Below are 72089 nucleotides of genomic sequence, written 5' to 3'. Positions count from 1 at the left end.
ACATATACAGACAAGATAGCAAGAAAAAGTGATTTATAGCATAAGCAAAACACATTTGATTCAGCTCGACGTTTCAAATAATTTGTCCATGTTTCCCCTCGAAAACAAGTCTTTCGTGCTACGAAATTTGTTCGACACTATAAATCAACTAACATTTCATCATTTCTCTACAGTTTTACCGCAGATAATTAAAAAAACTTTAAAACTAATACTACCCTGTGAACCAGTCTCATACTTTGCACGTAACTACGTATTTTACTCCAACAAGCAATCAAAATTTTCAGTGAGGTCTGGTGATCACCACACACCAAATTTTGGGCGAACGTTAATCATAAATGCACTACATCTCATGTAAGAAACACATCCAATATTCTATAAGTCATGTATTTAAATCACGCCTTGAAATTACACCAAATCTTACGTACAGTTTAATCCTCTCTTACATGAGTAATGAGATTAATTATGCTCGGCCGACCTCGTCGCACAAAGAGTTGTGCGACCAATGTCGACACTCTTCTTGCACTAAAGTGTGTCTCCATTTATTTGATATACATATTAAACTCCCCAGGTTTATTCTATACACCAAATAGAAATAACCCCCCAAATTCGTATAAAATACGTATACATGAAAGTTACACACACACACACACACACACACACACACACACACACACACACACACACACACACAGTTTCACACAACTACGACGTTCTTCTTTCTGTGTATAATCGCTTCTCTGTCACGTTTCGTAGCCTTAGTAATTTCCCTGATACAGGATACCTGAGCCAATAAGCATTGGTGTGTGGACGTCCATCGGCAAGAAACTGTCCACAGTACATAGTTCAAAGAGCTTTCTTATTTCTCCATATACTTTTCTAGAGTGTTCTTTGGTTTTCACCAAGACGTGGTCCCCAACCTTATACGTAATCGTCTTATAACGCTCATCATGTCACTGTCTTCTTTCATTTGCCACCTTCTCCGTACGAGCTTTCACTGCCTTCTCTCTTTTGGCTGCCGTTACTGGCTGACGTGGTAGAAAAATCCATCACCTTAGTAAGTAAGAACTTCGGCTGGTATATGGCGAGTACTCTGTAGCATTACCTTTGACACTATCTAATACCTCTTCAAATGATTTGATAAACTCTGTCCATCTAGAATATATGTTGGTTGCATTTGTTCTACACAGGCGGCCAATTTCTCGCATATAGCGTACACATGGGTAACTTGCCGGATGGTATACCGGTATCTTTATGTGTCTGATGCCTTGTTTATGCATGAAATCATTACACATTTTAGACGCAAATTGTGATCCGTTGTCAGACAACAGCCTCTCTGGTTTTATTACTTTAGTAAAGAAATCCTTTTCCAGTCGGCGATCAGAGTTTCTTTCTTAGCTTTCCGTATCGGACACAGTTTGATAAATTTTGAAAATACATCAAATATGTACTTTATACCACCACGACTAGTTGAAAGTGGCCCGAAATCCTCTACAGCCAACAACTCGCCAACTTTGGTAGGAGTGATACTTTGCATTTTCCCTTGGCGCGAGGTAACGCAATATTTCACCCGCTTGCATTTATCATTAGCGGCCAACTGAGCGCTCAACCGTCTGACTAGATTTTTAACGTGCACATACTCCTCAATTATTTCTACATTCTCTTGTCCCCTGTAATGCCGGTAACTTAACTGGGCGTTGTCTATCAGCTATTCCACACACTTTCCCGGAAAGCGCAGTCTCCATCAATCCGTTTTCTCGTTTTTCCTACGAAGTAAAACGTCATAATGTATTTTATAGTATCGGAACATCTTTTCGTAACCCTTTCTGCCAGAATTTGTTTTTATATTTTCCAGTTTGGGGTCATCATTTTGCGCACGTTCTTGCAGACAGCATAAATCTCTCTTTCCCCTTCTATTCCTTTCATGTGTATAAGAGTCGGAACTCTTCGTTTACTTCTTCCTCATCACTGCCCTCTTTCCCAACATGTAGCCGTGACAATAAGTCAGCTATGCAATTCTAGATTCCTTTAAATATACCTTATGGTATAGGTCAATTGCTACAACAACATTGACCAGCACATAAGACGATAGTTAAGCAACCTACTACCCTGTAGAAAACTAAAACTAAGAGCTTGTTGATCGGATAGTACGGTCAACTAGCAACCCTCCGGATACAATCAGTTCTTTTCGAAGCCATACACAACACTTTTTCAGAAATGTTTATTCGACATATGTCGAAGCTACACTCCTGTGTTCTACCTGTCATCCTACCGACTTTCCCTGGAACAACTCACAACCGATGCCACAATCAGAAATGTTCGTAGCTAGCCAGAACGACAACGACATGTCGGGGTAGTTTAACAGTTTACTACTGCGTAAGTTGTTCTTTATGGCTAGGAACTCTCTCTCACACTCGTCGCTCCATAATCGTGTCGAGTTCTTCTTTAACAGTGTAATAGGACTGGAGTATTTATCACCCAATTACCGAGAAATTTTCGGTAAAAACCGCACAACCCTAGGTATGATATTAGCTGTTTTCTGGCAGTTGGTGTCTTGCACTGCACTTGAAATCTTTTTAAATTTCACACTGCTTGGCGAAATACTTTCACATGAGAGTTAGGACCTAAAAACTGAATTTCCGCTGTAACAAATTCACACTTGGACAGTTTTAAGATCATTCCTCCCTTTCTTAGGGCCAAGAGCACTTCCTCCAGCAACTTGCAAGTTCGCACCAAAATTTCGTAGCAGTCTAAATGTCGTCCTCAAAGACAAGTTTGCTCATTAATCGATGTCTCGATACGTAACTTAGTGCTCTCACGAAAACCGCAGCAGGTATTGTCAAGCCGAATGGCACCATTTTTAATCGAAAACTTCGCCCTTCGAATAGGAAAGAAGTGTATCGCTAGTGGTCAAATCGACACTCGACATCAGTTTTATATTGCGAAAATTCTGGAAGAGTTCTTCCGTGTTACCTAGCTCATCTAGTTCTCTTAATATAACTTTATTCATTTTTCGAGGGTCTAAAACTATTCTGTCAGAGTTATCCTTCTTTTTAACAACTACAATCAGGTTGCAGTAATCACTCCTACATTGTTCCACAGTATCCCATTACAGCATCTGATTTAATCTAGCCCGCTCTGTCTCCCAATCAGCAATAGCATTCACATATGGTTTTGATCTGATCGCCTCATTTGGCCTCACCTTAACTGAATTTTCATGGTCCACCACTGTACTTGATTTGTCTGAGAAATTATCCTCATACCTACTCAACAAATTCCTCCTTTGCCTCACTCGAAATATCTTCAGCCACTTTACTAGTTTCTCTTATTCGCTCATTCACTTTCATTGATTACTGTATGAGCAATTCATTGGTCCCGAGTTAACAGATTTTTGAATCTTGCTTTCCATCTCTTACCCTCCAGTTCGAATTCAACATATTTCTTAACACAATTCAAATTAGTTTTACATTTATGCAAAAAATCCCTACCCAGCACGACATCTTAATTAAACTATTCACTATAAAACATGTCATACTAAAACAGTAATCACTACACTTAACCTCTAAATGAATTTCATGTTTTATTGGTTTAAATAGCCCACCAGCCTCAATCTTAGCACTATTGACTGGAAAAATTACAAATGTCCAATTCTTATTTCTGTTTACAAATTTTTCTGATGAGGCAGACACATTACTGCCGGAAATTAAAAGTGATCTTACTTTTTCATTGCTCACCTCAATTTCTAATATAGATTGCAAATTGATGAGTTTGAGAGGTGGCACTCCACTCTTAACTTTAACTACACTGTCAGTCAGACTAATATTCATATTTTAGGTGATGATCTCAGTGTTCCCCATTTGGTATGTGTCGTTTATGACTTTTTTACGTGAGGGAATCGTGGGCGGAATGTTCATATAACTGCATGTGTAGCCTGTCGAGAACTTGTACCTGAGGGGCCGTAGTGGAGGCGACGAAGAACAGGGAGAGAGATGCACTGCAGGCCATAAATGCTGAGTGACTGTGCAAGCGATTCTGGGAAACAGCGCTCTGTGGATTGTAAATGCAGAGGGACTTCAGGCGGTGGCACAACCCTCTTTCCACTTAGGGTTGGAGTAGGAGGGCGCTGGTTCCCAAAACATTTTACCTGGGCCAGGTGACGGATATAGCGGAGACATGGCTTAGCCACAGCCTGGGGGATGTTTCCAGAATGAGATTTTCACTTCGTGAAAGTGGCCAGTTGGCAGAATGTGGGTGGAGAAAGCCATTTAAGAGAGACTGCTGTAATCTGAACTTTTGTACAAATGGTGGCAAGGTCATAAATCTCTGAGCATCCTCATGTTAGAAGCTGGGACAACACTGATAGAGCGGCTGGTGCACATGTTTAGTGGAGGAAAAACTGTAACTACCATGAGGCCAGAAAGTCGCCAGGTTCTTTTAGCGAGCAAGTTCTTTTAGTGTAAGCTTAACGGCCTTCTTTCAGAAATTGGAAATGGTAGTCCTGAAAAGAGTAGATCTCTCTGTAAATAAGGACTGTCGTCCCATCTAGGTGGACTTTTTTGCCGAAACATGGCCATGCTTACCGTCAGAATGGCGTCCCCCTAGTATAAAATCTTCTTATCTCAGACAAGAGAGATTTTGAGTCGCTGATTGGCTCTGCTCAGGATATGCAAAGTAGAGGCTTGCTCCCCCAGCGTGGGAACCTCGGCACTACATCTGGATTGGCTACCAGGCCAACGGAGCAGTGAAGAGGAGAGATTCAGTGTGTATAGTTCGATTGGTTTGTACAATGCGGAGACGGTTTCGTTTTTGCTAATTCGGCTCGCGTATAGAGACTTGATGGAAAGTGGTTGTGCTTCCTTGTCTTCTTCGTCTTCTGGTCCTCCCCTCGTGGAGAGCTTCAGGTCTTTCCCTAGTGGGTGAGACTCGTGGTATGCAGCTTGTGGTGAACTAAAAGCCAGTTTCAGTTTCCAACTGTGCCAACTGTGGAACTGCATGTCATCTCATATTGTGTGTCATGAGGGTGAACTTGTTCACTCTGAGTCGGCCTTCTGACATTTGACACTTCGAGCGAGCATCGTCGTGCCTGTGAGTCAAATTGTTTTGGACACACCAACGAATGAGTGCACCTCACACTGAAATCTACTAGGATCTTAGGGCTCTGATAGGGAAGTCTCCAGCGTTCTAATAATCAGAACGCCAGTCCACGTAGTTTCCGAATTTTCTTGGTCACATCAGAAGATTATAGCTGCCGCAGAGCTCCACTCCTCGCACACAGCGCGCCGTTTTCTGCTGCGCCTGAATAAGGGTGAAAGGGTGGAGTATTACTACACCAGCATAGGGTTGTTAAATGATATTCATAGCGCACTGTTCTCCGGTGAACCACAGTTTGTGGTGTTCTTGGTCGTAGTTGATTCCATTTGAACAAAATTGGGGCTGACAGGGGATTCATGTAAACATAGTCGGCCTGCGCTGTAATAGGGATTAATTCAGGGGAGAATTTGTATAGCTACCACCCCAATGAATGTTTTGTCAGTCAAGCGCAATCCCTTTTTATTTGTGTTTGTCACTTTTTATAAGGTTTATCAGCTCATTGTAGGTATAAAAGGATTAATAAAAAGTTGTCATTTTTTAAACTTAAATACGCCACTGTTTTTAGTTTTTTGTTGTGGAGATACATGGGAAAACCAGCAATTGAAGGTTCGGCCTTATTGAATTAGTTAATTTGATTATTTATTTATGTTCTGAAAGTGACCGCAGACATAGTCAACAAAAGTGCCAAGAGTAAAGTTCCTAATTTCATGTAGAAAAATTACGGCTGTAGCTGCCGATTTGTAGGTTATTGAGAAGCTAATACTTTTCTTTATGTAAAGATCATAACATTTAGCACCACTCGGACGTATATGTATGATTAAAGTAAGTGACGGCTTGCAAGTTCTTTTTATCTAATCACTGCCTCCTCAACAGATCATTATCGGTATCCCTACCTTTCTCCTCAACGTCTGTTCTACGTTACAAAATCAGACCAACCTTCAATTTCTTTACCACCATCAGGCAATTCATTAAACATTTCCTTGGGCTCAGATTCGTCTTTACTCCTTTCAAGAACTATTGCTGCGTTATATTTCTCCTGTGCCACCAGCCAGGTAGTAACAACTTCAAAATTTTCCCATACCATTTCCAATCTTTTATAGAGTAGTGACTTTCTTCCTTGCCATACCAATCAGCACTAACATCATTTCCTAAACAAATACTTTCCTCTAATCCACTTCTGTATTCTTCGATCCACCTCTAAATCATTTGTAGGCTTCAAATCACACTCAAAATCCTCCGTTTCATTATACTCCTAAGCATCAAATATACTGTTCCCTTCGTCTGTAGTAACGATATCAGTAGCTACAACTTCTCCCAACCAATCGCACAACTTAAAATTTCGTCTCTCTTACACAAAACCTCACTTGTTTAGGCCGAATCACTTCAAATTTTATCACAATTAACTCCATTAACATCCGCCGATAACTCATGAGATACATTACTTAAAACATCCATTGCGTCCGTTGATACATTACTGAAACCACCACCAATGACTCCGGCAACATCCGCCGATACACCATAATAAATTGCCCCTACTGCATCATACCAGATTAGAATTCACAGTACACTCGAACTGCGCCAAACTAGGACCTACCTCTGTCTCCGTTAAATTTTCTTTATTCTCAGATACCTCTGCCACTTTATGCTTTAACATACCGTCTAATATATTTGCGCATTCAACATTCCACATCCGTACATAATTCATGTTTTCATCAGGAACCATCGCGTCACATCCATCAACAGAAATAAATGTACAAATTCCTTCCTCTGAGATATCTAGATCAGTAGCTTCTACTTCCGCAACGTCAGCACCTTCATCACCACCTTTACCTCCCTTTAGCAATAAATAACACACATCCTCCCATATATAATAAAATTTATCTCCAGCTGACGAGACTATTGCCAGGCCACCTGAACAAATACCACAAAATACTTCCGTCGATACACCACAGAATTAATCTCCAGCTGAAGAGATTACAGCTTCGCCGCCTTCACAAGCAGCTTCATTTACTTCCTCCTATACAAAATCATCTATATTACTTTCACCTACATTACTATAATTATTGTTACTGAATAGTGCCTCATTAGGGATCGTCATACATTCCATCTTCAAGACAGATCCACGACAGCCTCTGTTGTGATCACAGAATATTTCAACAAACATACATTCATTTCATTATACGTTGTAGCCGAGCGGTTCTTGGCGCTTCATTCCGGAACCGCGCTGCTGCTACGGTCGCAGGTTCGAATCCTGCCACGGGGATGGATGTGTGTGCTGTCCTTAGGTTAGTTAGGTTTAAGTAGTTCTAACTCTAGGGGACTGGTGACCTCAGATGTTAAGTCCCATAGTGCTCAGAGCCATTTGAACCATTTAATTATATCTTTCCTTTCACAAACTATTTTCAGCCCCATATCATATTATCGAGTCTCTCGACACATTTAACAATATTTCTCGGGCTTCCTAAAATTATCCCCCATTTTATTTTTATTTCTCATAACCTAGATCTCCAACATTTGAGGCTTATTTGCCGAATTTTCGACGTCAACAGAATATTTAAAATAACGTGTCCTTATCGACCCCGAATTATTTCTACATCTCTGGTGTTGCATTTCATAAAGCTCGTACCTCTCACATATTCGTTTCCGATTTTGATTTTCGTTGTGAAAGGTCCCGTTTCCATTGCTCATGCGAAATTTATTATTACTGTGATAACTATTTTGGCGATTATTGTAATTCCTATTCTGGTGCCCATTTCTCTGTCTACTCTTCCCCTTGTGTGGCTTTAATTTCAACGCCTTTTCAAGTTTCTCAGTAAAATGGAATTTGTCGGACAGTGGACAAGATCCCTTCGTAAAAACTCCGGTAGTCGTCTCTTGAGAGTAGTAATCTCCGTCAGCACTCCCTGCGGACAATTTATATGCGTCAAGTTGGCTAGCTTACGCACACAAAAATCCAGCATCGACCCACCTCAGTGTCTGAGATTTGTTCCGTTTAGAAACTCATTCTGAAGATGCGTTTGTTTCGCTTCATGCCAGAATTTCTTCAGGGAACAACTGTGAAACCTTTTTTTGGTAGTAACTGAAGCAAAATTTCCCTACGATTGTGCATTCCTCTAAAGGTGCCTTTTAGCTAACTTAATTTTTGCCTCTTCCGACATTCGTCTCAGAGACCATCTTTACACGTAGCAGCAAAATCATCTGGCTGATATTTTCCATTATTTGCAAAACATTTAGTCGTTCCTGAATCAATCCATGGAACACCTATCACAGTAGTAGCCTGATCCGTTGCTAAAGAATTTAATACTGCCCTCATGTCTAAACTGCTGTTCATGCTGCACTACTTCTTTGTTTAACCTTGATTCAAAATGTTCTCTATTTTTAACACCTCCTTCTCACATACTACCACTCAGCCCGACAAAATGTTAGCAGACTTAGCCGTCACTTCCTCAACCACATTTTGCCTCAGTATACAATTCTTTAACACATCATCCAGCTCGTAATGTACCTTGTCCATCTTGTCCCCGAAATCTTTGTCCACTGTGCTGCCGGCCGAAGTGGTCGCCGGCACGGTAGCTCAGCGTGTTCGGTCAGAGGGTAACGTGTCCTCTGTAATAAAAAAACTGAGTTAACAGATCAACAACGAACTTAAATGGATGTCTTACGACGTCCGCCCCGAGCGCATGCAACGAACTAAAGCGGCCAAAATGAAAAAAAAAAAAAAAAAAAAGTGGCCGTGCGGTTAAAGGCGCTGCAGTCTGGAACCGCAAGGCCGCTACGGTCGCAGGTTCGAATCCTGCCTCGGGCATGGATGTTTGTGATGTCCTTAGGTTAGTTAGGTTTAACTAGTTCTAAGTTCTAGGGGACTGATGACCACAGCAGTTAAGTCCCATAGTGCTCAGAGCCATTTTTTTCCACTGTGCTGACTCTGGTGTTAAATAGATCCATCCTAAACGGAAATTCTTCCTACATCTGCCGTTATAGCTTTTGATTTTGACTCAGTCGCCCTTCAATGCCTGATTTAATTTTCTGTACCTCAGCTTTTACTGTTTCAGCTACACTTGTCTCTGCTGAACGTATCTCTGATTTTATTGAACTTATCTCTGTATCCAACACCACATTTCAAAGTTAAAGTTCGTCAGAATTTCTCTTATCCACACTATTGAATCACTCACAATTACATGTCCTTTCTCTCATTTCAGTAAGGCGCTGCAGTCATGGACTGTGCGGCTGGTCCAGGCGGAGGTTCGAGTCCTCCCTCGGGCATGGGTGTGTGTGTGTGTGTGTGTGTGTGTGTGTGTGTGTGTATGTGTGTGTGTGTGTTTGTCCTTAGGATAATTTAGGTTAAGTAGTGTGTAAGCTTAGGGACTGATGACCTTAACAGTTAAGTCCCATAAGATTTCACACACATTTTTCTTCTGATTTCAGACTGTCTGCTTCCTTAATATCGGGTCCAGCAACACTACCGCATACAGTTTTTGGACCAACTGGCCAGTAACATTATCTGAATCACACAGACTGGGTAACTGCTTAGTCATTGGGAACTCCATCACTGATAACGAACCTGCGGTTTCACACATGTTAACGCTATCGGCTCAAGTACATAACTAGTGGGTGATGCTGGCTACTTGTGGTGTACTGCTGCTGCCGGAAGTGCCGATGCTGACGAACCCGTAGTCGCCGCTAGTGGCACGAGTTATCGTGGCCGCCACAGCCGCTGTGCCGCCGTCAAGGTCCTCCGCTACTGCTGGTCGCTGCAGGACTCGAAATAAGCACGCCTCTGTGTAGCCTTCTGCTTCTTTCTTGAAGTTCCGCTGCAAAGTTCCCCATACCCAGCATTTGATACCTATTCTCAAGCACGCAACTACTTCAAAATCTTATGCTCGGAGCCCCCACGCAAATTGCCTATCATGCTATGATTTGGGAGATGGTTCAAGAATACTGCAAAGTGTTAGAATTACAATTGTATTTATAAAGAAATTAGATACATGTCCCAGACGAGAAACCCCAATCACAACGGTAACAAACGGTTATTGCTGAGTAGTTCCTTTTCTAAACAGCAGTCCATACGAGACTTCACCTGTGGTTACTCATACTTTAGGTACTGGGGCTACGCCCAGCTCTGTTTAAAAAGAATAGCTCGCTGTAGTCATAGGGTCAAGCTGCGCACGTCTGATTTCACGGCTCGCAGCAAGTTCACTGCAGATGGTAAAATGTACTTGTGAGCCTGCTGTCAAATAGTCTACGCACTGGCTAGAGTAGTGAAGTCATAAAATACACAGAAATATAAAATACAAGATAAATCAATAATAATTTAATAACAAAGGTTCCATTCTAAAGTCAGTAACTGCTGCAGAAGACAGAGAATCATCTCTCTTCAAGAAAGGACATCTCAAATAAACGGGAAGTACTTTTACGATAATCGAAATACAGAAAGGAACTCCCCGTATGAAATTCAGTAAAGTTATTCTGAGAGCCGTGGTCTAGGGGTAGCGTCTTTGATTCACAATCAAAACGTCTTCGGTCCCGGGTTCGATACCCGCCACTGCCTAAATTTTGATAAATAATCAGCATTTGCGGCCGAAGACTTCCGGCATAAGAAGTCAGCCTCATTCTGCCAACGGCCTTGTCAAAGAGGGCGGAGGAGCGGATAGAGGTTCAGGGCACTCTCTTGTCCTAGGGGTGGGAAATTGCCCCTAAATGCGGAAGAATCAGCAATGATCAACGACATGAGGATGCAGAAGGCAATGGAAACCACTGCATTAAAGACACGTAACGTGTAATTGAAGAAGTGTCGTGATGATCTCTCCATTGGCAAAAGATTCCGGAATAGTCCCCCATTCGGATCTCCGGGAGGGGACTGCCAAGGGGGAGGTTACCATGAGAAAAAGATTGAATAATCAATGAAAGGATAACGTTCTACGAGTCGGGGCGTGGAATGTCGGAAGCTTGAACGTGGTAGGGAAACTAGAAAATCTGAAAAGGGAAATGCAAAGGCTCAATCTAGATATAGGTCAGTGCAGTGAAGTGGAACGAAGGCAAGGATTTCTGTTCAGATGAGTATCGGGTAATGTCAACAGCAGCAGAAAATGGTATAACAGGTGTAGGATTCGTTATGAATACGAAGGTAGGGCTGAGGGTGTGTTACTGTGAACAGTTCAGTGACCGGGTTGTTCTAATCAGAATCGACAGCAGACCAACACCGACAACGATAATTCAGGTATACATGCCTTCGTCGCAAGCTGAAGATGAACAGATAGAGAAAGTGTATGAGGATATTGAAAGGGTAATGCAGTATGTAAAGGGGGACGAAAATCTAATAGTCATGGGCGACTGGAATGCAGTTGTAGGGGAAGGAGTAGAAGAAAAGGTTACAGGAGAATATGGGATTGGGACAAGGAATGAAAGAGGAGAAAGACTAATTGAGTTCTGTAACAAGTTTCAGCTAGTAATAGCGAACACCCTGTTCAAGAATCACAAGAGGAGGAGGTATACTTGGAAAAGGCCGGGAGATACGGGAAGATTTCAATTAGATTACATCATGGTCAGACAGAGATTCCGAAATCAGGTACTGGATTGTAAGGCGTACCCAGGAGCAGATATAGACAAAGATCACAATGTAGTAGTGATGAAGAGTACGCTGAAGTTCAAGACATTAATTAGTCAGGAAGAATCAATACGCAAAGAAGTGGGATACGGAAGTACTAAGGAATGACGAGATACGTTTGAAGTTGTCTAACGCTATAGATACAGCAATAAGAAATAGCGCAGTAGGCAGTATAGTTGAAGAGGAATGGACATCTCTAAAAAGGGCCATCACAGAAGTTGGGAAGGAAAACATAGGTACAAAGAAGGTAGCTGCGAAGAAACCATGGGTAACAGAAGAAATACTTCAGTTGATTGATGAAAGGAGGAAGTACAAACATGTTCCGGGAAAATCAGGAATACAGAAATACAAGTCGCTGAGGAATGAAATAAATAGGAAGTGCAGGAAAGCTAAGACGAAATGGCTGCAGGAAAAACGTGAAGACATCGAAGAAGATATGATTGTCGGAAGGACAGACTCAGCATACAGGAAAGTCAAAACAACCTTTGGTGACATTAAAAGCAACGGTGGTAACATTAAGAGTGCAACGGGAATTCCACTGTTAAATGCAGAGGAGAGAGCAGATAGGTGGAAAGAATGCAATGAAAGCTTCTATGAGGGTGAAGATTTGTCTGATGTGATAGAAGAAGAAACAGGAGTCGATTTAGAAGAGATAGGGGATCCAGTGCTAGAATCGGAATTTAAAACAGCTTTGGAGGACTTACGGTCAAATAAGGCGGAAGGGATAGATAACATTCCATCAGAGTTTCTAAAATCATTGGGGGAAGTGGCAACAAAACGACTATGCACGTTGGTGTGTAGAATATATGAGTCTGGCGATATACCATCTGACTTTCGGAAAAGCATCATCCACACAATTCCGAAGACGGCAAGAGCTGACAAGTGCGAGAATTATCGCACAATCAGCTTAACAGCTCATTCATCGAAGCTGCTTACAAGAATAATATACAGAAGAATGGAAAAGAAAATTGAGAAGGCGCTAGGTAACGATCAGTTTTGCTTTAGGAAAAGTAAAGGGACGAGAGAGGCAATTCTGACATTACGGCTAATAATGGAAGCAAGGCTAAAGAAAAATCAAGACACTTTCATAGGATTTGTCGACCTGGAAAAAGCGTTCGACAATATAAAATGGTGCAAGCTGTTCGAGATTCTGAAAGAAGTAGGGGTAAGCTATAGGGAGAGACGGGTCATATACAATATGTACAACAACCAAGAGGGAATAATAAGAGTGGACGGTTTAGGAGTGGAATTAAAATAGAAGGTGAAAGGATATCAATGATACGATTCGCTGATGACATTGCTATCCTCAGTGAAAGTGAAGAACAATTAAATGATCTGCTGAACGGAATGAACAGTCTAATGAGTACACAGTATGGTTTGAGAGTAAATCGGAGAAAGACGAAGGTATTGAGAAGTAGTAGAAATGAGAACAGCGAGAAACTTTACGTCAGGATTGATGGTCACGAAGTCAGTGAAGTTAAGGAATTCTGCTACCTAGGCAGTAAAATAACCAATGACGGACGGAGCAAGGAGGACATCAAAAGCAGAGTCGCTATGGCAAAAAAGGCATTTCTGGCCAAGAGAAGTCTACTAATATCAAATACCGGCCTTAATTTGAGGAAGAAATTTCTGAGGATGTACGTCTGGAGTACAGCATTGTATGGTAGTGAAACATGGACTGTGGGAAAACCGGAACGGAAGAGAATCGAAGCATTTGAGATGTGGTGCTATAGACGAATGTTGAAAATTAGGTGGACTGATAAGGTAAGGAAGGAGGAGGTTCTACGCAGAATCGGAGAGGAAAGGAATATGTGGAAAACACTGATAAGGAGAAGGGACAGGATGGTAGGACATCTGCTAAGACATGAGGGAATGACTTCCATGGTACTAGAGGGAGCTGTAGAGGGCAAAAACTGTAGAGGAAGACAGAGATTGGAATACGTCAAGCAAATAATTGAGGACGTAGGTTGCAAGTGCTACTCTGAGATGAAGAGGTTAGCACAGGAAAGGAATTTGTGGCGGGCCGCATCAAACCAGTCAGTAGACTGATGACCAAAAAAAAAAAAAATTAAAAAAAGAAATGCTGAGAGTGTTACGAGAATGGTTGCAAGATCCCCAACCTAAATAGTCATCGAAGGTACACGAAAACCAAGTCCATTTCGTGATCACGATACACAAAATATTCACCAGCTCAAACAATTTCAGAGTTCATCATAATGAGTCACAAATTTACACAGATGATACAAAAAATAGCCACCCATACTCTGTCTATCCTTACTTCCGTAAATCAAGAGACGAAAGGTAGAGTCCTACACTGGCGCATATTCAGAACTCTCGAAATATAAATTCCTTTCAAAAGTTAAAGTATTGTAGCGGCCGTTTACCACCCAGAAACAATCACCTGTACGACTGAATCGCGCACTTTACTCTAGACAGGTCTGCCTTCTTCACGAACTCGCTATCAGGTGTCCCTTGAGCTCCTCACTAGAAGAGCCCCAGTCTCCAACCGCATAGTGTTGCGCTAACTATGCTTTTCCTTTGGCTGAAGGCCATCCCCACCAAAAATACGTCGTTCTCAATCTCAAGGGACATGTTTTAGCTCAACATGATCACTTTATCGGACTGAAAAAATACATTACAACAATATTTAAATAAAGAAATATTATGAACATTCTGTCACACTCAGAAAATTTACAGTAATTATAAATAAAGGTTTGTCCATAAGTAAATAGGTCGGTATCCTTGGCAAGTGCTCTCACAATAAATGACAACTGGCAGTCGTTATACACTATTTAAACAACCATTTATGTCTTCTTGACGGAGGCGTGTTTTGGCTCTCTCTTCAATTCTGACGCCCGCTAAAACATGCGGCTGAGCTCTTTTAAATTAGCATTGTTTTTAATAGCACTTTCGATCAACATTCAAATAATGTTACCGTGTAACTTTACAGGATAGACAAATACTTTTATGTACCTGGTAAGCAGCAGTGTTCATTGTGAAACTGCATGACAAATAGGAGTTTTGGTTTAACTGGTTTATGTACGACCTTCACTGAAAAATTCCAATATAATCAAGTAAATCTACAAGTAGGAGGGAAACAGCAGCTACACCTTTTTAATGTAACTGTGTAAGCAGCAGTGGTGTCTATGTAACGCCAGTTATTCTAAATCACCAGGTAGCATTTACCTGGCGTAAAGCATCAAGCAGTACATGATAGTCCATTGTTAATGCAACGTACATATTGAGTTTCTATTAATTGCTTACCTTTTGATTTTTTTTTACCTGGACTATTTCCATAACGTTGAAAGTCCTTCACTTTACAGGATCTAAGGACCCAATGAATGGATGCTGATGAGCTGTTTGTTCGTTGCATGCTGTGGCCACCGTGTTTCCTTGTGGCTGTTAATACCGCAAGGTTTACATTACACACACACACACACACACAGACAGACACACACAACCGCGCGCGCGCGGGAACATGCTGTTGTTGTGGTCCTCAGTCCGGAGACTGGCTTGATGCAGCTCTCCATGCTGCTTTATCCTGGGCAAGCCTCTTCATCTCGAATAACTACTGCCATCTACATTCTACTGAATCCTCGTAGTGTATTCATCTCTTGGTCTCCCTCTACTATTTTTACCCTCCACGCTTCCCTCCAATACTAAACTGCTGATCCCTTGATGCCTCAGAACGTGTCCCACCAACTGATCCCTTCTTCTAGTCGAGTTGTGCCAGAAATCCCTCTTCTTCCCAATTCTATTGAGTATCTCCTCAATAGTTATGAGATCTATCCATCTAATCTTGAGCTTTCTGCTGTAGCACTACATTTAGAAAGCTTCTACTCTCTTCTTGTCTAAAATATTTAATGTCCGTATTTCACTTCCATACATGGGTACACTCCATACAAATTCTTTCAGAAAGGACATACTGACACTTGAATCTTTACTGGAGGTTAACATGATTCTCTTATTCAGAAACGTTTTCCTTGCCATAGCCAGTCTACATTTCATATCCTCTCTACTTTGACTATCATCAGTTATTTTGCTTCCCAAATAGCATCTACTACTTTAAGTGTCTCATTTCCCAATCTAATTTCTTCAGCCGCATCTGATTTACTTCGACTACATTCCATTATCCTCATTTTGCTTTAGTTGATCATCTCATATCCTCCTTTCAAGACACTGTCCACTCCGTTCAATTGTTCTTCCAAGTCCTTTGCTGTCTCTGACCGAATTATAATGTCATCGGCAAACCTCAAGGTTTTTATTTCTTCTCCCTGGATTGTAATTCCTTCACCAATATTTTCTTTTGTGACCTTTACTGCTTGCTCAATATACAGATTGAATAATATCGTGGCCGGCCGGTGTGGCCGTGCGGTTAAAAGCGCTTCAGTCTGGAACCGCGGGACCGCTACGGTCGCAGGTTCGAATCCTGCCTCGGGCGTGGATGTGTGTGATGTCCTTAGGTTAGTTAGGTTTAATTAGTTCTGAGTTCTAGGCGACTGATCACCTCAGAAGTTAAGTCGCATAGTGCTCAGAGCCATTTGAACCATTTTTTTTTAAATAATATCGTGGATAAGCTACAACTCTGTCTCATTTCCTCCTCAGTCACAGCTTCCCTTTGGTGTCCCTCGACCCTCATAACTGCCATCTGGTTTCTGTACAAATTGTAAATAACCTTTCTCTCCCTGTATTTTACCCCTGCCACCTTCGGAATTTGAAACAGAGTATTCCAGTCAACATTGTCAAAAGCTTTCTCAAAGTCTACAAATGCTAGAAACGTAGGTTTGCCTTTCCTTAATCTAAGATAAGCCGTAGGGTCACTTTTGCCTCACGTGTTCCAACATTTCTACGGAATACAAACTAATCCTCCCCGAGGTCGTCTTCTACCAGCTGTTCCATTCGTCTGTAAAGAATTCGTGGTAATATTTTGCAAGCGTTAATTATTAAACTGATAGTTCGGTAATTTTCACAGCTGTCGACATCGGCTTTCTTTGGAATTGGAATTATTATATTCTTCTTGAAATCTAAGGGTATTTCACCTGTCTCATACACGTTGCTCGCCGGTTGGTAGAGTTTTGTCATGGCTGGCTTTCCCAAGGCCATCAGCAGTTCTAAAGGAATGTTGTCTACTTCCGGGATCTTGTTTTGACTTATTCATTCACTGTTCTTTCAGATTCTTCACGCAATATCGTATCTCCAATTTTATCTTTATCTACGTCCTCTTCTATTTCCGTAACATTGCCCTCAAGCACATCGCCCTTGTATAGCCCTCTACATACTCCATCCACTTTTCTTCTCTCCCTTCTTTGCTTGGGACTGGTTTTCCATCTGAGCTCTTGATTCCATGCAAGTGGTTCTCTTTTCTCCAAAGGTCTCTTTATTTTCCTGTAGGCAGCATCTATCTTACCCCTCGTGATATATGCTTCTACATCCTTGCATTTGTCCTCTAGACACCTCTACTTAGCCATTTTGCATATCCTGTCGATCTCATTTTCCAGCCCTTTGGATTTCTTTTTGCCTGCTTAATTCATTGGATTTCTCCTTTCATCAATCAAATTCAACTTCTCTTATCCAGGGATTTCTACTAGCCCTCATCTTTTTACCTACTTGATCCTCTGTTGCCTTCACTATTTCATCTCTCATAGCTACCCAATCTTCTTCTGTTGTATTTCTGTCCCCTATTCTTGTCAATCGTTCCCTAATGCCCATCTCTGATATTCTCTACAACCTGTGTTTCTTTCCAGACACACACGACACACACGCGACACACACGCGACACACACACACACACACACACACACACACACACACACACACACACACACGTAATAGACGGTATGTCCACCTTTGACACAGATTTCAGTGGTGATGTGTCATGGGATGGAGGCAGTGAAGTCTTTACAGCTCACTTGAGAGAGCAGGCGTCACATCTGCACCCACTTGTGAACTAATTCTGTAAATTCTGTAGAGGGAAACGATAACGTTCAAAGCAACTTTCAATGCATCTCACATGTGTTACATTGGGTTTAGATCTGGCGAGTTAAGAGGCCAACACATCAGCTGCCATCAGGAAACATTATGGTAACAAAGGGGTGTACATGGTCTGCAGCCATTATACAATAGCCCTTGGCCACCACAGTACTTTTCAGGAGTTTCACTGAACCCATGGATGCCCACATGAACGTTACCCAGAGCAAAATGGAGCCGCCATCAGCTTGTCTCTATCCCACAGTAAAGTGTCAAGGAGCTATTCCCCTTGAAGACGACAGACTTGCGCCCTCCCATCAGCATGATAAATAAGGTATTCGGATTCATCAGACCATGCAACGTTCTGCCATTGCGCCAACATCCCGTGCTGATGGTCACGTGCCCATTTCAGTTGTAGTTGCGGATGCTGTGGTGTTAATGTTGGCACATGCATGATTCATTGCCTGCAGAGGCCCATCGTTAACGATGTTCAGTCCACTGCATGTTCAGACACACTTGTACAGCGTTAAAGTCTGATGTTAATTTCACGCAGTTCGCCGATTGTTCTATTTTACCCATCTATCCAGCCTACAACATTCGACATCTGTAACGAGGGGACGAGGGGTGGTTGCCCAACCCCACAACGTCTGGGCGTGGTTTCAAATTGGTTTGGCCCCGTGTTGAAAACACTCACCACACCAGTCCTTCAACACCCAAGGAATCGTACAAGGCAATAACAATCTGCCCTCGGTCAGGGTTAGACTGACTGCGCACCGTCCCCACTCTACACACGGACAGCACGCTCACTGATGCTACATGGCCCATTCGTGTGTCTGATTAACGGTTACTCCTCGCCAGGTGCCTCGGCTGTTGCCTGGACTGGGTTACATCTGTAATAGGTCGGCTGTCGTAATGTTCTGTTTGACCAGTATATATATAATGTGTGTGTGTGTGTGTGTGTGTGTGTGTGAGGTTTCAACTGAATGGGTTGGTAGCCAGGAGGTCGTATTGTTAGCCATTTAACACATCATAAAAATACTTAAGAAGCGTATTTATTGTGCCAACATACACTGTTTCAATGGAACAAAGCCAACTAACACTAACAGATTAAAAGCAGGGTAAATTAGAATGTCAGTGGTGTTTGTTGTAGGACTCTAGTGCGAGTCGTTTACCACACCGACAGTTATACACAATACTTGTACTAGATCACACTAACGAACAGTTCAACTACATACAATAGTTATGTCCATTCTGACCAGTAATGAGGCAATTAACCATCTCAGATTGTGTTCAAAATGACCACCAGCAGTGGCAGTATACGCTTCTAGTCGGGTATGGAATGACAGCTGCACACTTGCTGGCATTTCAGCAGAGAAGTCCAAGCAGGTTGCAGTAATACGTCGTTGTATATCATCGGAAGTAGTTCTTTGTCCTTGTAGACAGTGTCTTTCTGCGTTCCCCACAGAAGAAAAGTCGAGAGGTGTCAAATCCAGGGAATGGGACGACCAAGGTACAGGTCCACTGCATCCAAACCAAAGATTTTGAATCAAACCGTGGAGATGTGCTGTGGTACTTCATACACTATAGACTGGAGATCCATTATGTTGGTATCACAGTTTCCTTCCAGTCTGCAGAGGAACGTCTTCTGGCACCCATGCAAGATGGTCTATTAGAAGGCTGCGATAATTACATGCTTTCAGTGTCCTGTCTGTGAAAAACGGGCTTATGATGGTTCACTACCCCACACCACACATTTAAACTCTATGAACGCTGACATTCCACGAACATCCACATAAGACACTGATTGGTTTCTTGTTCAGAACAAATAAATGCTAATTCATAGGTACTGTAATTCCTCAAATACTAGTAATAAGATTCTCACACAAATTCAACGACATTTCACTTACAGAAGTATGATACTAGCGGCAGAGATTTATACAGTTCCATTTGACAAAAAGAATATGATACTGATAACTCTGTACCTCAAGTTATGAAAGAGACTTTCGATATGTTAAATGGTTCAGAACCATTAAAACTTGGTGGATTGCATACATTCAGGGGCAAACCTACTGTTCTGTTAATGGGTTTATGTTCCATAGTGGATGATTTATGACCTCTGGGGTTATCCATCCTTCTGAGGATGGATTATCCCCCTCTCCTCCCCCAACTAGAAATTGGTGGGAAAATGACTCAGTCTATATTGAAGATGACATAAAACTAAAATAAATGTCAACAATATATTGACACATATGTTTTAATCAGTTTGTGGGAGATAGGGCTCCCCAAATTAGATCTAATGTCTGCCTGCACTCCCCACTAACCACTGAGCAATGGATTGAAGTATAGTATATTAGTTGCTGTTTGAGGTCACCCACGCATACGTCTGCGGTCCAGGTGTGACAATGGAGGTCAAAATCCGCCCAATGTCCTAATTACAGATAACAATATTAAAGACCACCAACCATGCACCAGATGATAGACTTCTTTCATCTCGCAGTCCTGGACAAAGCATCAAGTGGTGGCATTCTGTTGATTAGGAAATTCCAGACTTGCTTCCTGTCTCTCTCTCTCTCTCTCTCTCTCTCTCTCTCTCTCTCTCAAGTGGCTATTCCCTGTTTTTGTGTGAAACAATGTCACCAAACCCACAAACGGAGTTTTTCATCTCTCCTCAGAGTACTACACTACTGGCCATTAAAATTACTACATCAAGAAGAAATGCAGATGATGAACGGGTATTCATTCGACAAATATATTGTACTAGAACTGACATGCGATTACATTTTCACGCAATTTGGGTGCATACATCCTGAGAAATCAGTACCCACATCAACCACCTCTGCCCGTAATAACGGCCTTGATACGCCTGGGCATTGAGTCAAACAGAGATTGGATGGCGTGTACAGGTACAGCTGCCCATGCAGCTTCAACACGATACCACAGTTCATGGCGTATTGTGACGAGCCAGTTGCTCGGCCACCATTGACCAGACGTTTCCAATTGGTGAGAGATCTGGAGAATATGCTGGCCAGGGCAGCAGTCGAACATTTTCTGTATCCAGAAAGGCCCGTACAGGACTTGAAACACGTGGTCGTGCATTCTCCTACTGAAATGTAGGGTTTCGCAGGGATCGAATGAAGGGTAGAGCCACGAGTCGTAACACATCTGAAATGTAACGTCCACTGTTCAAAGTGCCGTCAGTGCGAACAAGAGATGACCGAGACGTGTAACCAATGGCACCCAATACCATCACACCGGGTTATACAACAGTATCGCGAGACGAATTTTTTTTTGGTCATCAGTCTACTGACTGGTTTGATGCGGCCCGCCACGAATTCTTTTCCTGTGCTAACCTCTTCATCTCAGAGTAGCACTTGCAACTTACGTCCTCAATTATTTGCTTGAAGTATTCCAATCTCTGTCTTCCGCTACAGTTTTTGCCCTCTACAGCTCCCTCTAGTACCATCCTGTCCCTTCTCCTTATCAGTGTTTTCCACATATTCCTTTCCCCTCCGATTCTGCGTAGAACCTCCTCATTCCTTACCTTATCAGTCCACCTAATTTTCAACATTCGTCTATAGCACCACATCTCAAATGCTTCGATTCTCGTCTGTTCCGGTTTTCCCACAGTCCATGTTACACTACCATACAATGCTGTACATCCTCAGAAATTTCTTCCTCAAATTAAGGCCGGTATTTGATATTAGTTGACTTCTCTTGGCCAGAAATGCCTTTTTTGCCATAGCGACTCTGCTTTTGATGTCCTCCTTGCTCCGTCCGTCATTGGTTATTTTACTGCCTAGGTAGCAGAATTCCTTAACTTCACTGACTTCGTGACCATCAATCCTGACGTAAAGTTTCTCGCTGTTCTCATTTCTACTACTTCTCATTACCTTCGTCTTTCTCCGATTTACTCTCAAACCATACTGTGTACTCATTAGACTGTTCATTCCGTTCAGCAGATCATTTAATTCTTCTTCACTTTCACTCAGGATAGCAATATCATCAGCGAATCGTATCATTGATATCCTTTCACCTTGTATTTTAATTCCACTCCTGAACCTTTCTTTTATTTCCATCATTGCTTCCTCGATGTACAGATTGAAGAGTAGGGGCGAAAGGCTACAGCCTTGTCTTACACCCTTCTTAATACGAGCACTTCGTTCCTGATCGTCCACTCTTATTATTCCCTCTTGGTTGTTGTACATACTGTATATGACCCGTCTCTCCCTATAGCTTACCCCTACTTCTTTCAGAATCTCGAACAGCTTGCACCATTTTATATTGTCGAACGCTTTTTCCAGGTCGACAAATCCTATGAAAGTGTCCTGATTTTTCTTGAGCCTTGCTTCCATTTTTAGCCGTAACGTCAGAATTGCCTCTCTCGTCCCTTTACTTTTTCTAAAGCCAAACAGATCGTCACCTAGCGCATTCTCAACTTTCTTTTCCATTCTTCTGTATATTATTCATGTAAGCAGCTTCGATGCATGAACTGTTAAGCTGATTGTGCGATAATTCTCACACTTGTCAGCTCTTACCATCTTCGGAATTGTGTGGATGATGCTTTTCCGAAAGTCAGATGGTATGTCGCCAGACTCATATATTCTACACACTAACGTGCATAGTCGTTTTGTTGCCACTTCCCCCAATGATTTTAGAAATTCTGATGGAATGTTATCTATTCCTTCTGCCTTATTTGACCGTAAGTCCTCCAAAGCTCTTTTAAATTCCGATTCTAATACTGGATCCCCTATCTCTTCTAAATCTACTCCTGTTTCTTCTTCAATACTGGATCCCCTATCTCTTCTAAATCTACTCCTGTTTCTTCTTCTATCACATCAGACAAATCTTCACCCTCATAGAGACTTTCAATGAATTCTTTCCACCTACCTGCTCTCTCCTCTGCATTTAACAGTGTAATTCCCGTTGCACTCTTAATGTTACCACCGTTGCTCTTAATGTCACCAAAGGTTGTTTTGACTTTCCTGTATGCTGAGTCTGTCCTTCCGACAATCACATGTTTTTCGATGTCTTCACATTTTTCTTGCAGCCATTTCGTCTTAGCTTCCCTGCACTTCCTATTTATTTCATTCCTCAGCGACTTGTATTTCTGTATTCCTGATTTTCCCGGAACATGTTTGTACTTCCTCCTTTCATCAATCAACTGAAGTATTTCTTCTGTTACCCATGGTTTCTTCGCAGCTACCTTCTTTGTACCTATGTTTCCCTTCCCAACTTCTGTGATGGTACTTTTTAGAGATGTCCATTCCTCTTCAACTGTACTGCCTACTGCGCTATTCCTTATTGCTGTATCTATAGCGTTAGAGAACTTCACACGTATCTCGTCATTCCTTAGTACTTCCGTATCCCACTTCTTTGCGTATTGATCCTTCCTGACTAGTGTCTTGAACATCAGCCTACTCTTCATCACTACTATACTGTGATCTGAGTCTAAATCTGCTCCTGGGTACGCCTTACAATCCAGTACCTGATTTCGGAATCCCTGTCTGACCATGATGTAATCCAATTGAAATCTTCCCGTATCTCCCGGCATTTTCCAAGTATACCTCCTCCTCTTGTGATTCTTGAACGGGGTATTCGCTATTACTAGCTGAAACTTGGTACAGAAAACAATTAGTCTTTCTCCTCTTTCATTCCTTGTCCCAAGCCCATATTCTCCTGTAACCTTTTCTTCTACTCCTTCCCCTACAATTGCATTCCAGTCGCCCATGACTATTAGATTTTCGTCCCCCTTTACATACTGCATTACCCTTTCAGTATCCTCATACACTTTCTCTATCTGTTCATCTTCAGCTTGCGGGGCGCTGATGACCTCGATGTTGAGCGCCCACAAACCCCAACACACGCTTCAGCTTGCGACGTCGGCATGTATACCTGAACTATCGTTGTCGGTGTTGGTCTGCTGTCGATTGTGATTAGAACAACCCGGTCACTGAACTGTTCACAGTAACACACCCTCAGCCCTACCTTCGTATTCATAACGAATCCTACACCTGTTATACCATTTTCTGCTGCTGTTGATATTAGCCGATACCCATCTGACCAGAAATCCTTGTCTTCCTTCCACTTCACTTCACTGACCCCTACTATATCTAGATTGAGCCTTTGCATTTCCCTTTTCAGATTTTCTAGTTTCCCTACCACGTTCAAGATTCTGACATTCCACTCCCCGACTCGTAGAACGTTATCCTTTCGTTGATTATTCAATCTTTCTCTCATGGTAACCTCCCCCTTGGCAGGCCCCTCCCGGAGATCCGAATGGGGGACTATTCCGGAATCTTTTGCCAATGGAGAGATCATCATGACACTTTCTTCACTTACAGGCCACATGTCCTGTGGATACACGTTACGTGTCTTTAATGCAGTGGTTTCCATTGCCTTCTGCATCCTCATGTGGTTGATCATTGATGATTCTTCCGCCTTTAGGGGCAATTTCCCACCCCTGGGGCAAGAGAGTGCCCTGAACCTCTATCCGCTCCTCCGCCCTCTTTGACAAGGCCGTTGGCAGAATCAGGCTGACTTCTTATGCCGGGTGACGAATACACGCTTACAACGTGCGTTCACCGCGATGTCGCCAAACACGGATGCGACCATCATGATGCTGTAAACAGAGCCTGGATTCATCCGCAAAAAAATGACGTTTTGCCATTGCTGCACCCAGGTTCGTCGTTTAGTACACCATCGCAGGCGCTCCTGTCTGTGATGCAGCGTCAAGGGTAACCGTAGCCATGGTCTCCGAGCTGATAGTGCATGCTGCTGCAAACGTCGTCGAACTGTTCGTGCAGAAGGTTGTTGTCTTGCAAACATCCCCATCTGTTGACTCAGGGATCGAGACGTGGCTGCACGATCCATTACAACCATGCGGGTAAGATGCCTATCCTCTCGACTGCTTGTGATACGAGGCCATTGGGATCCAGCACGGCGTTCTGTATTACCCTCCTGAACCCACCGATTCCATATTCTGCTAACAGTCATTGGATCTCGACCAACTCGAGCAGCAATGTCGCGATACGATAAACCGCAATCGCGATAGGCTACAATCCGACCTTTATCAAAGTCGGAAACGTGATGGTAAGCATCTCTCCTCCTTACACGAGGCATCACAACAACATTTCACCAGGCAACGCCGGTCAACTGCTGTTTGTGTATGAGAAATCATTTGGAAACTTTCCTCATGTCAGCACGTTGTAGGTGTCGCCACCGGCGCCAACCTTGTGTGAATGCTCTGAAAAGCTACTCATTTGCATATCACAGCATGTTCTTCCTGTTGGTTAAATTTGGAGTTTCTAGCACGTCACCTTCGTGGTGTAGTAATTTTAGTGGCCAGTAGTGTATGTTCTTTTGTATCTAATGCTGGGGACAAAGGGAGAGCTGACGCAATTTTGATACAAAAAATAGAGGTATGTATTTCATTTGCACTACCCTATAGGATTAATTGTTTGACAGGAGTCTGACCACCACATTATTATGATTCTTCTATGTAACAGAACCTGTTTTCAACGTTTGAGAATCACATGCAAACATTTTGCAAATAAAGTAAATAAATTTCTGAAACAAATAGATTGCTTCGCTATGAGATGTATGCACTTATGTTTGCCAACATAAACACCCTACTTCACAATAACATTTTCATCTTACATTAGTCATATCTGGTGAGGAAATTCTACCGATCACACACACTAGTAGTTGTGAAGAGCGCTCCTTTCATCAACTGTTTGGAGCTGTGGGTGCGCCGCTGGCTAAGACATCGCATCGTCTAATGGGCACCAGCCGGGAGAGACCTGCACATACATTGACCATGCTCGCAGCTGCATGTCCATCCCCCACATCCACACACCAGCCCTATCTATTGCTCAGAGTTCAGACAGACTGTCACCAAGCAGTCAACCGATCAGTTCACATGGGTGGAATAATCAACCAGCAGCACTGCTTGGACTTATCCCCATGGCTGCGGGCGAGAGCTGACAGGTTGGAGCATTCTTTGTAACTAATCACCCATCGCAGGCTAAGCTAAGCCGTGACTTGCAGTCGATGGAAGCCTCGTGTCCACTCATACCACCAGCCGCACTGCACTAAGAGACAAGCAGACGTGGCTTGGATGTTTAGCTCTATTTGCAATTCCTTACAGAATTGCTGATGATTGAGAGCACGTGATCTTATCTAATTAAAGCTGATGTGATTGGATTTAAGACTTCTGAGAAATCCAAGCATTTTCCACACAAAGACTGTAGACGAATGATGCAATGTACAATTAACAGTTTTGATCCACCACCATTATCTGCCTCATTAGACACAAGAGCAATGATATTCTTATTCTATTTATTTGCCACCATCAGTTGTGATACAACTTAAGCTTTTGTGATAAGGATTGTTTTCCTAAACAGTCTTCTACTCCTTTAAAAAAATTTTATTCTGTGAACCATGCTGTGAACTCTATGAATGGCAACTCTTTGTACACTTCATAACTTCTGATCATCCCTCAAATAAAAATTTACGTGCGTGCAGTACCTGAAACTTCTGTTGACTCATCCACAGGCAGAGAGAACCATTCTAAGTTTGAGTTTTTTTCAGACAGTTGAATTAATATACGAGGGTTGCCCAGAAAGTAATACACCACATTCTTTCCTTCAACAGTTCCTTATTGAATATAATGTGAATTAAGCACACAAAGGAATGGCGTTTTATAAGCACACACTATTTCTCCACATAGTCTCCATCCTGTTCTATAGCCTTCCTCTAGCACGAAACAAGGGCGTGTGTGCCCTGTTGGTACCAACCCTCGTTCTGGTAGCAGAGCCAGTGCTTCACTGTGAGAATCACCACCTCATGGCCCTCAAAATGTCTTCCAAGAATGGCATCCTTTAATGCCCAAACAGGTGGAAGTTTAAGAGGGCTATGTCAGGGCTGCAGTGTGGATGGGGTAACACAGTCCAGTCCTATTTTGTGATGTGTTCAGCAGTCCTCAGACTTAGCTTGTTGCAACATGTGATGTGTGACAGCCATGGATGGTCTCCCCAGTCGCTGCAAATCGTGTAGCTGCGCTGAACCGCCTTCTGATGATGTGACCCTCTGTGGCCACTGACTAGCTGTAGTTCAGTCGACAGCAGATGCTCCATAGACTTTGCAGAAACGTTTGTGAATATTCCCCACAGTTTCTTTCTCTGCAGTGAGAAATTCAGTGATGGCACACTGCTTGTGACGTACATCACATACAGAAGCCATTCTGAAACAGTCCTGCAGCTATGCTATTGTGAGAAGTAATAGAAACTTGGCGGGCTCTTTCAGGAGACATATTACTTTCTGGGCAACCGTTGTATTTTCTGCAATATAATTTACTCTTTGAGCCACAGTGTTTGCTGGCAAACTGATGTTTTTAAAAGAATTAGCTTTCTTCAACTGCTTCAGTCATGCAATCCTTTATTAATTCGCCATCAATAAATGGTTTCCATGCTCAGATATTGAGTGAGTCACATGGAAACTGGCTTGAGTTGCTGCTTCTTGTTTACCATTTTCTTTCTTAAAATACGTTTGCTGAAATTTCAGCCTGCATTTCAAAGACGCATATGCTTCTGACCATTAGCTTCCAATAAATTTGGAGTAACTTTAAGAGTCTTTAGTCTCATAATGACGTTTTATATAGTATGTTTCGAGAACTAATAATGTTTCATTGAAAATTATACACATGGTTTTATCACTTGACTCAGTCACGAATATTATTGTTCTTTAAAATTTCTGCACTCACTGTCTGTCTGCCATTTCTTTTCCATATCTACACAAATCCTAACAAAAGAGATATAACTGCACATCATAATGATGTTCAATAACCGTATTAAGAGGAAGGGTTTTGGGTAAAGAAGTGCACTGATTTATCTTAAAGGTAATTTTAACTAAACACTCACTGTTAAACACAATGTATCTTCACTAAAAAAACTGTAGTCACAAAACACACTACTCCCACCATATTTTGCTTTTCATGTCGTACATGCTGCTACTACCTACATGTACTACTGCATGTAATTTCAGGAATCTCGAGCAAATGTCACTACATTAAGCATTGTCAGAAGTAGTAGTATTAACACGTAAAGTGCATCATGTGCATTACCTATCACTGCGTCAATGAAATGACCTAGACACTTGCCCGCAAGTGGCAACAGAAACTGCAGAGTGGAGTCCATTCCAGCTCCTTGTGCCATAGACATCTCAATTACCGTTTAGTACTGAAATGAAAATATGCGCGTAATTCAGCAGTCCAGTATGTTGGTACGATGAGCTATAGTCTGTCCAGCTTTCCTTGAGCCATGCCAGCGGTGACTTTGGGGAAAGAAGAGACATTCCCAAGTGCTGATACCATATGCAGTTTGTGCTATGCTCTGATTACTTGCTGTGATGTCAGTGACACATGGAAGTAGTAATGTTATGTGAAAGCACGGTACAATGACCTTCAAGAGTGATATTTATTTCTAGCAATGTACATGAAATGAAATTAAGGACACAGCTCAAGGTCAGATAAGCACTTCACTGTGAAATGACTACTACAGTGCCACTCAGTGTCAGTTTGTAAAGAAGCAATGGTAAGAGTCACAAAAACTTCTTAATTGTACCAAGGAGCTGTGAGCAGTTCTAGGGTATCAGTCCTCAAGAAACCTTAGACTATAGCTAGGTCTCGGCGCTTGGGAATTTGGGGAAGAGCCAGTGTGGCCCTTAGACTAAAATGTTTGGGGATGCCTAGTGTGTACTATCCGTGCTCTGTGGGCTTAAGTCCTGCAGAATACCCCTTGTTCCATCTGCAGTTATACATTGTAAGTCATAATAATAAAAGAGACAGTGTCCAAAGATTTTCTGGTCATGATGACCGCCACCTAGGACACATAAACAGTGATCATTTACCTGTGTGTGACATGCCCAGCCAATATGAGGAACCAGTGCCTTTGATCTCTTCGAAAATGGAACACTATCTGGTAACTTGTCAATGTGGAACATGAGTTTAAATGTAGAGGTCATCATCTTCTGAGAGCTTTTTGGAGATGTTCCACAATGCTGCATACTTCCAGTTTCCACAGTTTTGACAATGAGAAATATTGCCTCCATCTTTTACCTTCATCCAGCCTGTGGTTGTGAGAGTAGATTAACATACTCCATGTGATGTCCAGTTTCCTGTGAGAGCCAATGGATCAAAACAGGTTAATGCTGATTGAGCACTTGACACAGATCTCAGGGAAATATTAGAAAAACAAAATGTATGCCAATGAACAAAGTTGAAGCCACATACTGCTTGGACTTGTTATAGCAGGAAAACAATGTATCCAAGTGCTTATGAAAGAACAACACAAGAATGCTCTCTTGTGACTGATAGTGTGTGGGATATGGTCCTCCTAGAGTATGGCTGACAAGACTTTACACTGGTCTGTGTAAGTGACTTCGATCACTGGCCACTAACTAATGGAATTAATGGAACAGAACTGTCGGAATGTGATGGGATTTTGAGAGAATTAGCAAGGTCTGTGACTTGGCAGGGGGCATCTATTAGTCGTGAAAATCATGTGGAATCAAATGCTAATATCGAAGACTAGAAGATTCTTGAGAATACGACAGGTAAGTGATACTCAGACGAAAGGGAAGTTGAGAGTTGAGCTGGGTATAGCTTGTTCTAAATGCTGTCGGCAAACATACTACAACCTCTCACATAGGTCTTGTGAAGTGACTGCAGTGAGAAAATTAGGAGCTAATATGAAGATTTTTTACTAATAGACAATCAGCAGCAGAAGTTCCCTCTTTTGTTTTCGCAATAAATAAGAGAAAACATATGTCTGCTAGTTTTGTGTGCCTATAAATGGATGGAGTGAGATGTTAATAGGTAGACTAAATTAATATTTATATCTATATGTTTACTTTACAAGCCATCATATCGTGGGTGGCAGCGGGTGCCCTATATCACTACTAGTCATTCCATTTGCAAATAGAGTGGGGGAAAAAGACTGCCTATATGGCTCCTTATGAGAGCTAATTTCTTGTATCTTATGTTCGTGGTCTTTATTTGTGGTCCTTTTGCGAAATGTATGTTGGTGGCGGTAGAATCCTTCTGCAGTCAGCTTCAAATGTCGACTCTCAATACTGTTGCTTGAAATCAACATCGTCTTCCCTCCAGGGACTCCTATTTAAGCTACCTTGTGAATGTAATCTGACTACTAGAAAAAAATTATTCACCATGAAAAGTGATTCATCATCAGTTTAATTAATCAGTATATCAATTTAATATCAATGATGTGCAACTATGCAGCTGGAAGTGGGGGGCTAGAGTACCATGGATAAAATTCAGGAGTTGGACAGGTAATCACACTCTTTTTCTATTGTGGCGAGATCTTTTAACGAAATTTCGATCGTCCACCTACACCGGAATGGATGACCATCGTAATAAAATCAGCTATATTACCAAATTATGAAGTGATACATAATATTGACCTGATATTTACGACTTCTCTTTGCTGTTACCTTAAGAGATGAAGCATTCAGTTATTTTGAAAGAGTTTGAATGTGAGGGAGCATCCCGTAATGTAGGTAAAGCACTCCATCATGAGCCGAAAATGAGTCTAGTCGTTTATTGCAGGACATAACAGATATTAAGTTGATTAGAACAGATTTCTTTACCTGTCAAGAGACTACTTAGAGGAAATATAGCGTATGCGTACCGATACAGGATAGTCACAAGAGGTTACGATACTTTAGCGAAGTGAAAATGTGTGTATGCCGGATTTCTTTTGTCTTCAAAAACAACTTGTATAAAAGGGAGAAATCTACATTTTGCGTGAGGGATTCGAGGTGTATGGCTAAAAAATACCTTTTTCACATTAGGCAAAGTGGATTTTTCAAACTGGAGAGAGTCTAATTGCACTTAAAACTACGAATTCAAGCCACAACTGCTTGCCTTGCAGCATGTCACGGCCTGCAGCACGTGTGGGGACGAGTTGCATAGAATGCTCCGATCTGTCAGCTCTTATTTGCGGTTGCAGGGCCAAGTCCCAGTGGTGGTGCTCTCTGGGTGGCTGATTAGCTAAGTAACCATTATGTCAGGTGTGCAGTGACAAAAGCGAATGCATCTGTTGCCTGAAAGATCCAATATGATGCATGTTTATGCTACATGATTATTCCACCCACATAAATTGATCAGTTGACTGCTTGGTGACAGTCTCTCTGACTTCTGAACATTCAGTAGGGTCAACATGTGGATGCTGGGGGATGGACATGCAGCTGCCAGCATAGTAATGCACATGGGGGTTCTCTTCCGACTGGCGCCCATCTGCCATTACAATGTCTCATCCAGCAGTGTGACCACGGCTCCAGACAGCTGGTGGACGGTGCACTCTTTGCGATCATAAGTGAGTGTTTCAATAGGATTTTTGCACCAAGTATGGTATGTGTAAGGTGGGAACATTGGGGTGGAGGAGAATGTCTTTGTTTTCAATCGTTGGTACATATAAGACAGACATATTTAGTGCTATGATCTATTTGTGGCAGAAATTTAATTAGTTGAATTGCAAAATGTATGTAGGTGATTCTCAAACGTTGAAAGTAGTTTTCATTGCGAAGAAGACTCATTGTAAGGTGGTGTGGGTCTTTTAAGCCATCTGTTTGACTCCCGTTTCATGATCTATTTGACAGAGTAGTGCAAATGGTCTATTTTTGGTATCGAAAGGGTGCCAGCTCTCCCTTTGTGCTCGGCTTTAGCCAATAGGAACACAGTATTCTGGGGAGAGATAAAAACCTCCATCTGTGTGTTTGGAGGCTGTGGTCCACACACAAACAGGAAATGGTCAATTGAGAGAGACAGAGACATCAAGCTAATCTCGAATTATCTGATCAATAAAACGTCGCCACCTGATGCTCTGTTTGGCGCCGCAAGATTAAAGGAGTCTGATATCCGGTCTGTGCTCGGCGGTATTTAGGATAATTATCTGTAATTAGGACATTGGGCGGATTTTGACCTCTCTGGCGGCTCCTGGATGACAGACAAGTGCGGGGGGCGACACCAAACAATGGCTAATACACCACCTTCATTCGATTCCTTGGTGCTTACAGTTATTACACCATGGGCAGTGGGGGCAGATGTGAGATTTACCCACTGGGGTAAATCCCTTGTTATTAAATTATTCATTTATTTTTCATTTTATATTTCTCTGTATTTTGTTAACTCGAAATTCTAACCAGTGCATAGATTATTTGGCTGCAGGATCACAGTTGCAGGTTATTATTTGCAGCGAATTATTTGCGGGATATGATAGCAAACGTGCGCTGCTCCATGCTATGACTACAGCGAGCTAATCTTTTTAAGCAGAGCTGTGCCTAGCCCAAGTACCTAATGCATGAGTAAGCACGGGTAAAGACGCAACAGATTTGATCACATGGGATGGTGCTTGGAAGAGCAACGACACTAGCAGTAACCGTTAGGTACCGTCTCAACTGAATACCGTAACATTCACATCCACCAAACTTAAATGCAAATCAATTTCAAAAGGCAGATATAAATTCTCTTGATTCTTTCCTAAGAGACAATGAAAATGTTGTGGGGGAGACTAACCAAAGACTGCGTTGTATTGATAGAACATTTAGAAGATGCAACAGATCTATTAAAGAGACTGCCTACTTTACGTTTGTCCTTCCTCTGTTGGAATATTGTTCTATAGTCTGGGACCCTTGCAGACAGGGCTGACGGAAGACAACATGCATTGCTCCATACTCCAGCTTCTATGGCTTTCCTGTTAGGGGCATTTGCATTTCTGATGAGTGGTTTTAGAATTCGAGCTCGCCCTGCAGTTCCCTGCTTACGGAGCTCCCTTCGTGTTGTTTTGGCGCTGACAGGGTTGACGAGTGCGACAGTCGTTCTCGCAGTAACTTTTGCAGGTGTCGCCCTCATATTTCTCGTCACAGACGTCTTCATTGACAGTCAGTCACCAACATTCAACTCGCACATTCGCCAGCGTTGTGACTTAGCTAATGATGCTTTCCGGCTTTTCAGGTGTGCGGTGTAAATCTTCCATGCGACACCAAACACTTTGCCTACGTTGATTATCGAAGCATGCGCCATATGATCACAAACAATTTCTCCACATTCGAATTCACTTAGCTCCAACAGAATGCACTCACATCTGCACAGAACATTGTTATGATCACAACAGACAGTTGTCAACGTATTGAGGACATTGGACAGATGTCGTCCTAGGTCATCTTCAAGAGCGCAATCTGCGGGCTAAGCTAGCATCTGCACTTACGTTGTAGGATGCAGTTCTCGTGAAGTTTCCATGTTTACTCGCATATCCAACGTCTGTAGCTTACAGCCAGCTTCATAATTTATTAATATTATAATACTTTCTGTAATGTAAGCGGATGGTAAATGTCAGTATCGACATTAGTAGACGTTGGACCCGGTTTAATACTATCTCAGAATGCATACAGAAGCATCTGTATACTAATCTGTTGTTTTGTTAATTTGTAAGTATAATAATAATTTCGACATAAATCGCGGCCATCTGCTGAACCGGAACTGTAAACGAGCTCTTCCCAGAAACGTGCTGGATGAACATGATATCGTTATTTGGAATGTGACGAGAGCAGCCATGTTGAGAGTAGCCTTTATTCGATTTCCCGCCGTCCGGATGAAGCCGGAGCAGAACCAGTTCGTTACAAAATACTCCCCTTCCGGCACGCAGATTCCATTTCCTGTGCTCCGTGGTGGCTACGACATCAATAATCACGTTGCGAGCATCGATCGCAGCTTCGGTGGTACAGTCCGTCGCGTACGTATGCCTAACGAAATTTTCTTGTGTGAAAGAGGCCATAGTTGGTCCCCGACAGCTTTCAGAGGAAGAGCAATTAATGTAGGAATCCCGATCAAAACGTCTGTCATATTTTCGCAAGATATAAAACTAGCTGATACAACACATCTATGTTGCTTGTTTATCTTCCACTTCTACATTCTTCTGTTTAGTCTACCATATCCAGTGGACAGCAAACCGTCAAACATAAGTACGTCATCAGTTTGTTACTGCTTATTCCTTTTCATTTTATGACTGCAGCACGTAGCTTTGTCTGGGATACATTCAAAACCTATTGGGTTCAAATACCTGTCTGGTCATCCGAATTTGGCTTTCGTATTGTTTCTCTAAATCGCGTTAGCCGAAGGCTGATATGGAAAAGTCATCACCGAAAACGTGTCCAGCGACTCACCTATTTTCAGCAATACTTAACCCTTCTTTTATTCTGTGAAATCTGACGGAGAGGTAAATAGGTCGACGTGTACTGAATACTTTATATACGGTGACCGTAAATTTTGTCAGCTTCGAAATGGTTATGGATTTTTTAAACTTGACCAACGTGTTTCTGAGGTAAATAGTAAGTTCGGATCGTTTCGATGAAACACAGTCCGTCCCTCACATACTACAGCTGTAATGTAGCACTATCTGTTATGAAGTTTTCCTCTGATTAATTTTTCAGTTTAGTTATTTATATTTCCGTTCATAATTAAAGAAAAATTTCTCTCTATAATAGACACATACAATCGCATATTATAAATGGGTATATTATCTTCCGACTTCATCTTTATTCACATAACGACTGAATGGGGGTAGTTCAAATAAAACTTCAGTGTGGAACTGTTTCAGTTTTTACAGCTTTTCGATACTTGACAAGCCGAAATGTGCGGCACATCTGTTTAACACTAGTTGTTGTTTCGGTCAGTTTTGAAGTAAGTGTTTACGTGATTCACAATATGAAGAAAAAATTATCGAAGATCTTGTTCGAAGTATTAACCTAAATCAGCTGTTTTTTCGGAAGGTCCTTGCGGTACTGATAAACGTTCAGCTAAGTTGTTTACCTCATATAATTCCCGAGTAGTTTAATCCATCGTAATTCTGTTTTTACGCAGATGTATTGTGACAAACTCTCACAAAACGACTTACAGTTGCACATGGAAAATCGAAGTTAATACCGATATGTCTGCAATTAATACAGGTATGAAAAGAGAATATAAGTCATTTAGTGACGACTTTTCGACAATACATTTGTATGAAAACAGGATTACAATATATCGAACGGCAAATACGTGAGGTCAATGGCTTCGTTGAATCATTGTATGTATATTTTACAGTGAATGTGAAAGAATGATAGACAATTTGTGACTAAGGTTCATCACCACTAGATACAGAAGGGACGGCTTAATGTCCTCGTTGGTATCGTTGGGGAAATCATCTAAAGGCGAGTGGTACGAAAGGTGGACGTGTTGACAGGTTACTGTTTGCCGCGATAAAGACATCACTTCGGACGACTTTTAAGGCTGTTCAAGTTCGCGATCTACGAAAACAAATGCTTTCGCTAAGCCAGTGCCTGCTTTATAAATGTTTCGGGTACGCTAGTTTTCTGCAAGTATCCAGCCACACAATGGCCACTGCAGTGTGTGCCTTTATTAGAAACGCTGCGCGATATATCAGCCTGACTAAATGCAAAAATTTTGGGTCTTTAGATATAGACGAGGAGTTGGCACACTGGAACAAGAAATGAAAAAAACTGCCCAGGTTGGCACTGAAATATATGGTCAGCCAATGGTAAGACGAGATAACAGAAGCTGAGGGATCATAAAACACAAGTGAAGGAAGATGTCGATCAAAACCGTCTTCATGTACAATGTGATGTAGAATGAGTGACAAAATCGTGACAATTGAGAAGTATTGGTTCGGATTTGACGAATGATGTCACATTATATCTAAGAGTGGCCCATTTCTGACCGAAAAGTTTTGATTACTGGATTGACAATACATCTGTGTTCAAAACATTTTATATATATTTGTAGAAGTTGTCAAATTGTCATATAGTAACAAAAAATATTAATATATAACTATAGTTAAACAGGTAAGAAATGTTGACATCTAACATTTTTGGCAACATTGCGACAAGTCCTTTCTTCCTGCTTGCTGCTGTTTGATGTAACATCTATTTCTGACTTCTCTCTTCTGAGGACGGTTCGTTTCTGACCAAAGCTGACAATGCAACTATGTGGCGAAGTTTATTTTCCAAATATTTCTAGAATCTGTGAATCGTCTCTTTCTCAATGTAATCTAAAACAATCGTTCACAAGAACAATATTATAATATCCTCAAAAATAACATTATTATATAACTATTGTTATAGAGGTACGAAAATGTTGGGACAATTCCTTTGTTCCTACTTGAGATTCTTTAGTTGGCAAAGAATCGTCATTTCCACTAAATGAGACAGCGTCGCCCTCTTGAAAGGTTGTCTATCACACCTGCTCTCCCAAATGCTGTAGGAACTTTATCTAACATCTGTTTACGTTCCCAAGAAGCTGATGGAATGAGAATGCCATTCACAAAAATCGTAATTTTCTTTTTAATAATTCATCCCCAAGACCGTGTTCAAATACCTGACGAAAGCTGTAACTGATACGTTGGGACCAGATTGTAGAACACAGTATTGGTAGCTGCTACTCCGAATGTAACTTCTTAATACTGTCTTCATTTGGGATGGAGTGGTACCTGCCAGTACCCTGAGTTTACATCAATGCTTTGATAATTTTAGCTTCTCTGAATTTCTATAGCAATGTTTCTGAACTGTCGTTTATCTCATTTGGAATCATTATTTTGCTTAGAGCTAATCTGACGTCACTGTTTTCTTTTCATCAATATACGGGGGTTGGAACTTAAAGAGTGGCAGGTATCTAGTCACAACCGATACAAAAGCGTTACATGTTTGCACCTGTTACTGTCCTTCAAAGTAGTCACCAGCGTTGTGTAGAACCCGTTGCCAGCGATGTGGAAGGCGTAGTATACCGTTAGCAGAGCCTGTTCTGTTGATGGTGCGAATGGAGCGGTCTACTGCCTGTCAAATCTCTGGAACAGTTCTGAAGCGAATGCCACGAAGTGGTTCCTTCATCTTCGGAATCAAATCAAAGTCACAAGGACTTGAGTCCGGGGTGTATGGTGGATGGTGGATGGTACAGTACTTCCCAGTACCGTCGACCGAACAGAGCAGCAACAGCTAGCGCTGTATGCGCCCGCGCATTGTCGTGCAAAATGATGGGTGGGTTGCTCAGAAAGTGTCGCCGCTTATTTCGCAAAGCTGGTTGCAGGTGATGCTCCAAAAACAAACAGTAATACTGTGCATTGACGGTCTGCCGTGGAGGAACGTAATGCGTTAGGATAACACTATCACATTCGTACACCGTTATGTTAGACCGCTCGCTCACAATGGACTGTGTTTCCCTCGATTGTGCGCACACCGGTGACGTGGGACGAGTAAGTCAATTTGCTCGGAGGTATGGCAGGTACGTCAACAACGTGTGCTATCAGCGACAATAGTAGATTTCATTGCGTAGTGTCTCCGCAGCAGTGTTGCCAGTATTTAAGTTCCAATCTACGTACAAAGGGAAACCGTATCAACTAGAAGACCATCCCGACATTTTGTCCTATAACATTTCCTGTGATTAACGAAAAATTTTACATGAACTTTAACTAAGAAACGACAGAGTGCTTTTTGTATGCCTCTAATGGATGGGAAAGTACATTCTGATGTTTCCAACTTCCACTAACCTTTAGATTCCTTTGTTTGGGATATTTTCCACCTCAGTTGTGAATTCTTCTGCTTCCAATATGGCATCATCACAGTGAATGTCCCATCTCATTTTCTGTTTATTGAGGAAATCTTTGTCTCCCTATTACCAATTCATTAGTAATGCTTGTCATCCTACCGTATAGTGACGGTTTCTGATCTCCTGTCCTTGCTGTAACAGTGCAATGAAATAGTACACTGAAAATATTTTTGCTTTTTATCATTACACTGTCGTTGCGTAACTGACGTTCACTGAATACTTCTTGAAGCATTCACCACACACGATTAAAGTTACCCTCAGGCCTGGTACCATCTGCACTGAGATTTCAAAGTGTTTCGCATTTATCGCTATATCTATTATGATCCCCCCATGAACCATGGACCTTGCCGTTGGTGGGGAGGCTTGCGTGCCTCAGCGATACAGATAGCCGTACTGTAGGTGCAACCACAACGGAGGGGTATCTGTTGAGAGGCCAGACAAACGTGTGGTTCCTGAAGAGGGGCAGCAGCCTTTTCAGTAGTTGCAAGGGCAACAGTCTGGATGATTGACTGATCTGGCCTTGTAACAATAACCAAAACGGCCTTGCTGTGCTGGTACTGCGAACGGCTGAAAGCAAGGGGAAACTACAGCCGTAATTTTTCCCGAGGGCATGCAGCTTTACTGTATGATTACATGATGATGGCGTCCTCTTGGGTAAAATATTCCGGAGGTAAAATAGTCCCCCATTCGGATCTCCGGGCGGGGACTACTCAAGAGGATGTCGTTATCAGGAGAAAGAAAACTGGCGTTCTACGGATCGGAGCGTGGAATGTCAGATCCCTTAATCGGGCAGGTAGGTTAGAAAATTTAAAAAGGGAAATGGATAGGTTGAAGTTAGATATAGTGGGAAATAGTGAAGTTCGGTGGCAGGAGGAACAAGACTTCTGGTCAGGTGACTACAGGGTTATAAACACAAAATCAAATAGGGGGAATGCAGGAGTAGGTTTGATAATGAATAGGAAAATAGGAATGCGGGTAAGCTACTACAAACAGCATAGTGAACGCATTATTGTGGCCAAGATAGATACGAAGCCCACACCTACTACAGTAGTACAAGTTTATATGCCAACTAGCTCTGCAGATGACGAAGAAATTGAAGAAATGTATGATGAAATAAAAGAAATTATTCAGATTGTGAAGGGAGACGAAAATTTAATAGTCATGGGTGACTGGAATTCGAGTGTAGGAAAAGGGAGAGAAGGAAACATAGTAGGTGAATATGGATTGGGGGACAGAAATGAAAGAGGAAGCCGCCTGGCAGAATTTTGCACAGAGCACAACATAATCATAACTAACACTTGGTTTAAGAATCATGAAAGAAGGTTGTATACATGGAAGAACCCTGGAGATACTAAAAGGTATCAGATAGATTATATAATGGTAAGACGGAGATTTAGGAACCAGGTTTTAAATTGTAAGACATTTCCTGGGGCAGATGTGGACTCTGACCACAATCTATTGGTTATGACCTGTAGATTAAAACTGAAGAAACTGCAAAAAGGTGGGAATTTAAGGAGATGGGACCTGGATAAACTGAAAGAACCAGAGGTTGTACAGAGATTCAGGGAGAGCATAAGGGAGCAATTGACAGGAATGGGGGAAATAAATACAGTAGAAGAAGAATGGATAGCTTTGAGGGATGAAGTAGCGAAGGCAGCTGAGGATCAAGTAGGTAAAAAGACGAGGGCTAATAGAAATCCTTGGGTAACAGAAGAAATATTGAATTTAATTGATGAAAGGAGAAAATATAAAAATGCAGTAAATGAAACAGGCAAAAAGGAATACAAACATCTCAAAAATGAGATCGACAGGAAGTGCAAAATGGCTAAGCAGGGATGGCTAGAGGACAAATGTAAGGATGTAGAGGCCTATCTCACTAGGGGTAAGATAGATACCGCCTACAGGAAAATTAAAGAGACCTTTGGAGATAAGAGAACGACTGGTATGAATATCAAGAGCTCAGATGGAAACCCAGTTCTAAGCAAAGAAGGGAAAGCAGAAAGGTGGAAGGAGTATATAGAGGGTCTATACAAGGGCGATGTACTTGAGGACAATATTATGGAAATGGAAGAGGATGTAGATGAAGATGAAATGGGAGATACGATACTGCGTGAAGAGTTTGACAGAGCACTGAAAGACCTGAGTCGAAACAAGGCCCCCGGAGTAGACAATATTCCATTGGAACTACTGACGGCCGTGGGAGAGCCAGTCCTGACAAAATTCTACCATCTGGTGAGCAAGATGTATGAAACAGGCGAAATACCCTCAGACTTCAAGAAGAATATAATAATTCCAATCCCAAAGAAAGCAGGTGTTGACAGATGTGAAAATTACCGAACTATCAGCTTAATAAGTCACAGCTGCAAAATACTAATACGAATTCTTTACAGACGAATGGAAAAACTAGTAGAAGCCAACCTCGGCGAAGATCAGTTTGGATTCCGTAGAAACACTGGAACACGTGAGGCAATACTGACCTTACGACTTATCTTAGAAGAAAGATTAAGGAAAGGCAAACCTACGTTTCTAGCATTTGTAGACTTAGAGAAAGCTTTTGACAATGTTGACTGGAATACTCTCTTTCAAATTCTGAAGGTGGAAGGGGTAAAATACAGGGAGCGAAAGGCTATTAACAATTTGTACAGAAACCAGATGGCAGTTATAAGAGTCGAGGGACATGAAAGGGAAGCAGTGGTTGGGAAGGGAGTAAGACAGGGTTGTAGCCTCTCCCCGATGTTGTTCAATCTGTTTATTGAGCAAGCAGTAAAGGAAACAAAAGAAAAATACGGGGTAGGTATTAAAATTCATGGAGAAGAAATAAAAACTTTGAGGTTCGCCGATGACATTGTAATTCTGTCAGAGACAGCAAAGGACTTGGAAGAGCAGTTGAATGGAATGGACAGTGTCTTGAAAGGAGGATATAAGATGAACATCAACAAAAGCAAAACAAGGATAATGGAATGTAGTCTAATTAAGTCAGGTGATGCTGAGGGAATTAGATTAGGAAATGAGGCACTTAAAGTAATAAACGAGTTTTGCTATTTGGGGAGCAAAATAACTGATGATGGTCGAAGTAGAGAGGATATAAAATGTAGGCTGGCAATGGCAAGGAAAGCGTTTCTGAAGAAGAGAAATTTGTTAACATCCAGTATTGATTAAAGTGTCAGGAAGTCATTTCTGAAAGTATTCGTATGGAGTGTAGCCATGTATGGAAGTGAAACATGGACGATAAATAGTTTGGACAAGAAGAGAATAGAAGCTTTCGAAATGTGGTGCTACAGAAGAATGCTGAAGATTAGATGGGTAGATCACATAACTAATGAGGAAGTATTGAATAGGATTGGGGAGAAGAGAAGTTTGTGGCACAACTTGACCAGAAGAAGGGATCGGTTGGTAGGACATGTTCTGAGGCATCAAGGGGTCACCAATTTAGTATTGGAGGGCAGCGTGGAGGGTAAAAATCGTAGAGGGAGACCAAGAGATGAATACACTAAGCAGATTCAGAAGGATGTAGGTTGCAGTAGGTACTGGGAGATGAAAAAGCTTGCACAGGATAGAGTGGCATGGAGAGCTGCATCAAACCAGTCTCAGGACTGAAGACCACAACAACAACAACTATTATGATCTGCTCTTTCACTGTTCATTTGGGGACTTCCACTGCAACATGTACTGATACCTCTGGCATTGGAAGACATGGAATTCTCTCTCTTCCTTCTTTTGGCCTTTATGATGTACGTGCTGTGAGAGAGGACTGACTGAACTAGCTCTACCTATTAAACCATCGATAGTATTCTCATAGCCATTGATTTCTGTAAAATATAATACTCGCTCTTCTAATTCCACATTTCTCCTGTAAGAGATCCTCCTCTGTATTTTTATTTACAATCATTATGTGAAAGTTATCTCTTGGTGATCCTACAGCTATTGTTCCTGACTGGACTGCATCAGAAACTCTCGACCGTTTCCAATATGTATTTGCTCTGTTTGCGATCTAAACCCATTCTCAAGCCGCTCATCCTCGTAATCAACTCTGTTTCATGCCATTTGTTGGTGACAGTCACAATATTCGTAATAGTAAGCATCATGTCCACTACAATTTCCTGCTCTACCTCTCCTTGTTCCATTATTTCGTTGGTAAAGGACATAGTGATTGTCTTCATTCCAAAGGTTATTAAGTCGCTAATCATTTCCACTTCGTCACTCTAACATTGATGGAATGTAAATCCCTTAATGCATTTCTGAACGACTGGATGACAGCTCTAGGCACACTAACTAGTTTCGTAATCTGTGCCTGTCCTTAGGACCCTTCTATGAGGTTTTTCATCTAGCTGTATCATTACTAAAGTTATTTTCTGTGTCTGAGTCCACCATTGTGGTGAATGGTCTTCGAACTGATTAAGAAATCATGTGGGACTTAGTTTTCCGTTCACATCGAACTTTGCAAAACTGCTATAGTGAAGGAAATTTTCCTCCCTAGTTATTGTAGGAGCAGTAGTAGTAGTAGCTTTATTCATCTGTAGATCTCTTTTTACAAGGATATAGGACATGTCAAATTATTTACAAGTTTAGATCAATTTAAAATAAGCTAATTCGTATACACACATATATTTACAGACTTCTAGTTAGAGACAGTCATTAGGTTTACTCGTGGTATAAAATACCTTTTTCTTACAAATAAGTTATTAAATAATGTAATGCCAGACTGTTCACTCATATCTCACTATCAAGTCACTGCACACACTATACACACATTGTTGTTTCACAACACTTCACTCACTACACACACACACACACACACACACACACACACACACACACACACAAACACACACACACACACACACAATGGTGATCTCTGGAACATTTTCTGCACCGCAACTTCCCATTTGCTATCCTGAACAACTGATACAGCATCCCTCCATAATGAGTGAGTTGTTGAGCTCAGAAAGAGGAAGAGGTATTAGTATTGTGCTATGCATAGCATGGGGGTAAGTATTTCTAGAAAGGAAAAAAGAAGGAAAAAATCATAAAGTGAAGGTATTGTGTGGGATCTTGGATATTTCATAACAATAATAATAGTTATTATTTATTTAGATAACATTTTTTATCAAACCCCTTCTCTGTTTTATCTAAGTAATCCTTCAATGTATAAAATGTATTGCATAACAGGTGCTTTTTAGCTGCCTTTTTAAATAAGTGTATTTCTGCAATTTCTTTAATCTCTTTTGGTAATTTATTGTACAGTTTCATTTCTTGGTAGAAAATGCTGTTTTAGTTGTATGTTTATTTTTTCTTAGTAAATGAAAGTTGAGTCTCTCCTGTTGCATGGTCATGGACAGAGCTGTTAGTGCAGTAATTACCAATGTTATTTTTGATGCGTACAACTGAGATCTTTACAATGAGCTCGACTAGTATTTTTGGTTATTATTCTTATGGCTCTTCTCTGGAGTTTGAAAATTGTGTTCATATTTTGTGCATTTGTTCCCAAAAAAAGAATGCCATTGCTAAGACTTGAGTGTGCATATGAATAATATGTAACTAAAAGACAATGCTTATTACACCCTGATGATAGGATTCTAAGGGAATAACATGTTGATGACATTCTGTTTGCAAGTACCTTTGTGTGTTCACACCACTTCAACTCAGAATCAATATTCATTCCTAGAAATTTTGCATTTGTTACACAGTCTATAGAGGTGCCATCTACATTTAATTTAACATTGTCATTTTTCCTCTTCAAACTGAAATTCATGGCACTAGTTTTCTTTATGTTCAATGTCATTTTATTCCTTATTGACCAATCATAAACTTCCTTGTGAATTTCATTTGCTTTCTCTGGAAGGATTTCTCTTGTTTTCTCAGTGACTATAATATTGCTGTCATCAGCGAAAAGAATTTTTTCACCATGAGTAACACTACTGGGAAAGCTATTGATGTATATCAGGAACAGTATTGGTCCTAATATGCTACCTTGCAGAACCCCTGCATTAATTTATCTTGAGTCTGATAAGTGTTTTACTAAATATTTGGATCTATTTGAAGTATTATCTCTAATCTTTGTATCCTATCTGTTAGGTATGATCGAAACCAGTCATTAGCTACCCCTCTTATTCGTAATGATTCTAATTTATTTAATAGAATGTTGTGGTCAGCTGTATCAAACGCCTTAGAAAGATCCAAAAATATGCCTATGACACACTCATCGTTATCAAGAGCATCAAGTACAACTTTTTTGAATTCTACTACAGCTGACTCCATATTTTTGCTACCTTGGAAACCAAACTGTGATTCGCTTAAAAGATTATATTTATTCAGGTAATTCATTAATCTATCTTTCATAATTGCTTCTATTATTTTTGAGAATACTGACAGCAGGGAAATGGGCTGGTAATTTTCTATGTCTTCTGCATTACCTTTTTTTAAGCAAAGGTACAACTCTTGTCTGTTTTAACTGCTCTGGAAATGCCCCTGATGTGAAGGATTTATTTATTATATTTGTTAAGGGGCCTTGTATTATTCCCATGCATTGTTTCAGTACACATATTGGTACTTTATCTAACAGTTTTATTTACTTCATTCTCTGTGGATGGAAGTAAAATCATTGTATTTAGTGCAAAATTATTTGCAGGTGTTGTTTCTTTAGGGGAATTTTTGCTGTAACTTCTCTGCAATACTTGAAAAATGCTCATTTACATAGTTTGCTAAGTGTTGTGGATGATTTATTACCTTATCCCCCTTCCTTAGCAGTATTTTATTCTGCATTTCTTTCCCTCTCCCTGTTTCCTTTTTTTAAATATCCTAGACTGCTTTGCTTTTAATTTTCTGCATTATATTTTTTTGTCATTAAATGACTTTTTGCAGCAATCAGCACCTTAATATAGATCTTTTTTGTATCTGTGATAGAAATTTAAGAAGACTGGATCATTGCAAATCTTTTTCATAGAACTGAGGTGTTTAAGTGTTTGGGAAGACTTCTTAATACCTGCTGCTATCCATTTGTTTTTGTGAGATGTTGATACAGACATGCACACTTTTGGAAAAACCTTTTCAAAGTTCAGTTTAAACAATGTGGAGAATTTAGAGAATTTCACATTCACATTGGTTTCCTTATACACTTCATCCTAGCTTTGTATTTCTAGTTCTTCTGAAAAATCCTTTCTTTTGATTTGTGATTGATGTTGTTTGTAGGCTTGTAGTTTAGGGAATGATTCAATGCCTGACTTTAATGTTGTTATTTGACAGAGATGGTCTAATAGTCTGAGATCTTTTACAGCTACAACACATTTTTCGCTATCCATATTTGTAGCCACAAGGTCAATTACTGATGCAGTCATTGTAGTAACCCTTGTTGCACTATTGACCTATAGGGACATGCCAAAACTTTGAAGGATGTTTATGGAGGTGTTACTGGATTCATTTCTGATATTAGTGTTGATATTAGTGACCCCACACACAATTATTTTAACCCTTGAGACTTTATCTAGTACTTCTGTTAATTCTTTGAAAAAAATGTCCACTCTACCACTGGGAGATCTATACACACAAAACGATTAATTTCTTGGTGATATCAAGCCCTGTTAATTCAATAGCATTTCAAAGTGTTTGTCTTTACTTTCTGTACTGAGGTCATGTCTTGATTTGAACTGCGTTCCTTTTCTGATATAAATACATGATCCTCCACTTCTTGAAGTAGTTCTGTAATAAGAGTGTGCCTTTCGTACAATGATAATACTGCATGTTGGATTTCCGTGTCTCTGCACCAGTACTCAGTAATACAAACTACTGTGCAGTTCAAAGATTGGAGCTCAGCTTCTACTATTTGCATTTTTTTTTATGGATTGCATGTTTTGATGGAGGATTGTTAAGTTTGTGATGTGCCCCATGTTACTCTTTCCAATGGTTTGTTTTTCTTTGTGACATCTGGTAAATGTCACATCTGAAGCGTTAAAATCTGTTTTGTGAGTGATTGTTTCAGTATTTTTTAAACAGCTGGAGATACTCTTTAGGCAGGGGAACCTGTTGTCTGCATTTATCCTAAAAAAGACCTACTTTTCCTACCTATGACAACAGGTATTTGACCATGTGTGGCCCAAGATCCACCACCTATACTTTCATGAATCAGGTGTACCCATCTTCCCTTCCCTGTCCTGTTCAGGTGTAGGCCATGCCTAGTGAAACCCTATATGTTGATAGTCCCGACGAGCACCAGAGAAATATGGGCAAAGTTCGCTCTCCTCAGAGCCATCCCTAACCCCACATTGATTAGCCTTACAGCTCCATCAAGGTGTGGTCGATCATGACACCATAATACCTCAACAAAGTTTGCTTTGGTGCCATCGGTCAGGGAAGCTACCTTGTCCAGATTACCACCAATCTCATATACCCCATCCCTGTTCAAACTGTTTCTTGCCCCACCCACTATCACTACATGGTCCTCTTTTGTGAAGTCCTTACATAAAGACCCCTAGCTCCTCTCTCACATGACTTAGTCCTGCATTTGCCTTAAGATACTGGTGTCCTGGTACGCTGCCCCTAAACGTTCCTCTATCTGAGGGCCTACACCTCGCCCATGGCTACTACCTAGCAGGCAGCACTTTTTTCTTCATAAGACTTCGTACATTCCTGGGCTTCTTGGCCTCCGTTGAATGTGCTCCACATTTCCTGCACCTCGTTCCTCCTGAGGCTCTTCTCCACTTAACTCTGGCAGTGGTAGATGCCTGTTTTTGGTGTTGTTGATAAAACTGTCTGATCGCGTTATCTTCCTTCCTATCCTCCTATCAGCTGCCAGTTCCCAACCACTCGCCTCACCCCCAATCTTCCTTGACCCTTATGAGTTCATTCTTTGCTTTCCTGTTCCCCAATCAAAATGTTCCTACTGCATACGCTGCAGTTCCAGGAGAGAGCGTCTCCTGTTCTCCCAACATTCTCCCCACTGCATTCCCCCCTCCCCCCCTCCCCCAGTGAAAATATTTCCTATACAAGATTGGCAACAAATCTCTCTCCTCACTAACCCTGTAACAGCTCCCACATTTCTCACTCTTGGTCAGTGTCGAAGGAATAATGAAGTTTAAAGAATGTTTCACGTTTGTCAAGGACGCGAGATTGGCAGTGTGTAAACAAAAAACGACACAAAGGTCTTATGTGCAGTGGTTGTTGTTTTTGTTCTGATTTAGAGATACAATGACAAAAGAATGAATTTGTAATTACTTTGAAACTTCCTGGCAGATTAAAACTGTGTGCCTGACCGAGACTCGAACTTGGGACCTTTGCCTTTCGCGGGCAAGTGCTCTACCATCTGAGCTACCGAAGCACGACTCACGCCCGCGAAAGGCAAAGGTCCCGAGTTCGAGTCTCGGTCGGGCACACAGTTTTAATCTGCCAGGAATTTTCATATCAGCGCACACTCCGCTGCAGAGTGAAAATCTCATTCTGTAATTACTTTGTTTTTAGAGAATTTACTTTATCAGGCGTGTTTGATCAGGTTTTTAAACGTTTATAACTCGGAAAATTTAGGCATAGATTGCGTCTACCTAACTAGTAAACAATAAAAATGTGTTAGTTAAATACGATGTTTATTTACACTTTTATTGCGGCAATAGACACTCATGAAACTAGTAGCTGTCTTTTTTTAAACGGACTTTGCAGTATCAAGAAGACTTGAATAGAATGTTGTATGTTTATGTCACGCAAAATTTCGGGTTACGTCGCGATTATCGGGACTTCAGCTAGAGAACAAGTTTTTTCAAGAAAAAACTCTGCTGGGACGCTAATATTCAGTTGTGTGGCAAGAACGGACACTACAGCAAGTATAAAAAACAAAACAAAAATTAAATTTGACTCTATTCCCTCTTAAATAATTTCTTTTAGTAGACGAAGAAAATACCTGTGATATCACTCGGTGACCATTCCAGGGGTTTTCAATGCAGGTTCCTTGTTACTAAGTCAAGAAGCATTCTAATATACGAAACAGGAAGCGAAACAAATAAGGTAAACAATGATCTGATGAGATGGCTAGTAACAATGCAATCAAAACCATAATAATGCGGAGGTAAGAAAACAGTGGAAGCCAAAACAATACATATTCTGTAACATTGACAAAATTCAATGAGAAACTACACAAACAGCGTCATTTCAAAAGCAGATGAAAGACAACACAATTGTAGTCATGGATATAATAATAAGTCACAGGGGATTATCACAAAAAATAAAATTAAAACACTAAAATTACATCGTAATAGCAGATTACAGACGAAGTTGAGGAAGAGGCTGAACACACTTTAGACGACACTGACAAAAAGAAAATTATCCGAAGGAAAAAAAAAATCTGCCTGCATCTTCTCTCCAATGCCAACGAATGTTACCCAGGAAGGATCACCCTGTAAAACCTATTGTGAACTATAGAAATACTCCCACATACCCATTTGCCGGATACACATTGAAAATGTTATCACAAAACTACAAATTACAAAAGGGTAGATTATAAGAACTCATTATACAAAAGACATACAGAAAGTAGATATAGCCACCCCCAACTCATTTCACATGGAGAACATGTACTCTAACATAATAATAACAGAAACAATAACCATCAAAGAAGAAAATTTTAAACACAATACACTTCTGTGTAAGTACATCACAGAGAGAGTCAAGTTGGTACAGCTAGCAACATAACTATTTCCAGTTCAGTAATGAACTATATTTGTACAGTGAAGAATTACAAACTGATATCCAGTACCTGTATCCATAACAAACATTTTTATGAAGCGTATAGAGCAAGTAATATTTAACAAAACAGTTTCATATATACACAGCGTCCAGTATTGGATTAGATATATGAATGATACCCTGTGCCTGATAGGTGAACCAAACAGTAAAATTGATCAGTTTCATGCAGACGTTAATTCTACTCATGCTAAGACAAATTTTACAATAGAACATCAGCAAAATAAACAGTTAATTTCTTTAACCATACCACAAAGATTGAGATCAACCAAAACATACTTCACATACACCTCAAACCGACAACAATTGATATAATAAATAATACACCAGACATCAAATAACCCAAACTCACATAAACAAGCAGCACTTAGATACATCTTCCACAGACTAAATACAATATCAGTAGAAACAGATAACTAACAAGAAGAAATTGACATCATTGCACAAATAACCACACACAATGGATACAAAGAAAACATATTAAACAAAGCTGGTCAATGAAATCGAGAAACAGAAATAAGCAAACCCTCAGTTATCACCAACGAAATGACAGAATCACAGAAACAAATTTACAAGAGACAGGAACAATACAGAGAGAGCTAAGAAGGAAAATAGATGGTATACAGTGAAATACAACCACCAATACATACACTTTATATCTAATATTTTCAGAAAACATGGCACAAAAATAACCCATCAAGCCGACAGCGAAATTCAAAAAATACCTTCCAAAAGCAAACATATCAGTATCATAAATCAGAAAGCTATCCGTGAAAATGTTGTACTCTGGTGAAACAAGAAATTGCAACGCCAAGGAGGAGTTGTGTGACATAAAGGGGCGCTTTCTACATCTTGATGTCTATTCAAATTCTGAGCCAGTCATATAAGAGTGGTGATGGTAGCGCCACAATGAGAATGCATATCAGGTTTGCTTTAAATACACGTTGTAACGACCGTGAGCGTTAGTTACGTTTGAGATCAAACGTGGAGAGGTGATGTTAGTCAAGGATGCCTTTAAGGTGGGAAAGATGCCATTATCAGCACCTCACTGAGTTTGAACGAGGACTCCGAGAAGCTGGGTGCTTCTTCTGTGGTACTGCAGGAAGACCAGGCAGGAATGTAGCCATTGTACATGATTACTGGCATGGGTGTTCACGAGAATGTACGGTTGTAAGAAGAGAATGCTCCAGACAGCCATCTGACACCAGCGAAAGGGCAGACCATCGTGCTCGTTGTATGGTTCCGTCGCATCGTACTGCATTTGCAGTAGAAATTTGAGTGGCAGTTGACACCACAGTGACACAACGGACTGTTGCAAATCGGTTACTTCAAGGACAACTCCGAACCAGGCGTAAGTCAGTGTGAACTCCATTGTCACCAAACCACCACCATTTGCGACTTCAGTGGTGTCAAGCGAGAGCTCAGTGGAAACTGGAATGGAAGTCTATTGTGTTTTCTGATGGACACTGGTTATTCCTCGGTGCCAGTGATAGCCGTGTGTTGGTTAGAAGGAGACCAGCTGAGGACCAGCAACCAACCTACCTGCGTGCTAGGCACACTGGACCGACACCTGGAGCTATGGCCTGGTGTGGCTATCCCATGCACACTGACTTACAAATTTGTATGTCAGTCTCGTGATTCTGTTCGGGCCGTCGTGCTGCCGTACAGGAACAGCATTCCAGGGGGTGTTTTCCAACAGGACAATGCTTTGAAACATCCTGGCAGATTACAACTGTGTGCCGGACCGAGATTCGAAATCAGGACCTTTGCCTTTCGCGGGCAAGCGCTCATCCAACTGAGCTAACCAAGCACGACTCATGCTCAGTCCTCACAGCTTTACTTTTGCCAGTACCTCGTCTCCTACTTTCCAAGCTTTACAGAAGCTCTCCTGCGAACCTTGCAGAACTAGCATTCCTGAAAGAAAGGTACTGGCAGAACTAAAGCTGTGAGGACGTGGCGTTAGTCGTGCTGGGGTAGCTCAGGTGGTAGAGCACTTGCCCGCGAAAGGCGAAGGTCCCGAGTTCGAGTCTCAGTTCGGCACACAGTTTTAATCTGCCAGGAAGTTTCATATCAGCGCACACTCCGCTGCAGAGTGAAAATCTCATTTAGGACAGTGCTAGCCTACATACAGCTGTTGTGACCCAGCATACTCCACAAAGTGTTCGCATGTGCCTTGGCCTCCTAGATCTTAGAAAATTGTCTCTAACCGAGCACATCTGCGATATCATCAGATGACAACTCCTCAGTGTCATCCTCAAACAACATTAACCGTCCCTGTATTGACCTACCAATTGCAGCAGTCATGGAACTTCACCCCACAGACTGACATCAGGCTCCTGTACAAGACAATGCATGCACGTTTGCATGCTTCCATTTACATTCTGGCGGTTGCATGGGTTATTAGATTGCCAGCAATTCACCTTTGCAATGTCTTATCTAATACTTGCATTAACATGTTATTTTGCAAAGATATCACTTAAATATGTTACCTATACAAATGCATTCCCAGAATTTCTTTGCTCTGCCTGAATTTTTTTTTTTTTCTTTTTCGGTTCTGCGATTTTCTCTGCCCGTGCGCATGTGACGCAAGATATATAAGTCCAACAAGGAGAACATTTAACATCTGATAAAGAGAGTATTAGAGTATGAGAGTAGAGGACAAATCATTTAACTGTTACTGAACACTTACAAAAAAGAAAACCGCGTAAAATCACATCCAGGAACAAATCATAAGCCTAAAGAACATCATCTCACTCTACAAGAAATTTTGAAATTAATCTTACCTGTACCCACCCCAGTCAATATATTCATATCTCTGCTGAGCGTCTCTAATTAACATTCACCTTCCCCTCCCTGCAAATACTCACTTTTCTCTCTTCCCCCCCCCCCCCCCTTTCTTTCAGTTGATAACTCTCTCACCCTTCCCTTCCTCTCCTCTCTCTCTCTCTCTCTCTCTTTTTCTCTCTCTCTCTCTCTCTCTCTCTCTCTCTCTCTCTCTCTCACACACACACACACACACACACACACACACACACACACCACTTTCGAGCACATATCTCTGGAGCAAACATAGATATTGAAAAACGACTTTCACTGCTACGACTGAAAGATAGGAGCTCATGAAAATAAATGCTATGAGGCAGTCTAAACCGTGAGCAAATATCAGTTTTCACACAAACTTACGCTTTTTAAATGGACACCCCGTGTTATTTCGTACGCAAACGATAACATGAAAAATCACAAAAAAATAGCATTGGTCGCATAGCAATACATCAATTACATCCTGAGAAATTGCAAACGCGCCGCTACTGTGCATCCCTTTATTTCCACCCGTGTGAGCGATATTTACATTTCTGAAGTGACTTGATTTGTGATCTGAGATTTGCTTTACTTCACGTCAAGAGTTCGTCCGCAGCAATAGCCATTGGCTTTCCTCTACACTACACTGTTCAAGAATACAGGATGTAAGTGACTACTTCAATAAACTTTTTCGTTCCTGTTCGCACATTACACATATGAATACATCTGTTACCATAATCAAATGGTTCCAATGTCTGTAAGCACTATGGGACTTAGCATCTGAGATCATCAGGCCTCTAGACTGCGAACTACTTAAACCTAACCAACCTAAGGACTTCACACACATCCATGGACGAGGCAGGATTCGAACCTGCAACCGTAGCAGCAGCGCGGTTCCAGCTCAGCCACAGCGGCCGACTTACCATAATCACTCGCAAGAGCGTCGGCAAATGTTCCACACTCGCTAACACAAATACTTCGCCTGTACTGTCGTTCACACAGCGACAGGTTTTTCCTGCCATCATAAATACATCTCATTCTACCTATTTTCGTGTTATTGGGCTCTGATCCTGAGCGGATCGGAATATTTTATTTTCAGTCACAATAACATAAAAATTTTCGTAAATATTTTACACTTTCTAGCTTAATATTACATACATTAACACTATCGTCTGTACAGTCATTCTTATGACTTCCGTACGTGACAAAGGGCCTGATCCGTACAGATCTGTCTTCATGTGATCTTTAATTTTACTTTTAAATAACCTGCTTTAAAAGCGAATGTACACATATTAATATATACTTGCATTACATTACACTATAATAGGACATTCTTGTTCTTTCCAAAGAAATACGAAAAGGTTTTACTACCGCGGGATTAACGAACGTTAATCAACATCAAACAAACCACACACAGAAACTCTCACGTCGCTAGTACTATTATGAAACTTCTCAGTCGGTACTTTTACTATCGAAGGCAAAGAAAAAAAAAATTATGTCTTACTTCAGCTGACCCTAATGATAAAGTATGGATACAAATTTTGTGAATGTCTACTTCTTTCGCCTTTGCGTAGTTCAAAAGAGGTACAGGATGCCAATGCACGTATGTCGACGTTTCCGTCTTCTCTACCATTAGTATCCTATTCTTCAGGACCTATATGGAATACAAATTTTACATATGTCAGTCTTTCCGCCCTCGCTAGTACAAGTATCGACTGAAGAACAGGATGCTAGTAATAGCAGAGGAGAATAAACCAACAACTGTGAAAGGTCTCTGTTGGATTCCTTTCATGTTTAATTTCTTAAATCTGTTGTCATTTACGGCATAAATTCCTCTTCTAAATTTACTGTGGCGTTTCTGACTATCTGGGAGGAGACTGAGTAGTGGAACGTGTTACTTTTACACATAAACAAGAACGATCTGTCACACTACTACACTTTAAAACACAGTTTATATGTAATTCATGTCACACAGTCTCATACGGAACCTACATCGGCTTTCTTTTATATACTGTATATGATAAGATACTGTCATCCCCCTTCCCTTCTGTGTGAGAGGATGAATGAGCAAATGTGTTTCTAGTTGCATGCTTGAGGGTAGCAGACAAGTCTGTCTGCTAGAAAATAGTAGGACCAACGTCGGAACAGGTAGCTACGCTTTCTAAAAGCAGAGAGGTTTCCATTCTTAGCATGGTCCTGGCCGTCCCTTGTCATGTTGGTATAGGAAGCTGCCCCTCTGGCCACTTCCGTTGGTATTTGTGAGCCACCCCTGAGGGAGGGACCAAGCAGTCGATCCGTGGCGAGCGTCTGAAGTGGTAAGATCCGCGGCTAAGCGCGTGTTTGCTAAGTCCGTAGGACAATGGATTTCTTAAGTTCAGCCTAACTGAAAATTTAATCACCTTTATTTCAGGTTTAGCTCTAAAATAACTAATGTTATCTTAAATTGCAGCGCAGTGTAATTCTCGTGTGAAGTTCAGATTATTTTCCGGTAGTTGCTTTGTCACTACTTTATGAGTAAAGTGGAACCACGTGTTGATCAGTAACTCTAACTAAGATCAATCTTAAATGCGAATGCTTATGTGATTATAACGTCTCGTCTTGACAATATTTTTCAACATAGCAACTTTTCTTTACGTTCAACCCACGTGGGGTGTACTTTGCGAGACCAGTACCACGTGCTTATATAACTGTTTGACCCGTCAGGTTAACAGTAAGACGTTAGTAACCAGTTCGAGGTTTTTCTTTTGTAAATTGCTTTTCGATCTAATTTATTTTAATTATCAAAATTATTGTGGAGTTACACTCTTTGTGTAAACCAAGTTGACCACGTGAAGCATGTGGTGTAATCATCAAAGTACCCCTCAGCTATTCTTTTCGCGAAGATTTCACAAAGAGTTAATATGAATTTAGTATACCAGTGTGTGGTAATTACATGACGGACAGGATTGTGCTACGAACGTAATTTCTTTGGGTGAAAATTTGAATCTGTTGGTAGTGGTTAATTTTCTGTTGCATATGTTTCAATTTTCTTTGTGTGTTGTTTTATGAATGCAGTGTTGTATGCAGACTCCCAATCTAGGCTCTATATTTGATGTGTTCCGTAAGATTACAAACTCACATTTTCACAGTCCTAAACAAGGCACCAGCACAGTTATAACTCACGTTTAAAATGCTGAAATTTCAATGATCAATCTTAAAATAAATTTCCAAATATAAACTGTTTCTTTCTTTTTATTTAAAATCCCTTTTAAATATATATATATATATATATATATATATATATATATATATATATATATATATATTACCGGTTGTTGTATGACTATTAAAATATTATAATTAGTGTTAGTCTGTTTGGGAATTTGGTAAACCTAGACTAGATACCTGGTGAAACAGTTGCTTAGTAATGCAAGATTAACTTCCCCATACAGCTCACAGCTTTTAACCCGCTATTATTGAATATCTGTACCCCTGTCATAGCAAATCAAAGTAACAACGTTACAACTGTAAAATTAGTATCCCGTACTGTAGTTAATGTCTACGTATCAAGTGCAGTTCGGGATGTTGTTGTTGTTGTTGTTGTTGTTGTTGTTGTCCTGAAACTGGTTTGATGCAGCTCTCCTGTGCAAGCTTCTTCATCTCCCAGTACCTACTGCTGCTTACATCCTTCTGAATCTGCTTAGTGTATTCATCTCTTGGTCTCCCTCTACGATTTTTACCCTCCACGCTGCCCTCCAGTACTAAATTAGTGATCCCTTGATGCCTCAGACATGTCCTACCAACCGATCCCTTCCTCTAGTCAAGTTGTGCCACAAACTCCTCTTCTCACCAATTCTATTCAATACCTCCTCATTAGTTATGTGATCTACCCATCCAATCTTCAGCATTCTTCTGTAGCACCACATTTCGAAAGCTTCTATTCTCTTCTTGTCTAAACTATTTATCGTCCACGTTTCACTTCCATACATGGCTACACTCCATACAAATACTTTCAGAAACGACTTCCTAACACTTAAATCAATACTCGATGTTAACAAATTTCTCTTCTTCAGGAACGCTTTCCTTGCCATTGCCAGTCTACATTTTATATCCTCTCTACTTCGACCATCATCAGTTATTTTGCTGCCCAAATAGCAAAACTCCTTTACTACTTTAAGTGTCTCGTTTCCTTATCTAATTCCTTCAACATCACCCGACTTAATTCGACTACATTCCATTATCCTTGTTTTGCTTTTGGTGCTGTTCATCTTATGCCCTCCTTTCAAGACACTGTCCATTCCGTTCAACTGCTCTTCCAAGTCCTTTGCTGTTTCTGACAGAATTACAATGTCATCGGCGACCCTCAAAGTATTTATTTTTTCTCCATGGATTTTAATAACCACTCCGAACTTTTCCTTTGTTTCCTTTACTGCTTGCTCAATATACAGTTTGAATATCATCGGGGAGAGGCTACAACCCTGTCTCACTCCCCTCCGAACCAATGCTTCCCTTTGATGTCCCTCGACTCTTATAACTGCCATCTTGTTTCTGTACAAATTGTAAATAGCCTTTCGTTCCCTGTATTTTACCCCTGCCACCTTCAGAATTTGAAAGAGAGTATTCCAGTCAACATTGTCAAAAGCTTTCTCTAAGTCTACAAATGCTAGAAACGTAGGTTTGCCTTTCCTTAATCTTTCTTCTAAGATAAGTTGTAGGGTCAGTATTGCCTCACGTGTTCCAATATTTCTACGGAATCCAAACTGATCTTCCCCGAGGTCGGCGTCTACCAGTTTTTCCATTCGTCTGTAAAGAATTCGCGTTTGTATTTTGCAGCGGTGACTTTTTAAACTGATAGTTGGGTAATTTTCACATCTGTCAACACCTGCTTTGTTTGGGATTGGAATTATATTCTTCTTGATTTCTGAGGGAATTTCGCCTGTCTCATACATCTTGCTCATCAGATGGTAGAATTTTGTCAGGACTGGCTCTCCCAAGACTGTCAGTAGTTCTAATGGAATGTTGTCTACTCCCGGGGTCTTGTTTCGACTTAGGTCTTTCAGTGCTCTCTCAGACTCTTCACCCAGTGTCATATCTCCCATTTCCTCTTCATCTACATTCTCTTCCATTTCCATAATATAGTCCTCAAGAACATCGCCCCTGTATACACCCTCTGTATACTCCTTCCACATTTATGCTTTCCCTTCTTTTCTTAGGACTGGGTTTCCATCTGAGCTCTTGATATTCATGCAAGTGGTTCTCTTTTCTCCAAAGGTCTCTTTAATTTTCCTGTAGGCATTATCTATCTTACCCCTCGTGAGATAAGCCTCTACATCCTTACATTTGTCTTCTAGCCATCCCTGCTTAGCCATTTTGCACTTCCTGTCGATCTCATTTTTGAGACGTTTGTATTCCTTTTTGCCTGCTTCATTTACTGCATTTTTGTATTTTCTCCTTTCATCAATTAAATTCAGTATCTCTTCTGTTACCTAAGGATTTCTACTATCCTTCGTCTTTTTACCTACTTGATCCTCAGCTGCCTTCACTATTTCATTCCTCAAAGCTACCCATTCTTCTTCTACTGTATTTCTTTGCCCCATTCCTGTCGATTGTTCCCTTATGCTCACCCTGAAACCCTGTACAACCTCTGGTTCTTTCAGTTTATCCTGGTCCCATCTCCTTAAACTCCCATCTTTTTGCATTTTATTCAGTTTTAATCTACAGTTCATAACCAATAGATTGTGGTCAGAGTCCACATCTGCCCCGGAAATGTCTTACAATTTCAAACCTGGTTCCTAAATCTCTGTCTTACCATTATATAATGTATCTGAATCCTTTTAATATCTACAGGGTTCTTCCATGTATACAACCTTCTTTCATGATTCTTGAACCAAGTGTTAGCTATGATTAAGTTATGCTCTGTGCAAAACTCTTTCATTTCTTAGCCCCCATACATATTCACCTACTACGTTTCCTTCTCTTCCTTTTCCTACTGTCCAATCCCAGTCACCCATGACCATTAAATTTTCATCTCCCTTCACTACCTGAATAATTTCTTTTATCTCATCGTACATTTCATCAATTTCTTCATCCTCTGCAGAGCTAGTTGGCATATAAACTTGTACTACTGTAGTAGGCGTGGGCTTCGTGTCTATCTTGGCCACAATAAAGCGTTCACTATGCTGTTTGTAGTAGCTTACCCGCACTCCTATTTTTTTATTCATTATTAAACCTACTCCTGCGTTACCCCTATTTGATTTTGTATTTATAACCCTGTATTCACCTGACCAAAAGTCTTGTTCCTCCTGCCACCGAACTTCACTACTTCCCACTATATCTAACTTTAACCTATCCATCTCCCTTATTATATTTTCTAACCTACCTGCCCGACTAAGGGACCTGACATTCCACGCTCCGATCCGTAGAACGCCAGTTTTCTTTCTCACAACTTATATATGTCAACTGAGGTAGCCCATATGCTAACGTTGGTTCTGTTCCTTTTCTTTCTTTTCTGTACCAGTATCCCATCCTTCAGTTGAGCTGTGAAGGTCAGCTTGTAACACCTATATCGATTAGAAGTAGGTTTACACTATGTAACTGTGTATCTGTGATTATGAAGTGTTTGTTCTTTGTTACTTAAGGTAATTGATTTATTGACAGGAAGTTTAAAATTTGTAATGTATGTGTGGAAAAAAACTAAACAATGTTTAAAATAAGCAAATTTCATAATATATCATCTTTATAAAGAAAACATTGTATATTGAAAGCTGGTTCATGCATAGGACACTTGTATTGTATAACGTAAAAGATGCAGGGAATTCCCCCCCGCAACGCAAGTGGCTTGGAGCGATGTAAAAGGTGGTTTTGGTGGTTGAACTGGGTGACTCCGTGGTGGGAACGATACGCAGGCAGTAGCTAGCAGTTGCACGATACACATCGAACGTGCCAAGGGAGGCAATTGGAAGACGTTTGCAAGGAATTTTGCCTGGGATGTGACTTTGGCTGTTGAATGGTACTCTCGGCAATAAGGAATGGCTCTAACACGTTAAAAATCCGTCGTCAAAAAGAAATTGTAAAGAGCATTCAAACCTCAAGAACCGCGAGTACAGTTAGCCGCCACGTCGCTTGCCACCACTACGTCGCCACAGCTCCACCAGCGTCATGCATACAGATATGTATCAGAGCATGGACCAGTTAATTTGTGTGAGTGACTTAATAATAATCTAAATGCTATAAACCTATGTTTAGAACGTATCTTTTATCCTAATCATGAACCTATGCAGGATCCCCTCCTAAGTGTTCAGAAAATCGAGTATCCTGTTTTAAACAAACTAGTAATTTATTTCTGTGCATTAAAGGTGCAAATATTCGGTGCCGAACTGTGTAAATGTTGCTGTCTAAAATACCTGCTTCACAGGTGATGAAAAAGGCACAGAAGCTGAACTTACTTGATACATAATTTAGCCTTCATTGTTATCACAAACGACATTTTGAGGTCAATCAAGCTCAGTGTTGAGCAATTTGCTTTGTACGATGAAATCATAAACCATTCCAAGTGAGGCTAAGAATTAAATTTAGTTGAATTGTACAACTGAAATAATCATAGAACTTGACTAGTGACACAGTATCAGCTTATGGGTCCCCACCATATTCTTTTCATATTGGAAAGATATTTAGAATATTACTGCTACTAAAGAAATCTGATACATTGCAATAAATGGGAGTATAAACAGTGTAATTGTAGTATTATTTAATTTTATTTGTGGTATTTACATGTCAGTTAAGTCAGAAGCCCCTCCATGTCCAATTTTAGTCCAGCGCTCCCTGCAGTAACATCTCAATACTGATTCGTGTAATGATCGTGATTGTAACTGTTATTATTATGAGTTGGGTACAATTTTGCTTTTTATGACTACTGGTTTGTGCATTAGTGGTACCTACTGCTACCAACAACTTAGATTGCCTTGTATTCGTGTGTATCCAGTATGCTATTCAAAGGGAATCTCAATGAAAGTCACTCCAACAACTAATATTCAGTTTTCTGAAACATAATATTTCAAATGAATGTGCCTAATTGGGCTGGCGACTGGTTATTGTTTCATTCGTATGAACTTTTCTCTTTTCATGAAACCTCAAAGTTTAAACCTGTTTAGTTTTCTGTTAAATTCCAATATATTCAAAATTACAGTCCGATACCTTTACTCATTAGACACACGCACGGTCAAAAGTATAAATCCTCTCAGAGTGTAAAATTAGTTTGTGTCACGACAGGTTAGTGACGTATAGCAAACGAGTATTATACGTGGCTTTTCCTGTGACAGGACTTGAGGTTTGGCTGTTAGGGACGAGTGACGTATAAAAACGAAGCTAGTGTTATGAGTTGAAGAATAGGGTACTTATACTCAAAGGAACGACCTACCTAACATTATGTTCGCAATATGGATGTACGTTATACATGTTAACCATCTGTTTTCTCTGTCCTGCCTTCCTTTGTTTCTCAACATTCGTGTTTGCTGTTAAATCTGTGCAATACATAATCTCTGGTAAGTTCTGACGTCATTGGTCAAACCCGACGGGATGTATCCCATTCTTCAGTAACCACGTTTCTATTGATGTGCTGCCCCTCATCTCTCTCCCCCCCCCCCCCCCCCCCGTACCCAATCGAAGACATCTGGGATGTGACTGAACGTGGCGCCAGAGTTCATGCCCCCTTCCAGGAATTTGCGGGCACTAGGTGACTTGTGTGTGAAGATGTGGTGATGATGGTGTTTGGCTGGTGGGACGCTCAACTGCGCTGTCGTCAGCGCCCGTACAAAGTCCCAAATATTACACATTCCAAATGTTTCGCAATCCAATCGAGCCACTGTCACAGATGATGGTGATAACACAAACACCCAATCTCCTGGCAGAGAAAATCTTCAACCCGGCCGGGAATAGAACCCGAGACTCCGTGGTCCTAAGGCAGCAATGCTAGCTAGCCACAAGATCACGAGCTGCGGACTAATGCAGATGTGGTGGCAACTCCCTCCAGCGAGCTACCAAGGGCTCATCGCTTCCATGCCACGACGCTTCGCAGTTGTTACCCGTGCCGAAGGTGGAAAAACCGTCTATTAGGTAGGTGGTCATAATGTTCTAGCCGATCAGTGTATTTATGATGCTATCGGAATTGATTTCTTCGTATTTCCAGTCTCACTAAGCCACGACTTTGACAATATTTAACTGTTTCCACTAGCACCAATATGTCACTATACAGTTTATTGACCTCTGGATTTTCACTTGCCAGCTAAGAACTTTACGCCACGTTATGCTTACATGTCTCACATCCTGTTTCATTTACATGTACAGGTAGTACTACTGAAACTAGTGCTCTCTTTTCACACACAGGCATCACACTTCTTGCATATAGTGTTAAATCTTTTCTACACTAGAAATAATTAGAATGTACAGTGACTCCACTATCCATCTATTTGTTTACAAGATAAGTTAGTTGTCGCAGTTAATTTAACCGTTGGTCTATAGTGCTGTACACCTCTATTCTTTAAATCGTAACGTTGAAAGATATCTTTCCTTTTCTCAAGGTAACTGGTAAACAATCGGGTTTCTACCCTTTTCTCTTCTTCACACCGTTAGTACCCAAAATCGTCACGTGTTGACCATTCAGGTTAATTGCTGAGTACTGTAAAAACTTACAACCATGAACATTTAATATTATACTAGATAACATACAGAAAAGAAATTTTAAAAATTATTCGTCGTTTCTCTACATAGGCTTTTAAATCTTGGGTGTAATATCTTTGTATTTACTTCCCTTCTCACCCTTCAGTGCACATTTTCCTTATCTCCTTCCTTATTTCTTTGTTCTTCGTCAAAGAGGGGGGGGGGGGGGGGGAAAGCGGCAAGTTTATGAGCAGCAATAGATTATTTTGTTTTAATTACCTCAGTGTGGTATTGGTAACCTTTGATGATTCTGACCTTGTCAGAAAAGACATCAACGTATTTTATATAAGTTGAAGGTGGAGAGGGCAGATAGGATAGGGAAGGAACTGATGATATCAACTGCATCAGAACGTTACGAGGAATCTGCGGCGACGAGACATCCAGTTTGCCTTGTTTATGCACAATATTGACTTTAGACAATCGAGATAATGGACAGCATCCTTGGCGATACTACCAATTAATATTTCCCCCTAGAATTTCTTACACTATGCGAGGTGACGGAAATTTGCGCTCACTGCAGTTAACAAATAACAGATTTTTTGATATAGTGCAGATGAAAGCTCATGAAATAAAAAATACAGTGTGGAAACCATTCTTATTTTTCATTCTTATTGATGATTTTTCAACTCCCATATTCAATGAACACATTTCTAATTCTTTTCACAATGGTATTTCGTACTAACTACTGATTTTCTCTCTTGTTATGACTGGCATATCTGTGATACGAGCAACTTTGGTGTTGGAACTTACAGCAGACCATGCGCGGAGCTTAGGACATGGATTGGTGTGCAGGGGGGTGATTGGGCGGGACTTATGCACCGTCCGGGGCTGTCGCTAACGTTACGTAGATTAGCCGAGCGGTCTAAGGCGCTGCAGTCATGGACTGTGCGGCTGGTCCCGGCGGAGGTTCGAATCCTCCCTCGGGCATGGGTGTGTGTGTTTGTCTTGGGATAATTTAGGTTAAGTAGTGTGTAAGCTTAGGGACTGATGACCTTAGCAGTTAAGTCCCATAAAATTTCACACACATTTGAACGTACACAACACGACCACGGATGCAGCTACAGAGGGCAAGAAATCACGCAGAATGGACGCCACAGGATTGGTGTCGGGTGTTATTTAAGAATGAAACTCGAATCTAAGAATGAAACTCGAATCCGTTTGTACCCTGATAATCTTAGTTTGCATGTTTGCTAACAACCGCTTTGCATCTAACGCCTCCAACACTGTGTTCCATATGAAAACGATGGTAGTGATGTTCTGGGGTGGCATTGCATCGGGTCGTGAGACAGGACGTTGAGGACAACGTCACGGCTCTGCGGTACTGGGACGAGATCCTGCAACCTACAGTGGGACTATATGGTCAAAATTTTGGTGTCAATTTCAGACTCATGGATGATAACTCGCATGGTAATCGGCCTGTTCCTGTGAACACGTTTCTTCAGCATATCAAGATCACCAGAATGTAGTGGCTTGTCTGTTGGCGGACATGAACCCAACTGGAAACAAGTGGACTCGATTGAAAAGCGACTTACGCAGAATCGAAACTGGGACAGGGATGGCTTGATAATCTCATGGATGTTATACCACGAGAGACTGAAGCCTGCGTCCGAGCAATGGGACGTTCTATCAGATATTGACGTTTCTGAAATGTGTTGTGAACCCCACCTCCCCCAACCCATTGGAAGCAGACGATTATGTCATTCCACATATTGTTTGTTTTCAGTACATACGCATGTTTGAGAGTCAGATTTAAATTTTCTGTACCATGAATTTCGAAATATAGGGTAAGACTCAATTTTGTTGATATGTTTAATTCAGCTTCCACAACCTCAGATATTTAATATATGTGACTGCTATCAGCGACTGTTCGGCAGTTTGACAGTCGTGCAATCGTACAATAACGGGGATTTCCGCCTACTTATGCGTAATACGTTACGTTCTTTTAGACTGAGAGTTAACGGTCAATATCTGCACCTGGAGCCGATTATCTGCAGGTCTTCCTGCACTATGCTACCATTTTTAGCTCCCCGACTTCTCTACATCAACCGGCCGCTGTGGCCGAGCGGTTCTAGGCGCTTCAGTCTGGAACCGCGCTGCTGCTACGGTCGCAGGTTCGAATCCTGCCTCAGGCATGGATGTGTGTGATGTCCTTAGGTTAGTTGGGTTTAAGTAGTTCTTGGTCTAGGGGACTGATGACCTAAGATGTTAAGTCCCACAGTGCTTAGAGACATTTGAACCATTTTCTCTACATACAAACGTACTCTCTGTGAGCCGTCTCAAGGAGTTTTCGACATTATCCGCTCAGTCATTTGCATATATTGTCAACAGTAATGGTCCTGCAGCCCTCAACTGAAGTGTACCCGAGGCTACTTTTGTGTCTGAAGATACCTCTCTTTCAAGAATCGCATGCTGTGTTCTGTTTGCTAGGATATTCTCAAACAATTGACACAGATATTCTGCTATTCCTTAGGCTCGTATTTTGTTCATTAGAAGAGTGAGGGGGACTGTATCGAACGACTTCCAGAAGTCAGGGAATAGGATATCGATATGGCCGTCGATATCTATTGTTTTCTAGATTCCGTGGACGAACAGAGCGAGCTGGGTTTCTGCCGATTGTTGTTTGTGGAATCTGCTTCGTTGCCTACCGCTGCGGAAAGCTCTTAATATGCGAGCATAATAGATGTTCCAAAATTCTTCAACAGACTAGTGTTAGCTATATAGGTTGTGTACGTCTGTTGGACGACCGATCTTGAGAACGGGAATAACCTGCATATTTTTCTAGTAACTCATTATTTTGTTCTTCCAGGGGCCTACTGCGGGCTGTTGCTAGGAGAAACACGTTCTTTCTCATACTATGTGTAGAAACTTACAGATATAGCATCATACCCAGTCACCTTTTCTCTGTGTATATAGAGTGTAGAGACTCACTTGACAACATTTGCAGAGTACTTATGCGTTAAGGCGAAAAAAGAAAAAACCTTTTCTTCCATGACATATTGAATAAGGCTTCGGATAAATACTCCAACTGACGGGAAGTGGGTCAGACGCATTCCCAGTCACCCGGAAGGGATTTCCACTTCAGACATTCGCAGACATCGTGGTATAACCTACGTTTTTTTCTGTTTCTGCTCCGAGGGACAGAGACTTGCAGATCCCACCCCTCACAGTGTCTCGGTTCTTTCAGACAAATCACAGGAGGCTGATAGTGGCTAAGCCCCAAGTAGGATAATTTGGTAGCGGTTTACCTGTCCCTGTATGTGTCGTACAACTATGGGAAACCTGGTGTGATCTTTGGTCGAAATAGGGGGACTGGAAATAATGTTAATTTACTTCTGGGTCAACGTTGACCACTGTCCTAAACAAAATTAAAAGTCTGGGTGTGCTTTGTTTTTTAATCTCTCTTTCTTTCGTCATGAGAAGTGGGCGGGCTATTTTAGAGCAATGTTTTTTACTGACAAATATCCAAGCATCCAGAGTGTGGGGCATAGGCGTTCCCACTTAGGAATATTTGGGACGGAATTTCCGGTTTCAGACTGCGCTGAGAACCAATGGAGACCTCCTTACATCTCTGGTAGTAGCAGCGGGATAGTAAGGATCATACATATTTCTGAACGTAATAAATTTAGCATCACAGCTACGCGTCTAGGAGCATGTATAATAGTCGCTGGTGCTCTGATTCGCAGTACCGGAACTACAACCAAACGTACTTTTAGCCTGGTTCTCTTCCATGGTTCATACGTCGTTGGGTATTAAATTTAATATCCTGGTGGATACTTCAGTTAAACATTGGGGAAATATCTACAAACTGCCACTAATTAGTATTCTGCTGGTACAAAATTCTGTAGACTGTGGTTTGAAACCGTATCACATTTGAATAGAAGTTGTTGTTGTTGTTGTTGTTGTTGTTGTTGTGGTCTTCAGTCCTGAGACTGGTTTGATGCAGCTCTCCATGCTACTCTATCCTGTGCAAGCTTTTTCATCTCCCAGTACCTACTGCAACCTACATTCTTCTGAATCTGCTTAGTGTATTCATCTCTTGGTCTCCCTCTACGATTTTTACCCTCCACGCTGCCCTCCAATACTAAATTGGTGATCCCTTGATGCCTTAGAACATGTCCTACCAACCGATCCCTTCTTCTGGTCAAGTTGTGCCACAAACTTCTCTTCTCCCCAATCCTATTTAATACTTCCTCATTAGTTATGTGATCTACCCATCTAATCTTCAGCATTCTTCTGTAGCACCACATTTCGAAAGCTTCTATTCTCTTCTTGTCCAAACTATTTATCGTCCATGTTTCAATTCCATACATGGCTACACTCCATACAAATACTTTCAGAAATGACTTCCTGACATTTAAATCTATACTCGATGTTAACAAATTTCTCTTCTTCAGAAACGCTTTCCTTGCCATTGCCAATCTACATTTTATATCCTCTCTACTTCGACCATCATCAGTTATTTTGCTCCCCAAATAGCAAAACTCCTTCACTACTTTAAGTGTCTCATTTCCTAATCTAATTCCCTCAGCATTACCCGGCTTAATTAGACTACATTCCATTATTCTTGTTTTCCTTTTGTTGATGTTCATCTTATATCCTCCTTTCAAGACACTGTCCATTCCATTCAACTGCTCTTCCAAGTCCTTTGCTGTCTCTGACAGAATTACAATGTCATCGGCGAACCTCAAAGTTTTTATTTCTTCTCCATGAATTTTAATACCTACTCCGAATTTTTCTTTTGTTTCCTTTACTGCTTGCTCAATAAACAGATTGAACAACATCGGGGAGAGGCTACAACCCTGTCTTACTCCCTTCCCAACCACTGCTTCCCTTTCATGTCCCTCATCTCTTATAAAAGCCATCTGGTTTCTGTAAAAATTGTAAATAGCCTTTCGCTCCCTGTATTTTACCCCTTCCACCTTTAGAATTTGGAAGAGAGTATTCCAGTCAACATTGTCAAAAGCTTTCTCTAAGTCTACAAATGCTAGAAACGTAGGTTTGCCTTTCCTTAATCTTTCTTCTAAGATAAGTCGTAAGGTCAGTATTCCCTTAAGTGTTCCAGTGTTTCTACGGAATCCAAACTGATCTTCCCCGAGGTTGGCTTCTATTAGTTTTTCCATTCGTCTGTAAAGAATTCGTATTAGTATTTTGCAGCTATGACTTATTAAACTGATAGTTCGGTAATTTTCACATCTGTCAACACATGCTTTCTTTGGGATAGGAATTATTATATTCTTCTTGAAGTCTGTAGGTATTTCGCCTGTTTCATACATCTTGCTCACCAGATGGTAGAGTTTTGTCAGGACTGGCTCTCCCAAGGCCGTCAGTAGTTCCAATGGAATGTTGTCTACTCCGGGGGCCTTGTTTCGACTCAGGTCTTTCAGTGCTCTGTCAAACTCCTCACGCAGTATCATATCTCCCATTTCATCTTCATCTTCATCCTCTTCCATTTCCATAATACTGTCCTCAAGTACATCGCCCTTGTATAGACCCTCTATATACTCCTTCCACCTTTCTGCTTTCCCTTCTTTGCTTAGAACTGGGTTTCCATCTGAGCTCTTGATATTCATACAAGTCGTTCTCTTATCTCCAAAGGTCTCTTTGATTTTCCTGTAGGCAGTATCTATCTTACCCCTAGTGAGATAGGCCTCTACATCCTTACATTTGTCCTCTAGCCATGCCTGCTTAGCCATTTTGCACTTCCTGTCGATGTCATTTTTGAGACGTTTGTATTCCTTTTTGCCTGCTTCATTTACTGCATTTTTATATTTTCTCCTTTCATCAATTAAATTCAATATTTCTTCTGTTACCCAAGGATTTCTACTAGCCCTCGTCTTTTTACCTACTTGATCCTCAGCTGCCTTCGCTACTTCATCCCTCAAAGCTATCCATTCTTCTTCTACTGTATTTCTTTCCCCCATTCCTGTCAATTGTTCCCTTATGCTCTCCCTGAAACTCTGTACAACCTCTGGTTCTTTCAGTTTATCCAGGTCCCATCTCCTTAAATTCCCACCTTTTTGCAGTTTCTTCAGTTTTAATCTACAGGTCATAACCAATAGATTGTGGTCAGAGTCCACATCTGCCCCTGGAAATGTCTTACAATTTATAACCTGGTTCCTAAATCTCTGTCTTACCACTATATAATCTATCTGATACCTTTTAGTATCTCCAGGGTTCTTCCATGTATACAACCTTCTTTCATGATTCTTAAACCACGTGTTAGCTATGATTATGTTGTGCTCTGTGCAAAATTCTACCAGGCGGCTTCCTCTTTCATTTCTTAGCCCCAGTCCATATTCACCTACTATGTTTCCTTCTCTCCCTTTTCCTACACTCGAATTCCAGTCACCCATGACTATTAAATTTTCGTCTCCCTTCACAATCTGAATAATTTCTTTTATTTCATCATACATTTCTTCAATTTCTTCGTCATCTGCAGAGCTAGTTGGCATATAAACTTGTACTACTGTAGTAGGTGTCGGCTTCGTATCTATCTTGGCCACAATAATGCGTTCACATGCTGTTTGTAGTAGCTTACTCGCATTCCTATTTTCCTATTCATTATTAAACCTACTCCTGCATTACCCCTATTTGATTTTGTGATTATAACCCTGTAGTCACCTGACCAGAAGTCTTGTTCCACCTGCCACCGAACTTCACTAATTCCCACTATATCTAACTTCAACCTATCCATTTCCCTTTTTAAATTTTCTAACCTACCTGCCCGATTAAGGGATCTGACATTCCACGCTCCAAACCGTAGAACGCCAGTTTTCTTTCTCCTGATAACGACATCCTCTTGAGTAGTCCCCGCCCGGAGATCCGAATGGGGGACTATTTTACCTCCGGAATGTTTTACCCAAGAGGACGCCATCATCATTTAATCATACAGTAAAGCTGCATACCCTCGGGAAAAATTACGGCTGTAGTTTCCCCTTGCTTTCAGCCGTTCGCAGTACCAGCACAGCAAGGCCGTTTTGGTTATTGTTACAAGGCCAGATCAGTCAATCATCCAGACTGTTGCCCTTGCAACTACTGAAAAGGTTGCTGCCCCTCTTCAGGAACCACACGTTTGTCTGGCCTCTCAACAGATACCCCTCCGTTGTGGTTGCACCTACGGTACGGCTATCTGTATCGCTGAGGCACGCAAGCCTCCCCACCAACGGCAAGGTCCATGGTTCATGGTTCATAGGGGCTTTCGAAAGATTTCCACCATCTTCTTGTCAATCTTCTGCTGACGATAGAGACTGTGCAGATCTTCAAGTGTTCGAGTTTTTACTCAAATGTGACGCGGCATTAGCTTGCAGTGGATTCAATACACGCATGCCCACGCGAGAAGCTTCATGACCTTTCCTCTGTTGGTTACAAAGACTGAAAAACGTTCTTTACGTATCAAAAAGTAGGAAAATGAAGCAATATCCGGTGTTCAAAAAATGGCTCTGAGCACTATGGGACTCAACTGCTGAGGTCATTAGTCCCCTAGAACTTAGAACTAGGTAAACCTAACTAACCTAAGGACATCACAAACATCCATGCCCGAGGCAGGATTCGAACCTGCGACCGTAGCGGTCTTGCGGTTCCAGACTGCAGCGCCTTTAACCGCACGGCCACTTCGGCCGGCAATATCCGGTGTTTTCTGAGAGACTTTCGTACGTACACCCACTATCCAAGCAAAATTGCACGTATTTACACTTCAGTTCAATCTCCTGCTTTTGGCTCTTATAACGTAACGCCCATGATTTTTTAAACTCCATTTTATAATAATGTCGATGTTTATCGCAAATCGGTGAGAGATCTATATACATTCAATGATTTGTTAATTACTCTCAAATAAGATGGGGAGTGTTTTTATTTGTGTGATCGAGCAACTAGTACAATAGTTTCCGACACAATTAATTGTTAACAGAGTATTTGTACACCTCATTCAGCACAAAATAAGCGTGCCTCACATGACAAACCCAAAATATAATTGAGGAACAAGGATCGAAACCAACAGACTGGACCTTATTTTTGCTTTACGTTTTACAGTAAAAAGAGATGACAGTTCTCTGACCACTGACTCGCTTTACTGGCATGAGCCTGCGGTTTCAAATGAACTTCTGACGGATAACAAACAGTAGACTTGAATGCTTACTTTTAATGTATTTTGAATACTTTATTCCTGAATTGTACCTGATTACAGTCACAAGTAGATAATGTAACGTATTTGGGAACCATTTATGCATCTGCGACGGACGTGAGGCGTTTGAATTATCCTTAAGGATTGGAGCTGCGTTCTGCCAAAACTGCGGTCCGGTAGTTTTGGTGCAGTACATAAACTACATAGTAAACTGTAGGGTTACTGGCAGTATTGACAGGGAAGGAATCATAAATGAATGTGTGAAAGATGAACTGGGAGCCGAGAACTTCTCTTTGTTTTTTGTTTGTTTTGCACATAATTAGAATCGTCTATCGTTCAGTGTTAGTCCATTGTGTATTTTATATCCTTACAAAAGATAAATTGCATTTTTAAGTAAAAAAAAGCCCGTATAGCTTCTGTGCTTTTATGTAACCAAAACACTCCTGATGCAAGGACAGTGTACATGTACAAACACAAATAATCTATATAATTATTGTTGTTATTTTCTGCTCAATAGAACGTTCATCATCACGATCCAAACAAGAGTTTCCTGTTATAACTGATGAATGCGAAAGTTCTTTAGCAGTAAGAGAAACGTTTTATGTAACCTCGACGAAGTACTGAAGCGATGTTTGAAACATTTTTGTTTTGCATTTATTTTAAATTTTACCCTTTTTGTGGAAACTGCATTTTCTAGCACTATAGAACTATTAAAAATCTGAGTTGTTGATATTTTATTTTTACTACACAACTCTCTGTTTCACGTTACAAATCAGTTTTCGAATAAAGCCTGAATCAAACCATGACAATTTCTATTTTGCTATAAATACTGTTTCTAGTAGTTCCGTTCGGTACGGAAAAAGAACAAACGTTAGATATGCTATGCAGTAATCTAAAATTCTGTTTCCGCTCCAACACTTTTTCATATTTGGCAGTATCAGGACGACGCCAATGCGGAGGAAATGGACAGACGGCCGTGCGATGATCGGAAACTGTCGTCTCCGAACAACAATGTCGCACTGCGTGCAGTTTTTTTATCCACGCTTCAGTTTTCCTTAATTCCATGGCGATACACGTGAAATCTAAAATTGGTGATTAACGAGTAAATATTTAAAATAAATGAATGAAAGTGTTACAGAAACAGAGTCCTCCCTCGGGTATGGGTGTGTGTGTTGTTCGTAGCATAAGTCAGTTTAAGTAGTGTGTAAGTCTACGGACCGATGACCTCAGCAGTTTGATTCCTTAGGAACTCACACACATTTGAACATTTTTTTTCTGCTGCCATTCGCTCAAACTTACGTCATTAGTTTAAGCGTTCTTTGTTCTATCGGGGGTCAAAACCACGGGTTTTTATACAATAGGTGTTACAGAAATCTAGTTGTCTTCATAGATAGGCCATCATAGAATTTAGGTCGTTAAAGTAGTAGTTGGAAGTAGAAAATACGCATCTATAACATTAGCGGCTTACTTTTAAGCAAGCATAAGCAGTATCTCAGGATCAAAAACTACCACACCCATTCTCACATCCCCTGGTAAAAAAAGTGCAATGTCACTCGGTCGTTACCAGGTGTCTCAAATTTGAACTGTGACCTAGTTCTTCGTCTAGCGTACGATTCGATCCAAGAAGTAAATCACAATATCGCACTTTCTCAAACCTAGCGCATGTTTAATCAGGGGCGTTCAGTGTTGTCCCACAGGCTAGTTAGAAGGCACACATCGTGCTCACCTACGCAGGAAAGTAAAAAAGCAACGTCGTAAATTAAGACTTGAAGCAAAAGTGAATGAAAACTCTCTGAAGAAGATATCTTTAGCTAAAAATTAAAGACAAAAGAATGTAATAAAAGTTCCAGAACAGTGGCCGGACAATTTTATCAAAAACCACCAACGTTGCTACTACAGTTGCCCTATGCTGATATCCCACACTGGAACCTGTCATTTGGGCAGTTTTCCTTTTTCAGGTCGCGCTGAGGGAGACGGACACATCCATTATTTACGATCTGCAGGATGGATGTGATCCCTCTGCGGCCATCACCGTGATAAAATTCAAACGAGGTGGCTATAAATTGGTTTGAATTTACTGCGGGATCTTTCAAATTTATCGATATTTTCGTAGCACCTACTGACACAGGAGTGTGCAGTCAAAACAGAAGTGGGTCATCAGTCGAAATACAGAGTGGGTGTGTGCCTGTTCTGTCTACGCAGTAAGCGAGGATACCTACGGAAGAAACATAATTATTAAATTCACAGTAATTACAAAACAAATCTGTAATTCTTCGTCTAACTTTGGATTTTTCTAATGACCCTTGAAAATCGGTGGAACTCATGTTCATAACTGGGATCTCTGCCGAGGAAACGTCTATCACATTCGAATCTCTTGAATCAGTGGGAACTCCAGTGGAACGTTTTCTTGGATAAATCCTTCTCCATTTATCCCAGCAGAGCATAGCTCTGCAAATCAAAGAACTTATTTCAGATAACATAGGTTACTTTTCCCAGGTTTATTTCTTCTCCATTTATCATGGAATGTAGGCTCTCTCGGCCAGTTTCCTCAATCTTTATTACCGTCGAGGTGACTTCGACAATTCTTTTAAGTAGGACGAAAAAGCTTTCAACTCATATCATTATTCTCATGCTTCACAATGCACGTTTTACAAATATTAACAGTAGGCTGCTTTCGGTTCCAGAATTAAAAACTGAAATTTACCAATAACGTATGGTCCGAAGACGTGAACTCATACAGAGCTTAGCACTCAGTGACTTTCATCAGTGCGCGAACCCATACAATTAGTTTCTCCAACATTTTGGTAACCTTAGACATCTGGGGTATAATTTCAATTGGTTTATTTAAAAAAGGTAATACTATAGCGTGCAAAAAGGAAATAACTTTTAGCTTTAATAAAAGCATCAAACGTAATCGGTGTCATCTGGAACATATTCTTCGATTTGCAATGCTATCGTCTGTCCCGGGTCATGATTATTCGCTCTGATTTGTATGTCGCTAGACGCTTTCGAACCTATATATTTGAGCAATATTTAAAGAATGTGTAATGGCGGTTTTGACGAAGAAAATTTCTCAGGATTAACAACATAATTCGAACAATATCCACGGTCATACTCTATTAAGTGTTGACTGGTAGCAGGTAGTAGCTTGTTGAAGACGGCACCAAAATTTCAAAAAGTAGTTCGTGTTTGAAATGTAAACTAGTAGGCAGAAACTAATAACAACGAATACACATTTGAGCTGTGCCTTTGAACGAAAGAGGAATGTTGGAACTAGTGGGAAGAAAGATATAGCTGATGGGAGTACACAGCTTGTTCTCATCATGTATGTTAAACATATAACAGGAATGTAAATTACGCATTGTAAGAGCACTGCATCATAATATGTATCACAGTATGACATTTTCTACAAAAATAATTCTAGTTAG

The sequence above is a fragment of the Schistocerca americana genome, chromosome 1 (assembly GCF_021461395.2).
Source record: "Schistocerca americana isolate TAMUIC-IGC-003095 chromosome 1, iqSchAmer2.1, whole genome shotgun sequence".
Classification (NCBI taxonomy): Eukaryota; Metazoa; Arthropoda; class Insecta; order Orthoptera; family Acrididae; genus Schistocerca; species Schistocerca americana.
Note: the sequence above shows the minus strand (reverse complement) of the source record.